The following is a 72,089-nucleotide window of genomic DNA, read 5'->3' on the forward strand; positions in this document are numbered from 1 at the left end:
CGATCATCATACTCACATTCATGTTACCCACAAGGAAATGCTTGACTGGGCTATTTTGGTCATGTTGCTCGGGCTTGTCTCTGCCGGATAGGGACTTGATCCAGCTCTCCTGCAGCTCTCTCCTCGCTCTCTCTCTCTCTGTATCTCTGTCTCTCTTTCTGTCCCTCTCTCTCTTTCTCTGTCCCTCTCACTATCTCTTCCCCCCCACTCTCTCTCTTGATTTCAAATCAAGCAACACATTACCTTATTATGATAAATCCAAGTAAGTATTGCAATAATAATGTTTTCATGTTTCACTACAGTATTATCATGCATGTGTTTTCTGTAATATGCAGGCCATGGATGTGGCTTATGTCTTAAACTCAATGACACTGCTCATGCAGCTCCTTTTGGGATACATAAAGTATTTTGAATTGACTTGAATCATTTGGATAGTACCTAGTTTTTTCAATCATAGATTTTTATTACATAGCCTACATGTATTCCATACAATATATGCCACAACACTGCGTCGACAAGGAGTGAGTGAGGCAATTACATGACATTGCACTGAGGTTATCTATAGCCTCTGAGGGGTAAAGGGTCATCTGCACAGGGTGCCAACTGTCTACTAATAGCTGGGCTAGGGCGAGAGGGCTGCATGCTGCCGCAGGACGCTGAGTAAATGTATTTGGGTTTAGTATTATGTCTGGTGAAGAGAGGTGGTAGGGTGAAGACAGGACTTGGGTTAAAAGGTTAAATCTGGAGTCAAATGTATAACCTGGGTGTTATCTGGCTGCCCTGTCAGCTGTCAATCAATCTTACATCATGCCATGACAGGAGGATTGACCTATAGATTTATATGAGTAAATGCGGAGTGGCTCAAGGGGAGAGATTAGAGATAGATAGTATCGAAATGTACAGTGTATCTCAATGAGAAATAGTCTCTACATGGTGTGATTCTATACTGCTGATGTCTCTTTTCCAACATCTCGAGAACTGAAAAAAAGGAGCTATCAGGTTCTGTTTTTGAATGGTGTCAGCAACCGTAGCATTTCACTGGATGTTTATTCAATGGCCAACATATAACCTGTTCAATTTAACAAGGGTTGGAAAGGCTGTGTGAGTACATCTGACATACTATAAAAACAACAGAGCAACATAAGAGGGGGAACTACACAACCACTAAATCAGGCGAAAGGGAACCCAAAGTCACTGTAATTTGGATGAGCGCTGGTTAACCGCGTTTCTGTTTAGCCTTAGGCATGGGAGCTGAGGTCATACGCAAGCAAGGCACAGCCTAGGCCACAGTATATGCTGGACTATAACTAAGGGAGGGATTCCTTGCTCACTTTTCTCTCTCTCTCTCTTTCGCTTATGCATACACACCCACACATGTGCACACACTCACTGGCGCACAAGCACTCACACATTCCTGATGATTTTTTCCCCCTCTAATAATGCCTCTTCCTGGTTCAGAGCTCTATATTCAACAGGGAGGTAGTCACCAGTCACCATCATTCTAGAGAGCGAGTGCCTCCAAGTGGTAGGATTTAAATATGCATAAGCACAGCCCTGCAGGTGCCCCAACACAACCTTGTGAAATGGCCCATAAAACTCCATAAAATATCTATAAAATATCCAGTGGGCATCACACTTTTGACACCACTGAAGGCTTCGAGGAAGATTTCGGTGTGACAAATCAGATGGCGGTCATCAAGTTCAGAAAATGGATTTAATGTCTAACTGGCACCTGATACAATTGCTAAGATGGCTAAGAAGCCAAATGGCTCAAAGGCCATCTTAGCAGCTGACTTATACAGTAATGATACAGCATCAAATCATTCAGTCGATCAATTTATTCAAATAATTGTTTGCTGCTTATTACAAAATATCTTATGTTTTCTGTGATTGTTTTTAGGTTGCAGAACGGTTTAACAGTGTTTTTAGCCTTCGATGGGGAGGGGAGAATGTGGTGTTTGTCTCTGGATAAGTAATTATGAAAAAGCATAATGTTGCCGTTTACATTTTTTGTCGAAGGATTTGACTTTTTCTTGATCTTCCCTCTGTTTTTGAACCACCCTCACCATGTTACTCCGGAGGAAAGTCGGGTGGCTTCCAGTGTCCAGAAGGAAGATGCAGAGGAACCCTTGACGTCCAGCCACTTCAACACAGACTGGGATCACTAGCTATGCCTCTCGTGGGCAATTTATTTGATATGGATGCTAAACTCCCTCACATTTATTGACACAAGGTAGAGATTTTTATTTGTTGCAAAAATAAGGTGTGCGATATACTGTGAACACAATGACTGGGTGAGAAAAGTGTTTTAGAAAGAAGCTATGAATTGATCTAGAAATCCAAACTGAATCCACCACATTTCAGTAAATAGCAGTTAGCCATGAAGGTGCTCTCTTTTTTGTATCATGCAGTAGATGGCTGAAATCCATGGAAACGTCTTCCATATCAGCTTTGACTCTGAGAAAAGGATGTGTGTGTCTGGCTTCAACACAGTGACAGAGGGGCTAGTGGGAGATGATTTTGAGGCAAGATCACCCAGCGCCATCCTCAGCAGGCCATACAGAACCAATGGAAAGTCTCTTTTCGTTACCGTAACTCTGATAGATCATCATCGGTCATCCAGTTTGAGCAAACCATTCCAACCAACAATCATGAACACCTGAGCCACTTTAAACTATGTACATACTTGTGTTCATTCATAATTGTGAAAGCATGATGAAAATGAACCTTTTCTCTTTGACCTTTCACCCAGGTAGCCTAGCGGTTAAGAGCGTTGGGCCAGTAACCAAAGGGTTCTGGTCCGAATCCCCAAGCTGACCAGGTGACAAGTCTGTCAATGTCCCCTTGAGCAAGGCACCTAAACCTAATTGCTCATGTAAGTCGATCTGGATAAGAGCGTCTGCTTAAATGTACATTTTCAATAGCATAGCTTTCTGTGGAAGAGGTGTTTTGTCCTCCCCACACTCCTGGGATTGGGAAAGAGTGTCACGCCCTGACCTTAGAGATCCCTTTTATTCTCTACTTGGTTAGGTCAGGGTGTGACTAGGGTGGGCAATCTATGTTTTCTATTCCTTTGTTGGCCAGGTATGGTTCCCAATCAGAGGCAGCTGTCTATTGTTGTCTCTGATTGGGGATCATACTTAGGCAGCCTTTTTCCCACCTTAGTTTGTGGGATCTTGTTTTTGTATAGTTGCTGTGTAGCCTGCAGAACTTTACGTTCGTTTTGTATTTTGTTGTTTTGTCGGTGTTCATTTTTAAATAAAAGTAAAATGTTCACCTGCCACGCTGCACCTTGGTCCAATCTTTACGACGAGCGTAACAAAGAGATCCTTGGAGGAGGCCATTTTGGAAGAGTGTAGGTTCATTCAAGAGGAGGAGAAGAGGTGAAGCTGTAGAGAGGTATGAAGGCATGGGCCAAAATCAAACTGGTTTGGGCCTGTACTCACAAAGTATCTCAGAGTCAGCTCTAGGACCAGGTCCATGTAATCGTATTCATTTTGATCTAAAGGCAAAACTGATCCTAGATCAGCCATCATACTCTCAGATGCTTTATGAATAAGTGATCAGGTCTCTAAGTTACTATTATTATGGGGGAAGGAACTACTGGCAAATACCGCAACTCTGTCTCCTTTTCAGGTGACCCTTTTTGAACCACAACTGTTTCTGAACAACGCTGTTGCCAATATCATCTATGCCATGGTGTTCAAACAGAGGTGAGGTTTAGATCAGTGGCAGTTCGTGCCGTTCAACATTAGGCAGGATGAGCATGGCCTTTATGAGCATGGCCTTAATTCTATTACAGTATATAGACGGGTTGTCTGACAACGTCGCAAAAATGATGCACGTGCGTCGATGTGGCCAGAAGCCATGCTTTGTTATGATTCTGAATGATCAGATAGCTAGCAACAATGACAAGCTGCCATGTGGGGAATCGGAAGGTGGTTCATTTCAGCAAGTTTTATCTTGTTCTTGATACCATGTCTTGTTTTGACTAATTTCATGTCAATGCTAATATGACAAACATCCGCTAGCTACCTAACCAACAACTGTAGCGATGTATTTGAGAGACAACAAGTGCTCGGTGTGCAAATGTATTTGTTTTCAATAAACACTTGGAGATTAAAAATAGTTTACATGTTGTCAACAATCTAAGCCAACCCTGTCTGTTTTGCCCCATAGTTGCGCAAGCGTTGGTTATATTGCTAAACAACCAACCCGTCTATTGGATGACTGTCAATCATATTCCATTTACCCAGTTCAATGTAACGTTGATAGGTTTAGGCTACTACATGATACTTGCATTTGCCCTATACCCATCATGAGGTTGCTATAACCTGGCCTACAAATGAAAGTTTATAATGTGGGTCACAGACCGAGAGACAAATTTGAGTAATCAAGGTGACAGACAGTGACACGTTCAATACCGCCTTGCACACTCTTGCCTGCATCTAGCTGATCTGGGGTATACTCAGTCCAAACAGTACTCATTAGTCCAAACGAGAGATTTTATTGGACTAATTCAAGTTTCAAGTTTTACAGTGAAATGCCTTTCTTGCAAGCTCTTTCCTAACAATGCAGTAATAATTATCAGTAGTAAAAGTATTATACTATAAAATAAAGTAAAGTAGAACAAAAACACATGAGAAATAGAAATAAGAAGAACACGAAAAAGTACGTAAGCTACAGTATATACAGGGTCAGTTCCAGGGTCAATACCATATTTACAATGTGCAGGGATACCGGAGTGTTAAGGGTAGATATGTATAGGGGTACGGTGACTACACACTGGGCACAGACGTTAATTCAACGTCTATTCCACATTGGTTCAATGTAATTTCATTGAAATGACATGGAAACAACGTTGATTCAACCAGTGTGTGCCCAGTGGGTAGGCATCAGGATACATATATGATAAACAGAGTAGCAGTATGATGATTGTATGTGAGTGTGTGTGTGTGCATGTGTGTAGTGTCAATATGAATGTGTGTGCGTGTTCTATGTATATGAGCAAATTAAGTGTGTATGTGTGTGTTGGAGCATCAGTGTGAGTGAGAGTCCTGTGAGCGTGCAAAAACGTAAATAAAAGAAAAGGGTCAGTGCAGATAGACCGTGTTGCCATTTTGTTAGCTATTTAGCAGTATTAAGGCTTGGGATAGAAGGAGGTTGTTGGTGTCAGACTTGTTGCTCCGGTACCGCTTGCCAACACGGAAGCAGAGAGGACAGTCTGTGGCTTGGGTGGCTGGAGTCTTTAAGAATTTTCCGAGCCTTCCTTTCACACCGCCTGAAATAGAGATCCTGGATGACAAGGAGCGAGACCCCAGGGAGCTTGGCCACAGGTAGGTCCCTCCCTATTTCATTCAGTTTGCTTTCATTCAGTATCGGCGTCTCTTCAACCTCAGGAGTCTGAAGAAATTTGGCTTGTCACCTAAAACCCTCACAAACTTTATCAGATGCACAGTTGAGAGCATCCTGTCGGGCTGTATCACCGCCTGGTACGGCAACTGCACCACCCTCAACCGCAAGGCTCTCCAGATGGTGCTGCGGTCTGCACAACACATCACCGGGGGCAAACTACCTGCCCTCCAGGACACCTACAGCCCCCGATTTCACAGGAAGGCCAAAAAGATCATCAAGGACAACAACCACCCGAGCCACTGCCTGTTCACCCCGCTACCATCCAGAAGATGAGGTCAGTACAGGTGCTTCAAAGCTGGGACCGAGAGACTGAAAAACATCTTCTATCTCAAGGCCATCAGACTGTTAAACAGCCATCACTAACACAGAGAGGCTGCTGCCTACATACAGACTCAAATCATTAGCCACTTTAATAAATGGATCACTAGTCACTTAAAAAAATGCCACTTTAATAATGTTTACATATCTTACATTACTCATCTCATATGTATATAGTGTATTTTATACCAACTATTGCATCTTGCCTATGCCGCTCGGCCACTGCTCATCCATATATTATATGTACATATTCTTATTCCATCCCTTTACGTGTGTGTATTATGTAGTTATTGTTAAATTGTAGATTACTTGTTAGATATTACTGCACTGTCGGAACTAGAAGCACAAGCATTTCGCTACACTCGCAATAACAGCTGTTAACCATGTGTATGCGACCAATAAAATGTGATTTGATTTGACCCCAGATCACCCGCACACACAGTTCACTTTCATAGCCAACACATACAGCATCATCACTTTGCTTGTTGCATAATTTCTTCCCGCATCTACGTGCTCTACTCCTCTCACCTTTTCCCTTTGCTTGTGGACTTCAGTGCACAACGCAACAGCTGTCTGTGACCAGGCGCAAAAACTTATCCAGGCCAAACCTTTATACCATAACCGCTAATCGCTACACAGCCTACACCGTTGTCCGAATATTAATGTTATAGCCAACAATCTAGAACTAACGAGTTAGTAAACCCGCAATCCAATCCATGTGTACAATCACGCAGTACAGTTTACCGCTAGCAGTTAGCACCGGGGGACCCCGGTGGCAATAAATTAATAAAACCAAAAGCTACTTTGACTTGGAAGAGTTGCAGTGTTGGATAGCCCTAGTCAGGTAGCTAACATAAATAGCATTCCTCTCTGTATCAGTCAGGTTGTTGAGTAGGCTAAATTAGCTGCGTTAGCTAAATAAGTGAAAAGTAAACTAAGAACAAAAAAATACAACAAAATATCTCTCACCTCTGCTGCTTCTCCTTTACTTGTTCAAAACTGTTCAACTATTGTATTTCTTTCTCTCTGCTTGAGTCAACTACTTACCACACTTTATGCACTGCAGTGCTAGCTAGCTGTAGCTAATGCTAATGTACTACACTATTAAAAAGGGTTCCAAAAGGGTTCTTTGGCTGTCCCCATCAGAGAACCCTTTTTGGTTCCAGGTAGAACTATTTTAGGTTCCATGTAGAACCCTCTGTAAAAAGGGTTCTACCTGCAACCAAAAATGATTGTTCAATGGGTTCTCCTATGGGGACAGCAGAAGAAACCTTTCAAGGTTCTAGATAGCACCTTTTTTCCCCCTAAGAGTGTATAGTCATTATCTGATCCTTTGATTGGATGGACAAGATGTTAGTTCATACTGCAAAAGCTTTGATAGGTTGGAGGACATCCTCCGGAAGCTGTCAAAATTACTGTGTAAGTCTATGGAAGGGGGTGAGAACCATAAGCCTCCTAGGTTTAGTACTGAAGTCAATGTACCCATAGGAGGATGAAAAATAGCTGTCCTTCATGGTGCTAACCTAGAGGGTGCTGTTGAGGCTACTGTAGACCTTCATCGCAAAACATTTTGTTTTAATCAGTTATTTGGTGACGAGTGAATATATTTAGTATAGTTTTATATAAAAAGGATAACTTCTTAAAAGTTTCACTATTTTCTTTTTTTATTAAATTCACTGAGTAGGATGGTCCTCCCCTTTAGCCTCTGAGGAGACTCCACTGGTCTGAATACAGCGACCCTCTTCTCCAAAGGATGCTCTTAACTTACTATGAACTATATGGGGATTTGCAAGAAAATTTCAATATACAATAAACACTTAAAGACATGTGTTTACTATTCACACAAATAACACAACAGCATTTTCTGTATTTAGTTGTTGTTATTTTCTGTTCCCAGCTCTATGACATGTTTCCCAGGCTGATGAAGTTTCTTCCAGGGCCACATTATATAACTGGATCATCAGGAACTATCAGGAGCGCTCTGGCTACTTAAGAGAGGAGACCGAGAAACACAGAGAGACCAAAGACCAATCTGAGCCAAGGGATTTGACCTGGAGGAATTCCAAAAAGTACACAATATTATTTTTTTATACCCCAATCAATTGAGTCTTCTCTCTTAATTTTCAGTATTTTTTAATAAAAGAATGTAGGATGTGTATATCACCTTTACCTATACTGTACATCCTCCATTCATTGGTAGTGTATGTTCCCCCAGGGCACAAGAGGAGCCTGCAGCTAGGTTCTAGGAGACTAACCTGGTCCTCTGTGTAATATTCACTCTCTTTCGCTTCAGTAATAGGTGACTACAAATCAAACCCCATTCCTGAATACTAGCTCTAAACCTGACTTTAGCAGTAAAATCAAGACTTTCAGTTTGATTGACACAAGTTATCCCCACGACTGTGTGGCCACATCATCATCAAGTCTGCTGAGGACACGACGGTGGTAGGCCTAATCACAGCCTACAGGGAGGTCAGTGACTTCAAGTTCCTCAGACTCCAAATCACTAAGGACTTAAAATGGTCCACACACACGAGCACAGTCGGGAAGAAGGCACAACAGCACCTCTTCCCCCTTAGGAGGTTGAAAAGCTTTGGAATGGGCCCTCAAATCCTCAAAAAGTTCTACAGCTGCACCATTGAGAGTATCTTGACTGGCTACATCACTGCTTGGTATGGCAACAGCACCGCCCTCGATCCCATGGCCCTGCAGATGGTGGTGCGGACAGTACATCACTGCGGATGAGATCCCTGCCATCTATATAAGATGGTGTGAAAGGAAGGCCCGGAAAATCTTTCAAGACTCCAGCCACCCAAGCCATAGACTGTTCTGTCTGCTTTCTCACGGCAAGCGGTAACAGCATGCAGCACCGGTCTGACACCAAAAGGTTCCTGAACAGCTTCTATCCCAATGCCATAAGATTGCTAAATAGCTAACAAAATGGCTACATTGGCTATCTGAGTTGACCCTTGTATTTTATTTATTCTCTATACACATTCACAGGTGTCTACACACTCACGCACACTGACACTCCAACACATGATGTCCGGGGGCGACCTAACCAGTGGAGCCATTACCACGAGCACGTCCTTTCCAATTAAGGTGCCGCCAACCTCCTGTGGTACTAACGACACATTTTTATTTGCAAGGACGTTTCCTTGGGACTATCACCCAACATCCTAATGTCTAGTATCATTAAAGTTCTGAGAACGTCCTCCAAAGATCCTGACATGGTTCTGACATGGTCCTCAGTAACGTCCTGGTAACTTACAGGGAACTAGACAAAGATGCCCTAGAGAACGTTCCCTTGGAACCATTTTTTAATAAAAAATGTTACCTTTATTTAACTAGGCAAGTCATGCGACGTCGCATTGACAATCATGAAACGTCCCCCTGTGGTCATTGAATGTGCTATGGATAACGTCCTATCAGAATGAAAAAGAAACCTATTCATAATGTTCCATAATGCGTGGCGCAGCGGTCTAAGGCACTGCATCTCAGTGCTAGGGGTATCACAACAGACCCTGGTTTGATTCCAGGCTGTATCACACCTGGCCGTGATTGGGAGTCCCATAGGGCGGCGCACAATTGTCCCAGCATCGTCCGGGTTAGGGTTTGGCCGGGATAGGCCGTCATTGTAAATAAGAATTTGTTCTTAACTGATTTGCAGAGTTAAATAAAAAAAATGATGGACATAAAAAAGACCTTATCCTAACATTATACCTCGACCAAACCTAGACGTGTACTGAACGTCCTTTTATGGTCCTGAGGTTAACTTCATGTTTTAATGTTCCTAGACTGGGATAACGTCTCACTGAAACCCTTGAAGGGACCTAATGGGAACGTCACTCAATGTCCTTAGGACATCCCCTGTTTGCAGGGAATTCAGTTGTAGACTGAACTCAAACATACCATAGAGAGGGAGGCGAAGCGAGAGCCATTTCTTTGCCCAAAATCTGTCCACAAGCAGATCATTAATTATTAAGTAGGTGAAGAGTTTTTGTATGGGGGGGCAATGAGAGACTGTCAAATTGAGTCATCTCACAGAAGTTTCTTAATGCTTAGGTTGTTATGATGGTACTGATATAAGCATGATATCCCGGCAACTTTGAGAAAAAACACTTTATATTGGAGTTGTCCACGTTGAAATTCAAGACGGTTATGCATATTCATGAGGTCGATGAATTTCAAATACTTTCGCCATTGAATTCAGGCGGTTGACAACATCACATATTTAACACCTCATCTTTATATCAGAGTTGTGCCTTTTGTTCTGCCCTCTCGTTGGCTAGAATTGTTCCACCTGGTAACTCGACCATCTTGTCAATACAATAGATCATCTTGACCATACCCTTCTGTGATGGTCATCAGGGTGGTGTTGGTTTGGATACATCAGGCAGTGTGGGCGGGGCTATGCACAAGGGTGGGGGTGGGGGGGGGGGGGGGTTGACATTGACATGAGTGTCTGGTTCCATCAGGCTCCTGTTGAATATTTTTGTGATCATTATAATTTGGCTAATCAGATGACTACAAGCTGTGTAGGCCATGTTGGCTCTGAACCTGGGCTGTTAAGGTGACTGTATTACTGCCACACAGGCGGTCATGAGTCATGACAGCAGTCTAATTCCACATGACCGTTTAGTCACGGTAACTAAGCTTCTCCAAGCGCTGATGCTGTTGATGGTCATTAGTAGCCTACAAACATTGCTAACTGCCTGGTACTCAACACTCTATTGTCCTAATCACTCTGGCATCAATGCAAATGTCATCGAAAATATATTCAAACACTTCGTGAGAGCCCATGAGGTTATGTTGCGCAAAGTTTTCTACAGGCTATGCAATAGAGTGAGAAAAAAAGGTTTTATGGCCTCTAATAAAAAGAGGAGGCTCCCATCAGCTTTCTATAGGCTAGGCCTACTATATTTTTTTCTCAACTTTCCTAATATTAAGCACATTGCTTTTCTTTACAACAAGAGTATAGCCTACCTGGCTGGCATGAAAAGGAACCACGGGAAAAGTGTCCCACAAAAAATCTTAATATTAAGCACATTAATCCGCTTTTCATCCGGTGTAGAGCCTAACTGGAATACATAGGCTGCGCTTGAGTTTCAAGTTTGGGGAAGATAATTTTCACCATAAAAATGCACTTTTATAATAATGCATTACATGCATAATCGCATTTGTGGTCACTTTTAGAAATGGTGTTTTCCCACTAATTGATTGCATTTTGAAACATTTGCACTTATAGCCTACTTCCGTGTATGCATTGTTGTGCTTATAATGTGAAGAAATAGCCTAATATTTTAAGCTAAACATTCTGATCTGTTGAATCAGCCTCATTGCTTTTAAACGTTTTTTTGATGCTAGAGATTGTATTCATTTTAATCTATCGCGTCCCACAACTGTCCCAGACTATGTTTGCAATATTTTTTCTTGCACAGAATAACAAGTTGACCAACAGAATAGGTCAACTTTTGTACAATGGGGGATAGTAGATTGACATAGACTAGTGTCTTTGCTGTTTGTTAGGCCTATTCATCTTGTTGGCTGACGTAAATGCTGACAGTTCTTCTAACATCTTCAATATGCACCTTGAAATTCAATAAGGACTTGCGCAGTTGCGTCCCTGATGTCTCTGTTTTCACTTGTAGCCTGTAAGAAGGACCTGAGATACCTGTGAGAAGGAATCGATCGCGTGACGGCCATTGGCTAATAAGAATTTAGATATCTGAGAGAGCCATGTGAGTGAGAGGGGCTTCGCATGCAGCCGGGAGAAGGGAATTATAATGAATATATTCAGCCCAAGGGCACAACGGCCCCTGGCCGTAAAAGGCATGGATTTCTTTTAGGGGGCATTACGGCCACGCAAAGGGAATGCTTTTGGGAAATTTGAGGCATGATCAAGTGCTTGTCAAATGAGAGACTTATAAAGTGTGTGCAGCCTGACCAAAAGACAAAGCAGACCTCATGCCTTCCATGCTACATTTTTCAACTCATCACTATTGTTTCGTCATGCAGCCTTAGAATGTTTTAAAAAATTCTAACATATAGCCCAACGTTTGTATCACAACTAATGTTGCATATATAACTCTAAATGAAGCACATAGGAGGAAGACCTGTTTCTTTGTTAATGCTCAACACAGAATAGCGGTGCACTCCCTCAGAATGTGTGCACTTCCTCATAATGTGTGCACTCCCTCAGAATGTGTGCACTCCCTCAGAATGTGTGCACTCCCTCAGAATGTGTGCACTCCCTCAGAATGTGTGCACTCCCTCAGAATGTGTGCGCTCCCTCAAATAATTTGGAGAAAACATCCTTTCTATTTTATTCAGCTATGTTCAATTGTATTCTTCATACTATATAAAATAATGCCACGGAATTCTAAGCAAATCTTGTCTGCTAAATTAACTAGTGTAGCCCGCAGCCAAATGGTATAGGCAGATCAAGCAGGGACTAACATAAGGACAACTCAGAGTATGCTATTCTGTTCTTCTGAAATAAACTACATTTTCTTCATTTAATTTTTCTTTAGACCGGTCTAAAATATATAATGGATTTATTGTGATGGTGTAGGCTATACAGTTGAAGTCGGAAGTTTACATACACCTTAGCCAAATACATTTAAACTCAGTTTTTTACAATTCCTGACATTTAATCCTAGTAAAAATGCCCTGTCTTAGGTCAGTTAGGAAAATCACTTTATTTTAAGAATGTGAAATGTCAGAAAAATAGTAGAGAGAATGATTTATTTCAGCTTTTATTTCATTTGTCACATTCCCAGTGGGTCAGAAGTTTACATACACTTAATTAGTATTTGGTAGCGTTGCCTTTAAGTTGTTTAACTTGGGTCAAACGTTTAGGGTAGCCATCCACAAGGTTCCCACAATAAGTTGGGGGAACTTTGGCCCATTCGTCCTGACAGAGCTAGTGGTACTGAGTCAGGTTTGTAGGCCTCCTTGCTCACACACACTTTTTCAGTTCTGCCGACAAATGTTCTATAGGATTGAGGTCAGGGCTTTGTGATGGACACTCCAATACTGTGACTTTGTTGTCCTTAAGCCATTTTGCCACAACTTTGGAAGTATGCTTGGGGTCATTGTCCATTTGGTAGACCCATTTGTGACCAAGCTTTAACTTCCTGACTGATGTCTTGAGATGTTGCTTCAATGTATCCACATAATTTTCCTACTTCATGATGCCATCTGTTTTGTGAATTGCACCAGTCCCTCCTGCAGCAAAGCACACCCACAACATGATGCTCCCACCCCCGTGCTTCACGGTTGGGATGGTGTTCTTCGGCTTGCAAGCCTCCCCCTTTTTCCTCCAAACATAACGATGGTCATTATGGCCAAACATTTCTATTTTTGTTTCATCAGACTAGCGGACATTTCTCCAAAAAGTACGATCTTTGTCCCCATGTGCAGTTGCAAACCGTAGTCTGGCTTTTTTATGGCGGCTTTGGAACAGTTGCTTCTTCCTTGCTGAGCGGCATTTCAGGTTATGTCGATATAGGACTCGTTTTACTGTGGATATAGATACTTTTGTACCTGTTTCCTCCAGCATCTTCACAAGGTCCTTTGCTGCTGTTCTGGGATTGATTTGCACTTTTCGCACCAAAGTACATTCATCTCTAGGAGACAGAACGCGTCTCCTTCCTGAGCGGCATGATGGCTGCGTGGTCCCATGGTGTTTATACTTGCATACTATTGTTTGTACAGATGAACGTGGTACCTTCAGGCATTTGGAAATTGCTCCCAAGGATGAAACAGTCTTGTGGCGGTCTACAATTTATTTTCTGAGGTCTTGGCCTATTTCTTTTGATTCTCCCATGATGTCAAGCAAAGAGGCACTGAGTTTGAAGGTAGGCCTTGAAATACATCCACAGGTACACCTCCAATTGACTCAAATGATGTCAATTAGCCTATCAGAAGCTTCTAAAGCTATGAGATAATTTTCTGGAATTTTCCAAGCTGTTTAAAGGCACAGTCAACTTAGTGTATGTAAACTTCTGACCCACTGGAATTATGATATAGTGAGTTGTAAGTGAAATAATCTGTCTGTAAACAATTGTTGGAAAAATTACTTGTGTCATGCACAAAGTAGATGTCCTAACTGACTTGCCAAAACTAAAGTTTGTTAACAAGAAATTTGTGGAGTGGTTGAAAAACTAAGTGTATGTAAACTTCCGACTTCAACTGTATATATTAAATGGATTTATCAGACTTTTTAAAATGCAGATTTTCCAAAGGTCTGCATCAGTGGCGAATAGGCTATGTGTGGAAGCCAGGAGATGCGAAATGTGTTTATGTGAATTGTATGGTAAATTCCCGTGAGAGAGTCAGTTATTTGCTTGACAATAACCAGCTGTCATGACCACCACATGTCATGACCACCACAGCCCTACTCTGAACATGACCTGTAGGGCATGTTGTCTCTGTCAGCCATGGTGGGCTGGTGCGTCCCCCTCACCATTCTGTCTATCTCCTGTGTAGGGCCTACACTGATGCTGTGGTCCACGAGGACAAGAGGATGGGAAATGTAGCTCCTCTGAGTCTACCACACATGTCCACCAGGGACACAGCGCTGAGAGGGTACTCCATTCCCAAGGTAGCTAAAAACAATTTTGTTTCCTCTCCTCTGTATTGGCTGATCAGAATTAATAGAAAACACAAGACAGCTTCAACCCTGAGAGCTTCCTGGAAGCTGATGTTCCCTTTTAGTTTTAGCATGAGGAGGCTTTCATTCCCTTTGCTGCAGGTACCTACTGTATACAGTAGGGTCTGGTTTTCCAGACATAAATTAAGCCTTTTTTCTGAACTAAAAACCGTGCTCAATAGAGTTTTTCTTTCTTCAGCGATATGTCCGACCACAAGGCGCTACAGAGGTTTTAGGTTTTATTTATTTGCACCAAAGAAAATAAGTGAAAAACACAAAACAGTACAGATAAAAAGAGGTATAAACAGTGTGCAGGTGAGGTTGGAAGGCCATAACGGCTTATATGAAAACCACACCATAAATATAAGTTAAAAAAGTTTGTTCGATCAGTTAAACAAAGCATATGAATTAAAATTGTACATGAAATACTCAGCATACAAGAAGTAGTGTGTATGGCCCAGTACATCACTGGGGCTGAGCTCTATGACATCCAGGACCTCTATACCAGGCGGTGTCAAAGGAAGGCCCTAAAAATGGTCATAGACTGTTTTCTCTGCTAGTCCATGGCAAGTGGTATCGATGCACCAGGTCCGGAACCAACAGGACCATGAACAACTTCTACCCCCAAGCCATAAGACTGCTAAGTTGTTAGTCCAGGTAGCTATTGGTTTAACTATCTGCAGTAATCTTTTTTGGACTAACTTTTTTGACTCATCACAGCTGCTGCTACTGTTTATTATCGATTTCCCTACCTATATCTACATATCAACCTCATTTATCTTGTACCCCATGCACATCGACTCGGTACTGGTATCCTGTGTATATAGCTAAGTTATTGTTACTCATTGTGTATTCCTTGTGTTATTATTTTTCTATTATTTCTCCTTTTTTCTCTCTGTATTGTTGGCAAGGACCTATAAGTAAGCATTTCACTGTTGGTCTACACCTATTGTTTATGAAGCATGGGGCAAATTCAATTTGATTTGACACACAAACACACACACGCAAGCTGGCTGTAAACTGATAGATTTGTGAAGAAGTGTTGTATTGCTTCTTTTTTCTGTTGCCGCTGTTTTTATTAGCCCTATTTAAAGGGGTTAGTCAGTGATACATGTTTAATATTACATAAAGATAACATGTCAAATGTGCCATGACCTCATTAGTTTTTTTCCCCTTCCGTCAGATAAAGGTAAAGGAACTTGATTCTTCTTACATCTCCTACTGTAGTTAAAAAAAAGCATTGGATTGGCGTAAACAATTTCCTTCCACAATATTTCTTGCACCAGTCTTGGTGCTTATCCTTTAAATCCAAGTCACATTTATTTATAATTTGAACCTAACCAAACCTATGTCCTGGCCATGGAGTTGTATGGAGTCCTCTAGTGGCCAAAGGCCTGTGTTAGCATGGGCAGCGCCGTTGAGAACTTTCACCATTTTGATTTAGTCACCTGGGCGGGACTTCCAACTTCATTGGCTGATCCCTCCCGATAATGACCCGGTTGGAGTCGTGACAGACGGGTCACGACTCCAAGGTACATTCTGCCCCTAACACTAAAACTGAAACAAAATAAAAAGTAGTAAATCAAATCTGAAAACGAACTGAAACTAAACTGAATTTCAAATAAACCAATATTGAATCACAAAACTATAATAACCTTGCTGGGGGCTAGAGAGCATGCAGAATAATTCTGGATGGGTTGTACAACAGCTACCGGAAAACCTTGAAACCTTTAGAATGTCCTTGGAGAGCAGACTGGAGCAGATCTTTTGCTAAGTCCCTGCAGAACTCCCAGTCTGGAAACTGGGACAGGAAACTCGCAACAGCCACACACTGAAGACTCACATGATACACATAGGCCGCTTTAAGAACTCTCTCATTCCATACTTCACTAAACTGATCAGTGCACACACCATATAGCCCAGGGTCCTTAGAATGCCTTCTAAGAACTCTAAAGATGTCTTTTCTAAAGCTGCCACCCAAACCTTGGTGTTGTAGTATTGTTGTTTTGTATTGCATATTTTAACATTGTATTATATTAAGTGTTTTGCTAGTTTAGGATTTTACTACTTGATAATTATATATAATTGATGTTGTAAATTGGTGTACAATTCAATCTATGACTGTGAGAAATCGATAAAGCCTACTACTCTTACTACTATTACTACTACTATTACTACTACTATTACTATTACTACTACAACTACTACTATTACTACTACAACTAATACTATTACTACTACAACTACTACTATTACTACTACTACTATTACTACTACTACTACTACTCCTACTACTACAACTAATACTATTACTACTACTCCTACTACTACTCCTACTACTATTACTACTCCTACTACTACTATCACTACTACTATTACTACTACTTCTACTACTACTCCTACTACTATTACTACTACTCTTACTACTATTACTATTACTACTACTCCTACTACTATTACTACTACTATTACTACTACTATTACTACTACTCCTACTACTACTCCTACTACTATTACTACTACTCCTACTACTATTACTACTACTATTACTACTACTATTACTACTACTATTACTACTACTCCTACTACTACTCCTACTACTATTACTACTACTCCTACTACTATTACTGCTACTATTACTACTACTCCTACTACTATTACTACTACTATCATTATGATGGTTATTTTTTGCGATAGCCTAAAGTTAAACTCTGACTGCATTCCCATTTTTCTTCTCAGGAACGATTTCTCATGACATACCCCACTTGGCCATTGAGCAGCGCTTAAACCACAGAGTTTCTAGACTGTACTCTTTGGTTTTAAAACTCTTCTTTATTAAATGCCCACACCAGTAGAAATGCAATTTTCAAGCTGAAAGACGACGGCCAGAGCTTACCCATGATGCTGCAAAACGATGTAAGTCAATAAGTCATCGTTTTAGTCAAAGTATGATATATTTGGGCTTGAAGTGACAAAACCGAACTTCCCGCTTCATGCAAATTTGTGCCAATGATGTGTTTTTTGCTATATTTCATTCCAGGGCTGGGTTTATTTGAAAGGGACCACCCACTAGCATGGCATTGTTTATTACTCAGAAACACCTGCAAAGTTTGCGAGTCGCGAAAAAGCTGAGCAATATAATAGATCATATTTGGCTACAGCAAAGAGGATGGATAAATGAAGATAGTTCACTCAGGCCGTTTACCATTGAAAAAAAATCTCATTTCAGTCTACTTTTTATATAACTAGGCAAGTCAGTTAAGAACAAATTCTTATTTACAATGATGGCCTACACCGGCCAAACCCCTACATTTTGTTGAGACATTTTTGTTGACTAAGTTATGTTCTGTCTTTTTAATTTTGTGCTTCGTATTTCATTTACAAACCAGTTCTTTAAATATGCAACAAGTGTTTTATTTAATTCTGTTGAGCCATTTTCTTTGGCAAAATTAAGTTCCAACTGTAATGTTGTGTTTGCTGCAATATAATAGAACTACCAGTAGTCCTAGGGCTACTCTCACTCAAACCATGAAAAGGAATAACAAATGGGCAACGTGCAAAACTTAATTGAATGCCACAATATAATAACCTGTTTGTATTTTCCCTATAAACAATGACTTGGCTTACTTTGATATTACCGTAATAAAGTTAAGAAACTTTGTGAAGGTTTGGTGTGGTATGGCTATTATTAGGCTTAGCTACTGCAGGCCTATGAAGGCAGTGCACACTAGCGACAGTTGAACTTGTGGTGAGGAAGAATGTTTTTGGCCTACCAGAGTTACTCCTTTAATCTAACAACATAATGCTTAAAAATTCGGATCGAAAATTCACGAATTAGCCTCCTTCTGTACATCAATATCTGTATCGCAGTAGTGGCCTATCTGACAACTACAAAGAGATGCATGTTGGTGTTGGGAACATGGCGCCAGCATATCTCTATCTTTCTCTCGCTCTCTCTAGGCAGTTTTGAAGGACACCTAACTGTGGATCATTTAGCTAATATCGCTCTGAACGTGTCTCTCGTATCCAAACCAGCAAGGGTCTGTTTGGGTCTGTTTCCCACAAGCCTTTTTGGAAAGGGTCTGACTATCCTCTGGTCCATTTGGAACGGGTCTCCGTTATAAGAATGATAATTTATGCATATCGGGTCGGGTGGGAAAGCCATGGATCCATTTCGGAAAAGGTCCAACTTTTTGAACCCGTGAAGACCTCTAGTGGAACCTAAAGGACAACTTCTGCTTTAGGACAGGAATTAAGTCGAAATAGGGGCGACATTGGCCTCTGGTGGGGGCCTTTAACTCTGTGTCTATCGCAGTCCAGTGGTCATCACTAGTTAACACAACCACAATGTCCGAAGGCCCATCTACTCAACCAATTAGATGAGGGAGAGTGATGAGTGTGATGCCGGTTTACTGTTTGTGGGAAACTACCAATCAGATGAGGGAGTGTATGCCGACCAGCTTGCAGGGGCAGATGGGACCCATGCATTTCTTTTATCTATTGATCCATCAATGATTTGGTTACTTATTAGATATAGTGAAACCAACTGTTATAAATGCAAAGTGTTAAATCTGATGTCTTATTCAAACTCCGCTTGTAAACTTGTCATGATTTTTGCCCATACTCATACACAAGTTGCTTTTATTTACATTGTGAAAATAGTCAATGTAACTAGTTAGCTAGAGTTGTGCTAGCTCGTAGCTTATTGACTTCATAAATCTTAGTAAAATAACCAGTGGTGTCTAGTGGAAGCCATATGCAACCCAAATCAACTTTATTACTCGTTATTTCAACTCACAAGATAGAATGAACATACACGTCAACCATCAAGAATTGAACCTCAGTGATTCTTGAGCTTGGTCGCTGCCATTGGAGGTGACACAACGTGAGCGCAACATGGTCAGTGAAGCAGCTTTCATTGATTTCAGAGGAAGTATTTATTCAATGGCTGATGGCAATGCCGGCCGCCCGATGGCTATAGCGTAGCAGGGCCGTTAGGTACTTCATTGTTCAGACCGAACAGCACCTCAGAGAAGTGCTCCGTCAGACAGAGGGGAAACTGGCCTCCAACTGCCTGGTGATGACACACACAAAGGGAGAGAAAGACGTAAACATACAAGGATCCCAAGGGTGAGCACTGACTGCGCTACAGACGGCTATATCGGTCCGCTAACACAGGAATAGTGAATTATAATGAGAATTTTTTTCATACTTGACATTGTATATATATTTTTTTCAGATTTTTCAGGGGGTGCTGCAGCACCCCTACTTCCTGTGGCTATGATGTACAGTACATATTCCGATGGAAATACAGACGCATTTACATTTGTTTATTTATTTGTCATTTTTATTTAACCTTTATTTGACTAGGCAAGTCAGTTAAGAACAAATTCTTATTTACAATGACGGCCTACCAAAAGGCAAAAGGCTTCCTGCGGGGGTTGGGATTAAAAATGAAAATATAGGACAAAACACACATCTCGACAAGAGACAACACAACACTACATAAAGAGAGACCTAAGACAAGAACATAGCATGGCAGCAACGCATGAAAACACAGCATGGTAGCAACACAACATGGCAGCAGCACAACATGGTAGCAGCGCAAAACATGGTACAAACATTATTGGGCACAGATAACAGCAAGAAGGTAGAGACAATGATACATCACGCGAAGCAGCCACAACTGTCAGTAAGAGTGTCCATGATTGAGTCTTTGAATGAAGAGATGGAGATAAAACGGTCCAGTTTGAGTGTTTTTTGCAGCTCGTTCCAATCACTAGCTGCAGCGAACTGAAAAGAGGAGTGACCAAGGGATTTGTGTGCTTTGGGGACCTTTAACAGAATGTGACTGTCAGAACGGGTGTTGTATGTGGAGGATGACAGCTACAGTAGGTTTTGTAACATTCTCATGCACATAGTGTGTAAAGTACTTACTTTCTGAGTCACTGAGCCACTTACTGAGGATGGTCTCGATCAATGTGAACACCTGCTGTAAGACCAACACCACCTGACAGAGCACAGACAAAGTCAACAAGATGACAGGAAGACAGAGTTGGGAGGAGACTCACAGGGTTGGGTCTGGCCTGGGCTGGGGTGGTGCTCTCTGACCCCTGGTCCTGCCTGCTGATGTCCAGTGTAGTGAACAGACTGGTCAGCATGCCCAGCATGTGGATGATACATAGCTTCGTAGTGGGGCTGGGCTACAGAAAGGGCAAAGGAGAGCTGTAGATAAGGACAAAATGAATATAGAGATACAGTGGGAGAAAAGGTTACAGTAAGAGTGGGTGGAAGGATAAAACAGGCAGGGAAGAGACACAGTATGCAACCTATTTGCATTGCATTTTACTGCACTGTAAGTCTGTGTCCAACACATATTTTATGTGGTTGTATGGAAAAAGGGCACTGTATGAGCACCATTTCCTTGTTCTTACCTCCTGATGTGCCAGTGTATCTAGTCTCTGGACGTGAGGGTTGATGAGGGAGGTCAGGCTGGTCAGGATCTCTTCTACTGGGAGGACAGAGAAGAGGAAGTGCAGGCCCCGCATCTGCACACACACATGGACACACAAATGGTCATGAATTCCATCCCTACACAGTAAATAAACAGTCAATCATCAGCAACAGTCTAACTTGATTATTTTCAAGACAAGGAATTTATACTGAGCTTGTGGATTTGTTTGACCAGTACGTCCTGTGCAGTGGCGAAATTCCCCCCAAAATTTTAGATGCATGCCAGCAAAGACACTACACAACACAACACTAAACAATACATTGATTGCACTATAATGGCGACAAGCAGTGCAAACAAACTGTTAGGGCCTACATAAAGCTGTCCCAACAGCAGAGCTTTCTTTCCAGCACAATGGAGTGAATCCTTACCACCACTACACCTGGCTATCAGCAGAGCCTTGTCTGGCAGCGAAACAGTTAATTCAGCCTCGTTTACTGCCTTTAAAAAAAATATAGCTGATATGGCTGACTTGCTTAAACAAATGTGGTTTCTACTGACAATTGAGATGTACAAACTATGGCATAAGGGAACGATGAGTGGATAAGAGGCATTCCGTAATTTCGATTAAGACATTCATGAGCGAGCTACAGTAATACGGATGTAGTCAATATAACTATGTGTTCAGCACTTTGAAATGTACAGCGACAGAATGCAGAACATGGATGCTCTTACAATATTTTCCCTGTAGACCAAGTCAGAATCGTAGGATAAATAAAGGGGGCATATAAGCAGACAATGAAATCACTTACAATATTAGATGATGACATTTCTCAAAAACAGGTTATAGGCAACATGTGCAGCACCACCGAGTCAGAACAGTAACGTTAGGTGAAATTAAGAGGTGAAAATAGACCAAATTATTAGGGTAAGGCACATGGGCTAGTAACAGTTTACAACACAACATTCACTTAGTATTACTTTCTTAGCTACAGTATACATATCTCCCTTGCATATTACATAATTTATGCAGCAGCATACAAGACATTTTTGGACTCACCTTGGCTTGTGATGTGCTCACTTAAACATGAAGTTGGTGTGGCGGTCCTTTGTGGGCAAATTTTGTCATCAAACTTTTTCATCAAAGCCTGGCATTCTATGGATTTATGGTGGGAACTTGGGGAAAAAAAACACACAGCCAGCCCGGCGGAGCAAAACTATGACGTGGGGGACCGGGAGCTGTTGGCTGTCATCAAGGCCTTGAAGGCATGGAGACATTGGCTTGAGGGGGTTAACACCCATTTCTCATCTGGACTGACCACCGCAATCTGGAGTACATCCGGGCAGCGAGGAGACTGAACCCTCGCCAGGCAAGGTGGGCCATGTTTTTCACCCGTTTTGTTTTCACCCTATCGTACAGACCAGGTTCCCAGAACGTTAAGGCAGACGCACTGTCCCAGCAGTATGACACAGAGGAGCGGCCCATGGATCCCACTCCCATGCTCTCCGCCTCTTGCTTGGTGGCGCCGGTAGTGTGGGACCTGGACGCGGACATTGAGCAGGCGTCACGTGCAGATCCCGCTCCCCCTCAGTGTCCAGCTGGGCGTCTGTACGTTCCGTCTGCTGTCCTCGACCGGCTGATCTACTGGGCGCACACGTCACCCTCCTCTGGTCAGACTGGGATCAGTCGGATGATGCGCTGTCTTAGTGGGAAGTACTGGTGGCCCACTTTAGCTAAGGACGTGAGGGTTTATGTTTCCTCCTGCTCGGTGTGCGCCTAGTGTAAGGCTCCTAAGCACCTGCCCAGAGGTAAGTTACAAACCTTACCCGTTCCACAACGGCCGTGGTCGCACCTGTCGATGGATTTTAAAACCGATCTTCCACCTTCACAGGGTAACACCACGATCCTGGTCGTTGTGGATCGTTTTTCTAAGTCCTGTCATCTCCTCCCTTTGCCCGGTCTCCCTACGTCCCTACAGACTGCGGAGGCCCTGTTTACTCACGTCTTCCAGCACTATGGGGTGCCTGAGCATATAGTGTCTGATCGGGGTCCCCAGTTCACGTCGAGGGTCTGGAAGGCGTTCATGGAATGTTTGGGGGTTTTGGTCAGCTCTACCTCAGGTTTTCACCCCGAGAGTAACGGCAGGTGGAGAGAGTTAACCAGGATGTGGGTAGGTTTCTGAGGTCTTATTGCCAGGACCGGCCGGGGGAGTGGGCAGCGTCCGTGCCCTGGGCAGAGATGGCCCAGAAATCGCTTCGCCACTCCTCCAATAACCTCTCTCGTTTCCAGTGTGTATTGGGGTATCAGCCGGTTCTGGCTCCTTGGCATCAGAGTCAGACCGAGGCTCCTGCGGTGGATGACTGGTTCCGCCACTCGGAGGAAACATGGGACGCCGCCCATGTCCATCTTCAGCACGCCGTTGAAACGGGAATCCACATGCATAAAGGTAATGATTAAACGTAACTATTAGTGATTATTAGTTTATGTAACATGTATAATGAATTAGAATGGTAAACTTTAGTGTGACTAAGGAGAGACCGAGAACCATTGAACTATGCATGACCCGACCTGGCTAGAACTCTGAGAAACCTACGATAGGACAGGGAGTCCTTTCAAGGTTCCTCTAATCTCGGGGGAATGGAACTGTCGGCTTGGTAGTGATAAACGGTGGATACAACTCACCTACTGTTCGTGTGTATGTATGTGCGTAGGATATCTACTGTTTGTGTGGAGGTATGTGCGTAAGTAGGGAGTGAATTATAAAATGGATGTCTTTGTATAATGGACTTCAGAAAGTTCTCGTGAATAAACTGTACGAACCTTTTGCATAAGCTGAGTCTTTGCCTAATTATTATTAAACCCAGGGTCTCACAAACCTCGGGGATTGGTCAAAGCTTATTGATTGTTAGTTATTATCATTGGGATTGAAAATTCTCGTGACAGCCGTGCTGCGCCAGAAAGTTGGCACAGACCGTCACTGCAGTGAGGCCCTGGTGTTCGCACTGGCGGGACCGGGTCTGGCTCGCGACCCGAAACCAGCCCCTCCGCGTCGTCCCCGAGGCCGGTGTCGGCGTGCAGCTGGAGTCGCGCGTCAAGGGGGGGTACTGTCACAACTTCTGCCGAAGTCGGTTCCTCTCCTTGTTCGGGCGGTGTTCGGCGGTCGACGTCACCGGTCTTCTAGCCATCGCCAATCCATTTTTCATGTTACATTTGTTTTGTCTTGTTTTCACACACATCTGGTTTCAATTCCCTAATTACATGTTGTATATTTTCCCTCTGTTTCCCCCATGTCCTTGTTGGGAATTGTTTATTTGTAAGTACTCATGCTATGTGTTACTGGTGCGCTACGGGATTTGTACCCATGTGTTTGTTGTTTTGTATGCTGTTAGTTTTATATATTAAACTGCTCCGGCTATTCACCAAGTTCTGCTCTCCTGCCACCAGTTACGCACCCCTTATAGTTCTATAGAAAGTATTTGACTCTGATGTGTGCCACAGAAAGTACTTGACTCTAGCTACAAAATTAAGGAAATTAGAAGGGGGGGAGGATTTCTGCAAGGCTATTTTCTTGCCTGCCAAAATCCCCCCCCCCCCCCCCCTTCTATTTTGGGACTGCAAGGCCTGGCACACTTCTGAATCATTTTGGTAGTTCATGTTGACCAGTAGTGTGTCCAACAGAAATTATTTGACTAGCCACAAAATTAAGGATATTAGAAGGGGGGGTTCGGCAAGGCAATTTTCTTGCCTGATGAACCCCCCCCCTTCTTATTACTTAATTTTGCAGCTAGAGTCAAATAATTTCTGTCAAATAACCCTGCACACACAAACTTGCACACACAGTAAAGTCACTATCACAATAAATTGATAATCACATTGTTGGGTGTGTCTGTCTGTTTCACCTTTGGTAGTCTGGTTGAGATATAATATCTGACAATATATATCTCCACGGCCATGTTGAAGAGCTCTGGGTTGGACAGAGCAGCGAAACAGTCCTTCAGCAACCCTCGCTCTACCCATGCAGGGGAACATCCAGTCCCACACAGCTGGACAGGCAGCACATGGCCCGCTCCTTCACCTGGCTGGGGGCCTCCTGCCTCTGGAGCAACTGGTGCAGCAAGGGACACACAGCTGTCCATTCCCCAGCCAGGGCCTCCCTCAGCTGGACACAACAGGCCTTTGGCAGCCGGCAGGAACTCCTCTGGCAGCACAGTAAGGAGCTCCAGCATGGCCAGGCAGTGGGCGTGGGTGTTCACTTCCTCTTCCGTCCCACCTCCTCCACCTACAACCCCAGCCCCACCCTGACCTTCTCTGGATGGAAGACCCTGACCATGTCAGCCACAGCCTTGGGCCAGGACTGAGGCATGGTGTTGAGGGCCAGGGAGGCCAGAGCCATACACAGCTTGGTCAGCACCATCTTGGACCCTGATGAAAAGTGTGAGATGTGGGTGTGGTGCTGGTCTGTGGGGAGGTCAGCCCAGTGGAGGGAGATCTTGCTGTTGAGGATCCTGGCACCAAAGAACTGGATTTCGGGAAGCTGTTTTGACAATGGTGTGATAATGAGAAGATCACAGGTTTATACAGGGTTATGAATGGGGTTATGGAGTGCAATACAAGCAGGAAAGGAATGATACTACACAACAGGTTGTGTAGAAAGTACAGGTGAGGTTGTAGGATGGTGCTGGAGCAGACCTTGTCTGGGCTGAGCAGAGGCCAGCAGAACTGCCAGGCCTGAGGGGAGATCTGGGCCTGAGTCAGCCACTTCTGGGCCAATGTCTTTATGCTCAATGTCTTGGTCATAGTACAGCTGGTGGAGGACCTAGGGAAGAGGGAAGAGGACATTTTCAATTCAAATTATTTAATTTTCAATAGGGATGGAAATGTAAAAATGACAATGCCACTGATAAAGAATGTAAGCAGGTGTAGCAGCCAATAATGCACACAGGATGGCCAACTGCATGAGTCTGAGTGTTGTTGCTGATGGCAACTAATCCCAAACACATGGTGGTGGTTATAATTAGCACAGTATGTTACATATTTAAGGGTTATTCCACCAAATGAGTACAATTCGACTTTGCCATTTTTCAATGATTTTTTTATCCAAAAAATTTGAATAATCTGAACAGACTAAGTAATGAAGGACATATTTAACTTCCAAGAAAACATATTTTCTCCGGCATCAAAGCCCTATTATTATCGACCAATTTTCTTCTTATATGGACACCATTTGTCTTCAACCCCATTATGGACACTATGTAAGTTGTCTGAATATGATTATAAATTATAGTTGTAATAAAATAAACATTTCCCATTTAATCATATGTCCTTCAAATGAATTAAAGAACTGCAAATATAAAATATATATCAAATCTCACACTTGCTATACTAAAGCCTGAAATGGATACTTTGTGTGTCAGTGGCCTTACACATTTTTTTGCAAAAGTATGGTTTCACTTCAGAATTTGAACTAAAATCTTTTTTCTCATGATTGCTCTAAACATTTCAGACAGCTCAACAAACATTAAATTCATATTTAATTTCCTTTCCAACATTTTAGCACAAAATTGGCATGTAACAGTTTTGAGACTAGGGTAACAGGGTTGAAGAGACAAATATGGCTTCCATATGAATTGGTTTTGTTTACTCTCAAATTCACTCCAAGATTTACTATAAACATTGTATTTCATAGATATAACTATGAAAATGAGGACAATAGATAACTATTTGAATTAAACTGAGTTTAACTAACCCAACTGCAGTAAAAAATGAAAACATAGCAGACAATAACATTGAATAGGTCATCAGAACAGGTCATCTTATTGCGCATTTTCACTGCAGGACCATGACGGGCCGTGAATATCACGCTTCCTATTTCATTTCCATTTGCCCACGGCCCGCTTGGTTCCAAATAATCATGCAGGCCATGGGCAAATGGAAATGAAATTCAGCCTCGTTTGATATCTGGTACTGACCTCGAACCAAGCAAGCCGGTGGGTGGGGTCACAAATGGCCGTACTCAATGATTGGTCTCACACAATGATGTCACAGTGTCGCGTATGTTGTTAATACTCATGCATGAGTCACTGACGCTATTTTTATAAGAGAAGGTAAATCTGACTACGAACGGTACAGCTACACTAACGGTAAACTCTGTGCTTTTGTGTGTGTGGACATGGAGACACTCAGGGGAACCATGGAGCATGTCTCACAGGTAGATAGATACTTTGGGTGTGTGGGTGCATGCCTCTTGCTTCATGCCGTTCATCCTGAAAGTCTGGCCCACACCCCTTTCAAGATCTTTACGTGGCGGGATGTCACGGACTGTGGGGGTGGAATGGTTTCAAGGACATCAATAAACAGGTACCAGTGAATGTCATCACGAGTAGGCCAGAAGAATCGTTTTGATCCAACGCGATCCATCCACTTTACATGGACATGCTTTTCATCTGTGTTCAGGATGATGCCTGGACATATAGTAGGTCTTCATTGTATCTCAGCATACACCATTTCCCAAGAACCCCTTTGACTTCCCACTGGATTTCCTTCACTGGCTGTATTTGTGGCCCAGCAGTCGGCACCTTGCTGAAACTGAAATGCTGTGTGTTGAATCACTTGCAGTCGAGTAGCTTCTGTGTTGAGCACATGCAGCTGACATCACGATACTGTATATCAGATGGAATACCCACATATATCAAGATTTCTATGGCAATTTACTTTAGACTGAGATGTGAAGATCTAAGCAGAAATGTTGATTAACAAGAATAGAATGCTCTCTCCAGTGACGTCACTCTAATAGGCTTATACACTGGACTACTGTACATATTCGTAACATGGACAACATTACAGTCAACATATGCATGTGGTTAGAAGAATGAAGTAAAAAATGTATAATTTCAAAAATTGGATAACTTGACAAACAAAGTGAGTTAACTCTGCAAATAGCACTGCTGGGTGATTTAAAAAGTAAAAGTCAATCGATAAACAATATAATAATAGTCAACAGCAAAAATGTTTATCTTTCATTTACGATATGTAGAATTTATGAGAATAGAAAGGTTCAGAAGTTTTTTGAAACATCACAGCACAGTGTAAAATATATAGCAAATAGAAATCAAAACTGGATGGTGTTCAGAGGTAGATGGGAAGGGTTGTGTGGAGATGAAGGATGGGACTAAAAACAAACATAAGATAATTATTGTAAAATATACTGTGTCCAAAAAATGTATATAGTATGTATAAGCTGGAAGTGTTGTTGTCCACTAGTTCACTCCAATTAGGGGAGAGATGGTAGGGTTAGGGGAAAATAATGAAGGAAAACTATTTGAATATACAGAGTATTCGGAAAGTATTCAGACCGTTTGACTTTTTACACATTTTGATACGTTACAGGCTTATTCTAAAATTGATTAAATATTTTTTTTTCCATCATCAATCTACACACAATAACCTATAATGAAAAAGCAAAAACTGTTTTTAGATATTTTTATAAATGTATTCAAAATAAAAAACTGATATCACATTTACATAAGCATTTCGCTACACTCGCAATAACATCTGCTAACCATGTGCATGTGACCAATAACATCTGATTTGATTTGTCTTCAAAGGTTTTTCTATCTTTATTTCATGTAACAGAGTTGAGTGGTTGAGCTTGACGACCCCAATCTAACAATAAAAATGAATGAAATACAGATATTAAAGAATGTGATAACGTACCTGTCTTTGCACCATGTTGTTCAGAAGAGTTGTATGATATCACTTCCAGTTGATCATGTCATATAAGGATAAGCTCACTATTTTGGTTGGTTGGCGTAACGGGGTTGAGGGTAGACTGAGGAATGCAACTAAATAGTGTGCTTTTAATCAACAATCATGAATTTATTTGGAAAAAATACATTCTCAGCAAAAGAGCACCACATATACAGTTGAAGTCGGAAGTTTACATACAGTTAGGTTGGAGTCATTAAAACTCGTTTTTCAACCATTCCACAAATTTCTTGTTAACAAACTATAGTTTTGGCAAATCGGTTAGGACATCTACTTTGTGCATGACACAAGTAATTTTTCCAACAGTTGTTTACAGACAGATTATTTCACTTATAATTCACTGTATCACAATTCCAGTGGGTCAGACGTTGACATACACTAAGTTGACTGTGCCTTTAAACAGCTTGGAAAATTCCAGAAAATGATGTCATGGCTTTAGAAGCTTCTGATAGGCTAATTGACATAATTTGTGTCAATTGGAGGTGTACCTGTGGATGTATTTCAAGGTCTACCATCAAACTCAGTGCCTCTTTGCTTGACATCATGGGAAAATCAAAAGAAATCAGCCAAGACCTCAGAAAAGAAATTGTATACCTCCACAAGTCTGGGTCATCCTTGGGAGCAATTTCCAAATGCCTGAAGGTACCACGTTCATCTGTACAAACAATAGTATGCAAGTATAAACACCATGGGACCACGTAGCCGTCATACCGTTCAGGAAGGAGACGCGTTCTGTCTCCTAGAGATGAACGTACTTTGGTGCGAAAAGTGCAAATCAATCCCAGAACAGCAGCAAAGGACCTTGTGAAGATGCTGGAGGAAACAGGTACAAAAGTATCTATATCCACAGTAAAACAAGTCCTATATCAACATAACTTGAAAGGCTGCTCACCAAGGAAGAAACCACTGCTCCAAAACCGCCATAAAAAAGCCAGTCTACGGTTTGCAACTGCACATGGGGACAAAGATCGTACTTTTGGGAGAAATGTCCTCTGGTCTGATGAAACAAAAATAGAACTGTTTGGCCATAATGACCATCGTTATGTTTGGAGGAAAAAGGGGTACGCTTGCAAACCGAAGAACACCATCCCAACCGTGAAGCACGGGGCTGGCAGCATCATGTTGTGGGGGTGCTTTGCTGCAGGAGAGACTGGTGCACTTCACAAAATAGATAGCATCATGAGGCAAGAAAATGATATGCATTTATTGAAGCAACATCTCAAGACATCAGTCAGGAAGTTAAAGCTTGGTCGGAAATGGGTCTTCCAAATGGACAATGACCCTAAGCATACTTCCAAAGTTGTGGCAAAATGGCTTAAGGACAACAAAGTCAAGGTATTGGAGTGGCCATCACAAAGCCCTGACCTCAATCCTAAAGAAAACTTGTGGGCAGAACTGAAAAGGCAGGTGCGAGCAAGGAGGCCTACAAACCTGACTCAGTTACACCAGCTCTGTCAGGAGGAATGGGCCAAAATTCACCCAACTTATTGTGGGAAGCTTGTGGAAGGCTACCCAAAACGTTTGACCCAAGTTAAACAATTTGAAGGCAATGTTATCAAATACTATTGAGTGTACGTAAACTTCTGACCCACTGGGAATGTGATGAAAGAAATAAAAGCTGAAATAAATAATTCTCTACTATTATTCTGACATTTCACATTCTTAAAATAAAGTGGTGATCCTAACTGACCTAAGACAGGGAATTTGTACTAGGATTAAATGCCAGGAACTGTATAAAACTGAGTTTAAATGTATTTGGCTAAGGTGTATGTAAACTTCCGACTTCAACTGTATGTTTACATCAACGGCAAAATGTATGGATTATTTGCACATTTTATTAGTCATATCCGAAGTACAAATTAAGTGAAGGCCATAGAGGACATGACAAAACGCTTGGTGTCAGTTGAAAACAAGATATTTTCTCATATTAGAAATGCAATGAATATAATTTTTCTTGCACTTCATTACATGGGACATTTCAATTTATGTAAAAAAAGCTTTTTAAATTAGATTTTGGTGACCCAATACTTAAAAGATACTTAAAAAGGTCAGAGGGACTCAATCGTACTAGTTTCATGGAATAACCCACAATATTACAACAACCTCCTTCCTTCTATACCCCATTGAACTAGTTTACTGCATACGACCTGCCCATTGCCTGTGAAAAATCTATTCAAACAGGCTATTCTGTATTTGTTAAAGGTCAAAATTCCATTGTAATTAGTCTGTGCATTTTCCTACTGTAAACCGATAGGCTTTCATTTGTGTAATTAGGCTATTTGGTAAATAATATCATTGTCACATAGCGTATAAACACAATGTTGCTGAGATACTTAGAAAGCCTGGGAGAGACACAAATATTTGTTCTGCAGCTGCACAGACTGAGATGAACAAGTTGCTTTCAGACTGAATGAGAGCTGTTGTCACGAATCCCACCGAAGGTGGCTCCCCTGCCTGCTCGGGTGGCGCTCGGCGGTCGTCGTCACCGGCCTACTAGCCGCCGCTGATCCCTTTTTCGTTTGGTATGTCTTATTGTTTGCACCTGTTCCTCATTTGGGTCTTTTGATTTTGGTTATTTAAGCCTGGTTAGCCCGCCCAGGTTTGTGCGGGATTATTTAGCGTCAGGTTGTGTTTTATATTTGGATGTGCTGGCGATCTACTACTGTTATATTTTATGCATGCTGTGCACCTGTTCTGGGCAGTTTGCATTTTTCCACGCCGGTTGTGTTGGCGTCGATCGTGTTGTGTTTTATTTAATAAACACAAAGTTCCTTACCTCTGCTCTCTGCGCCTGACTCCTACCACCACTCCTAGCAACTACTGACAGAATCCCGCACCAACTATGGAGTCAGCAGGAGCAGCCTCCCCTCCTCTCCCATCGATGGAGGAACGGGTCCTCCACCATACCACCATCCTCCACCGAATCGGCTCAGCGATGGACCAGATGATGGAGAGGATGGACCGATGGGAGAGGAGTGGCCTCCCTACCGCATCCCCAGCACCTATTCCCCCTCCACCATCTACCCCTCCACCGACGTCCGGACCCGGAGCCCTACGCCTGGCTCTCCCCAGGGAGTACGATGGAGCGGCGGCTGGGTGCCAGGGGTTCCTGCTACAGTTGGAGTTGTACCTGGCTACCGTTCGTCCGACTCCCTCGGGAGAGGAGAGCGTAAGCGTCCTCGTCTCCTGCTTAATGGGACGTGCCCTGGAGTGGGCCAACGCAGTGTGGTATGGCCCAGACTCGGCAAGGGATCACTACCCCGAGTTCACCTGCCGTTTCCGGGCCGTGTTCGACCACCCAGCAGAAGGCCGGGCGGCGGGTGAACGGCTGTTCCACCTGCGGCAGGAGACAAGGAGCGCACAGGACTTTGCTCTGGAGTTCCGGACCTTGGCTGCTGGAGCGGGGTGGAACGACAGGGCCCTGATGGACCACTATCGGTGTAGCCTCCGGGAGGACGTCCGCCGTGAGCTAGCCTGTCGGGACACTACCCTCTCACTAGATGAACTAATCGACATGTCCATTCGTCTCGACAACCTGCTGGCTGCGCGCGGGCGTCCAGACAGGGCCCTGTTGGTTCCACCTCCAGGTCCTCCAGCTCCCATCCCTATGGAGCTAGGGGGGGGCCGCGTCCAGGGGAACTGGAGGAGGAGGCTCCCCTTGTACCCAGTGTGGTCGGAGAGGACACACTACCGACCGGTGCTGGGGGAGCTCCTCTGGGAATCGGGATGGCAGGCGGAGCACTCCTCGTTCACCTCAGGTGAGTAAGCACCAACCTCACCCAGAGCTCCCTGTTGGTCATATGTTCGTTTTAGTAACTTTCCCCTTGTTTTCTCCCTCTTTCCAGCATAAGGCGCTAGTCGATTCAGGCGCAGCTGGAAACTTTATGGATCGTGGGCTCGCATTAAGGCTAGGGATTCCCCTGGTGTCGCTGGACCAACCTTTCCTCGTGCACTCCTTAGATAGCCGACCATTAGGGTCAGGACTGGTCAGGGAGGCCACGGTGCCACTGGACATGGTAACGCAGGGGGATCATGGGGAACGGATTAGTCTCTTCCTCATTGATTCTCCTGCATTTCCGGTGGTGCTGGGGATTCCCTGGCTGGCCAATCACAATCCCAATATTTCGTGGAGACAGGGGGCTCTCAGAGGGTGGTCAGAGGAGTGCTCAGGCAGGTGTAAGGGAGTTTCCATCGGTGCGACGACGGTGGAGAGTCCAGACCAGGTTTCCACTGTGCGCATTCCCTCAGAATATGCCGATTTGGCTATCGCCTTCTGTAAAAAGAGGGCGACCCGATTACCACCTCATCGACGAGGGGATTGCGTGATAAATCTCCAGGTAAACGCTGCACTTCCCAGGAGTCACGTGTACCCATTGTCACAGGAGGAAACGTTGGCTATGGAGACATATGTCACGGAATCTCTGAGACAGGGGTACATTCGGCCCTCCATGTCACCCATCTCCTCGAGTTTCTTTTTCGTGAAGAAAAAGGATGGAGGGTTGCGTCCGTGCATTGATTATCGAGGTCTAAATTCCATCACAGTAGGGTTCAGTTACCCACTACCTCTCATCGCTACGGCGGTGGAATCATTTCACGGCGCACGTTTTTTCACGAAACTGGACCTCAGGAGCGCTTACAATCTGGTATGTATCCGGGGAGGAGACGAGTGGAAAACCGCATTCAGTACCACATCGGGCCACTATGAGTACCTCGTCATGCCGTATGGGTTAAAGAATGCTCCAGCCGTCTTTCAATCCTTTGTTGACGAGATTCTCAGGGACCTGCACGGGCAGGGGGTGGTGGTGTATATTGACGACATCCTGATTTATTCCGCCACCCGCGCCGCGCATGTCTCCCTGGTGCGCAAGGTGCTTGGGCGACTGCTGGAGAATGACCTGTACGTCAAGGCTGAGAAATGTGAGTTTTTCAAACGAGCCGTTTCCTTCCTGGGGTATCGCATTTCCACCTCGGGGGTGGTGATGGAGGATGACCGCGTTAAAGCCGTGCGTAATTGGCCGACTCCGACCACGGTAAAGGAGGTGCAGCGGTTTTTAGGGTTTGCCAATTACTACCGGAGGTTTATCCGGGGCTTTGGTCAAGTTGCTGCTCCCATTACCTCACTGCTGAAGGGGGGTCCGGCGCGCTTGCGCTGGTCAGCAGAGGCGAACAGAGCGTTCAGTCGCCTGAAGGAGCTGTTTACCGTTGCTCCAGTGCTGGCTCATCCGGATCCCTCTTTGGCATTCATAGTGTAGGTGGACGCGTCCGAGACTGGGGTGGGGGCCGTGCTATCACAGCGCTCGGGCACGCCACCCAAACTCCGCCCGTGCGCTTTCTTTTCTAGGAAGCTCGGGCCGGCGGAGCAGAACTATGACGTGGGGGACAGGGAGTTGTTAGCTGTGGTCAAGGCTCTGAAGGTGTGGAGACATTGGCTTGAGGGGGCTAAGCACCCTTTCCTCATCTGGACTGACCACCGTAATCTCAAGTACATCCGGGCAGCTAGGAGACTGAATCCGCGTCAGGCCAGGTGGGCCATGTTCTTTACCCGTTTCCGGTTCACAATCTCTTATCGGCCAGGTTCACAGAACACGAAGGCCGACGCACTGTCCCGCCTATATGACACCGAGGAGAGGGCCATCGATCCGGCTCCCATTCTTCCAGCGTCGTACTTGGTAGCTCCGGTGGTATGGGAGTTGGATGCGGAGATCGAGCGGGCGTTACGGTCGGAACCTGCACCATCGCAGTGTCCGGCAGGTGTTCAGTACGTACCGCTTGGTCTCCATGATCGATTGATTCGATGGGCCCATAATCTCCCCTCCTCGGGTCACCCTGGGATCGAGAGGACAGTGCGGAACCTGAGGGGGAAGTACTGGTGGCCCACCTTGGGTAAGGACGTGCGGTTTTATTTTTCCTCCTGCTCGGTGTGCGCTCAGAGCAAGGCTCCTCGACACCTGCCTAGAGGGAAATTACACCCCCTCCCCGTTCCACAGCGGCCGTGGTCACACTTGTCAGTGGACTTCCTCACTGACCTTCCCGTATCTCAGGGGAACACCACTATCCTGGTCGTTGTGGATCGGTTCTCGAAGTCCTGTCGTCTCATCCCGTTGCCCGGTCTCCCTACGGCTCTGCAGACTGCGGAGGCCCTGTTTACCCATGTCTTCCGGCAGTACGGGGTGCCTGAGGACATCGTTTCTGATCGGGGTCCCCAGTTCACGTCCAGAGTTTGGAGGGCATTCATGGAACGTTTGGGGGTCTCGGTCAGCCTGACCTCGGGTTTCCACCCCGAGAGTAATGGGCAGGTGGAGAGGGTGAACCAAGAGGTGGGTAGGTTTCTAAGGACGTATTGCCAGGACCGGCCCAGGGAATGGGCGAGATACGTGCCATGGGCAGAAATAGCCCAAAATTCTCTACGTCACTCATCAACCAACATATCACCGTTCCAGTGCGTGTTGGGCTACCAGCCGGTCCTGGCTCCATGGCACCAAAGCCAGACCGAGGCTCCTGCGGTGGAGGATTGGGTGCAGCGCTCGAAGGACACTTGGAGAGCCGTCCAAGACGCACTCACAAAGGCGAGTGGACGGCAGAAGAAGAGCGCTGACCAGCACCGCAGTGAGACCCCTGTGTTTGCACCAGGGGATCGAGTCTGGCTCTCGGCTAGAAACCTGCCCCTCCGTTTGCCCTGCCGGAAGCTGGGCCCGCAGTGTGTAGGGCCGTTTAAAGTCCTGAGGAGGATAAACGAGGTGTGTTACCGGTTACAACTTCCATCTTACTACCGTATTAACCCCTCGTTTCATGTGTCTCTCCTCAGGCCGGTGGTGGCTGGTCCCATGCAGGAAGGTGAGGTGCCGGAGGTTCCTCCCCCCCCGCTGGACATTGGGGGGTCCCCGGCGTATAAGATACGTGCCATTCTGGACTCCAGACTTTGAGGGGGGGGGCCTACAGTACCTCGTCGACTGGGAGGGGTACGGCGCGGAGGAGAGGTGCTGGGTACCCAGGAAGGACATTTTGGACCCCCCACTACTGAGGGAGTTCCACCGCCTTCATGGGGATCGCCCTGCGCCTCGTCCTCCGGGTCGCCCTCGAGGTCGGTGGCGGCGCGCTGCGGGAGCTGCGCGTCAGGAGGGGGGTACTGTCACAAATCCCACCGAAGGTGGCTCCCCTGCCTGCTCGGGCGGTGCTCGGCGGTCGTCGTCACCGGCCTACTAGCCGCCGCTGATCCCTTTTTCGTTTGGTATGTCTTATTGTTTGCACCTGTTCCTCATTTGGGTCTTTTGATTTTGGTTATTTAAGCCTGGTTAGCCCACAGTCCGTGGGCTTTAAAAAGTCTCCCTCTATCAGTCAATGCTGTTGATGACACAGAGGTGGCCCCTGCCAATAGGCTAGCCTACTCCAGGTCAAGGTCAAAAGTGAGTTGTCTGGAAAGGTTTTCAGCATTCATTGTCCTGTTGTGATTGACACGTGCTGAGCATGGTACTGACCACAAACCAACAGGTCCAGCAGAGCATGACAGGATCATGTTGAAAAACAACCTCTGTTGGTAGATTAGGCGAATGTAAAATGTTTAAGAGGAAATGCTGGTCTATCCAACAGTCTATCACAGGAGGCTGCTGAGAGGAGGACGGCTCATAATAATAGCCGTAAAAGAGTAAATGGAATGGCATCAAACACCTGTTTGATGTGTTTGATACCATTCCATTAATTCCGCTCCAGGCATTACCACAAGCCCATCAACCCCAACTAAGGTGCCACCAATCTCCTGTGTCAGGTCTATATAATTTTCTTACAAGCATTTAAACATAGTGAATCTTTACAACAGATCTATAACTACCTGTGTAGGGCCTACAGTATTACTGATTAAGGAATGCCCAGAAATGAGTGTTTTACCCAGCGTGCACGGAGCAGAGGGCACGCGGTGCAGCAGTGACAGCTGAGGGGTGGCACGCCCCCTCAACGTGAAGGGGGGCCCCGGGCATGGCGGTGAGACGGTGACACATTCAGAACACACTGTGGGCTTTGAGTTCCATCGACAGACGTCGTCCTGACGGAGCCGGGCAAAACATTTGACACTTGACATTGCGCGACGCGCTTCACATATCAACCCCACCCCTTCTCTCCAAAGCCAGACCCCAGTATGTATTTTTAGCAGTGATGTTCACTGTCAACTAATCTAACGGAAAGAACAGAAAAGAACACGCTCCTGCAAAGAAGATAACTGGCGTTATTGCCGTTGAACGTTTAGTCATCCACGGAAAGCAGCAAGTGAAATGAATATTGAAAATAATCTACTGCTTTGTGCCTTGGTGATGTTTACCAGTTCATCGGAGACAAAGGGTAGGCCTAGGTGTCAACGGTGTGTGTGATGTGTTTAGAGTAGACAGCCCGCTGAGCAGAGCGATATTTTGTGCTCCACATTCAGTCTACCTTGTCATCGCAGTATGTTCTGATGACAGTAGGACAATCTGTATGATGTAGGTTACATTTAGATGTAGCCTAATGTTACATATTTTGTTTGGCAGTGTTTATTGATTGGTTATACACTAGGACTGCGTGTCAGTGCAGGTTATTATCAGTTTATTATAGTGAAGGAAGTTTCTATTGACATAATGGGCCAGTAGGAATACTCTTAGAATTCCTCAACATATAATCAAGCATTATGTATAGAACAATGTCTGACCAGAGGTCACTCATCCCAAATTGTGTTGTTCACATTAATTAGAGAACAATGTTCACTTCTGTTCATCGGCTACACGTGTCACACAGTTACCCTGGAAACACATGCTGTAGGCCTAATGACATTACTTTCCTACTTATTTCCCAGTCATATTTTCTAATGTCTATTAGCTACTTCATCTATTCACAACAAAATGAAACACCAGAACATTCTATTTCTACAGTGACATCATCATCCTTTTCTTGCAGGTCAGAGTATTTCTTTGCCCCCTGTTGTCACCCCAGGTGCCCTCCAGCATGAGGGCATGTCCATTGCATCACCAGTCCTCCCATTGGTCAATGAAGATGAGGAGGAGCCGCAGCCAGAGCCAAGTCCTGCCAAACAGACCTCTCCAGACCAAGCGAATGGAGCCCCAACCAAACCAGCTTTTATTGACGGCGACAGGCTGCTTCAATCAGAGTCTGTTACAGATGCTGGTGACTGGGATGACATGGCTGTGACCAATCAGATGACCACGTCTCTGCCTGCACCTGCACCTGCACACACAGTCAACACCGTTACCGCCACCCAAGACAACACCACTCTCACAGGTACAGTAACCCAAAGGATATTTGACTTATATCAGAGACATTAAGCCCGCCTATATTCCCCATGGTTACCCAGAGGTAGCTGGTACCAGTGGACTGTGTACAGTCTGAAAATAGAGACCCGCATTCTGCAAAAGCTGCTTGTTTGCAAACACAGAAGCTTGCCTCAGGCTCCAACCCACCGCCAGGCAGCATACCAGGGGTATAGAAAGTTTAGGGGTGTAGAGTGGGATGTGGCAACGTGATGTAGGAACTATCGTTTTACTGGACGGACAAATATAACTCTCTCTGTCGAGGCTGAGCGTGTCTTCTGTGTCTGTCTTCTGTGTCTGACACCTCTTCTGCCTGACACTGAAAAAACACACAATGTTACATAACAGCATCCAGATTTCAGTCTCGCTCTCTCCCACTCTCTCTCTCTTGCGCACATACTTGCTTTCTTTGTCTAATTGCTCTCCTTTTGATTTCAAATAATAAGTCGAGCCTCATTTAGGAGAATCAGGAATGATGGTACATGAAAAAAGGCTTGGCATTGCAGAACCTTTCTCTGTATCTTCCTTAGAGATGCTGTATGTGTACAGTATGTAATACAGTTTATATACATAGTGTACAAAACATTAAGAACAGCTTCCTAATATTGGGCTCCAACCCACCTGCTTTTGCCATCAAAACAGCCTCAATTCGTAGTGGCATGTACTCTACAAGATGTCGAAAGCGTTCCACAGGGATGCTGGCCCTTGTTGACTCCAATGCTTCACACAGTTTTGTCAAGTTGGCTGGATGTCCTTTTGGTGGTAGACCATTCTTGATACACACCGGAAACTGTTGAGCGTGAAAAACCCAGCAGCGTTGCAGTTCTTGACACAAACCGGTGCACCTGGCACCTACCACAATTTCCCGTTCAAAGTTACTTACATCTTTTGTCTTGCCCATTCAACCTCTGAATGGCACACATACACAATCCATATCACAATTGTCTCGAGGCTTAGAAATCCTCCTTGACCTGTCTCCTCCCCTTCATCTACACTGATTAACATGGATTTAACAAGTGTCATCAATAAGTGATCTTAGCTTTCACCTGTATTCACCTGGTCAGTCTATGTCATGCAAAGAGCAGGTGTTCTTCATGTTCAGTACACTCAATGTACAATAATGTTGTAATTCTATTTCTCTGGGACTTTCTCTCAGACAGCTCCTCCTCCTCGTCCCCTGTAAAAAGCACCTCCCCTGCAGGACTGCCCTCCACCCTAGGGGACACAACCTACCCTGTCCCTGCTGGAGGCCACCTCACCACCTCTACTCCTCCTGTTTTAGATACCACCCCACCTCCATCCCATGTTTTAACACCGATCCAGTCCTCTGTCCAACCCAGCACCCCAGCACTGACCCCTGCCCCAACCCAAACCCTCCCCACGGAAGACCCCAAGACCTCCGGCCCAGTCCATGTCCCTGCCAGCCCGCCTCACCAGGAGGTTCCATCAGAGCTCACCGTTGGAGATGAGGGTAAGGTGATAATTGACCAATTAACCGATCAACTAATTCACTGATTATCCAGATAGCAAATGACACAACAAATTAGCCAATGAATCAATGAAAGCATTTGACATTTTGTTTCAAAGGGCCACAGCTCCAATCTCCTCTGGACCCTTTGCTGGCTAGCCTGGTCTCTATCTTTATCATCACCACAGCCATAGTCTCTGTTGTCCTCTTCCTCAAATTCCGCCAACGGACCGGCCACCCTGACTTCCACCGGCTGCAGGATCTGCCCATGGTGAGCATGTGAGACATGTTAGATTCAGGTGTTCTATGGCATGTCATTTGATGTGGGATATATGATTTCCGTGAATTTGAAGTGATATAGTGTTTTTCAACATTAACTCGTCCTAGTCTTGTCTTCCTGTCCAGGATGACTTGATGGAAGGCACACCACTTTCCAGATACACTTACAGTTACTGATGACGGTAAACCTCTCATCATCAACAGTCAACTTTACTTCTAGCCCAGCTACACAGCAGATATCCAATCGGCCACCGTTTTGGATCCTGGCAAAGCCTTTGACTGGACTGGAGGCCCTCGGCCAGCGCCCATGTTGTCTCACTATGATTCCCCCTGCTGAGCAGTTTCCAATTTGATTATATTATATTAACAATTAGAAGGCATTCAATACCCAATCAGGGGTTGCAGTATTAGGACATCAGAGGTTCCGTTTCAACATTAGGCCAGCACCATCATTATTCCCTTTGAAGCTTTCAGACGTTTCATCTGCACAGAGTTCTGTTTTGTTCTTTGTAATGTACCCCCCCCTCCTCCTTATACAGGTCATACACAGCACAGACTGCACTTTATTGTGTTATAGAAACAGTCATAGTGCCCTCCAGGGGATATCAGTGGAAGTGGAGTCCCCAAATGAGTTGGTAATGTATGAAGAAAACACAATGCCACATTTGATGTTGTTGCCAAGGACCATGATAGAGGGGAAATAGACAGGGAGTGAAAGATGCTTACTGTAGAGGGACCTTAAGTGATTTAAATGTTCACCAGTCTCCATGTTATGGGACTATTCTAATCCATGAACTGGATTAGGCAAGTACGTTATCTAGGCAAGTCAGTTAAGAACAAATTCTTATTTAGAAGGACGGCCTAGGGTTAACTGCCTTGTTCAGGGGCAGAAGGACAGATTTGTACCTTGTCAGAAAAGGGATTAGCTCTAGCAACCTTTCAGGTTACTGGCCCAACGCTCTAACCACTAGGCTACCTGCCGCCCCATGAGTGAAGTATTCTTTCAAACCAGAATGCCCAGTGGGTTGTCTTAACAAGGGATTGAGTTTCTTGAAAAACACCCATCCTTGGATTTACTTGCATGGGAGCCGGTAAAGATTCTGTAATTGAAACCCTAAAACGGCAGGGTAGCCTAGTGGTTAGAGCGTTGGACTAGTAACAAGGAAGTTGCAAGATCAAATCCCCAAGCAAACAAGGTAAAAATCTGTCGTTCTACCCCTGAACAAGGCAGTTAACCCACTGTTCCTAGGCCATCATTGAAAATAAGAATTTGTTCTTAACTGACTTGCCTAGTAAAATAAAAAAAACATTTAACCAATGTACAGAGAGAAGTTCATTTTTTAGGGGGTAGTGACAGAAAGGGGGTCCCCTCCAATAAGGGTGACTCGATTAAAAACCATATCTAGGCCTCCTGAGTGGGGCAATGGTTTAATGCACTGCATCACAGTGCTAGAGGCATCACTACAGACCTGGGTTTGATCCCAGGCTGGATCACAACCAGCTGGAATCAGGAGTCCCATAGGGTGGTGCACAATTGGCCCAGCGTTGTCTGGGTTGGGGGAGGGTTTGGCCAGGGGGGGCTTTACTTGGCTCCTTGTAGCAGGCTGGTTGTCTGCCGGTAGACTTCGTCATCAGTTGAATGGTGTTTCCTCTGACACGTTGGTGTGGCTGGCTGGCTTTTGAGTTAAGCAGGCGGGTGTTAAGAAGCGCGGTTTGGCAGGTCATGTTTCGGAGGACGCATGACTTGACCTTCTCCCGAAATTGGGGTAAAAATATCTAAAAATAAAACATATCTACAAGGTTTGATCCAATTACAAGACTTTACTTTGAGGCGAAATGTTGGGTTCACCAACAGTGGTCACACAATGGTGCTTTCATGTGAAAGTGATCGGTTAAGGAACTTTGTGAAACACAAATTATGCAAAATGTACTTACATATTTATTAACTATTCTGTTGATAGTTATGTCTCACAAAATGATCCTTTAGATTTGTAAATTGGAAATACTAAAATGCAGAAACAGCAGTGTATGTCTAAGAACTATGAGGTTTTTAATTACATCTAGATTGAAAATGACATGTTTTGTCTTGCACTGCAACAAATCATATTTACAGTGTTTAAGTGTTTCACTTGTGATTTACCTATAAGTGCCTAAAGTGATATAGGATGATTTACAGTTGCAGAGTTAACTGTAAGAAATATGTTTTAAGGACTTGTTCCTGTGTTTGATAATAAAACTGAAACCCTTTCAGCTGTGTGCTTTTGACTCTTCAGCAGATGAGTGATTCACAAGTTCAGAGAGTTATTGTATTCTTACTTAGTACAGTCCCCAGCCTTAATCCAAACCTATTCAACAAATCAAGGACAGAAATAGCCTAATGGCTAAGGTAATAATAGTGTGTTCCTTGTGCCTGCATGTAGACTTAGAGGTGGTGTGTGAACTTTGGACAACTATGCAGCTCAGAACAATGAGGACAAACACATCCCTCACACACATTATTAACCTCTTGGCAACCTTTATCTAATACACCTACATCTCACACACGCCCATAGATACCAGCATTAAAACACACATTTCACACACGGCCATGGATACCAGCATTAAAGTCCACGACAGAACCAAATAAAAAGATTTAATATTTCCCATGGTCATTTTATACATTATTATTTCATTAAGAATACAGTTTTGGTAAATATATGTATTAAAACATCACGCTCACAAAGAATAGGTTAACCAACGTGGTGAAGCATGAGCCACCTCTGTCGTTCGTTGCAGAAGGTTCTCTCGGTCTGTCAGTGTTCAGTAGTGGGTCAGGGAGGAGAAGTTGTGGTGGTGTAGTTATGGAATGAGGCACAAACAGCAGTGGTTGTCTGTTTCCACGTTTACTGAACTCTGTCTTTCTACATATGCCATACACATGTATGGATGCCCACAAGGGACATTCTACTACTATTAGATTGGGGTTGGATGGGGTTGCAGTACCTCACTGGGGAATGGTAGCAGGAAGGGGAGCTGAGAACCTCATCCCCGGTCTCATCCCTGACCACACCCAGTCACCACAGCCCAACAGGGTTCTGCCAAAGTTGGCTACGATCAGCATCATGCCCAGCAGGGCAATGTTCCCGAATGCCCCTCGCATCCTTTTCTTAGGATCTGGAAGGATAACATAGAACAAAACCCTTGAGTAATGGCTGCCATATTGTTTTGTTTTCATCAACTATTGTATTATAAGCATATCTATCAGTTGTCTTACCTCCAGTGGAGTATCCGTATGCGTAGATCTCCCTGCTTATAACCCATGTCATTCCAAGACCACTGACTAGGCGCTGTAACACACAAGGCTCCCTGTTAGTATACTACAGAAGACTCTTAATGCCTTAACTTCACTAGGGTAGGGGGCAGCATTTGGAATTTTGGATAAAAAGTGTGCCCAGATTAAACTCCCTGCTACTCAGGCCCAGAAGCTAGGATATGCATATAATTGGTAGATTTGGATGAAAAACACTCAACAATTTCCAAAACTGTTAAAATAATGTGTGTGAGTTTAACAGAACTGATATGGCAGGCGAAAACCTGAGGACAATCCATCCAGGAAGTACTATTATTTTGAAAGGCTGTTTTTCCATTTAAAGCCTATCCACCATACAAAGACTTAGGACCCAGTTCACGGGCTCTATGGCTTCTTCTACATGTGGCCAGTCTTTATCCATTGTTTCAGGCTTTTACTCTGAAAAATGAGGGAGATACAGCACTTTCAACGAGTGGACAGTGGAAATTTCCAGACATGAGTCCAACGCGTGATCGAGAGCACGCCTTTCTTGTTTCTCCTTTTCTATTGAAGAAGCTTTTGTCCGGTTGAAATATTATTGATTATTTAAGACAAAAACAACATGAGGATTGATTTTAAACATCGTTTGACATGTTTCTACAAACTTTTATTGTACTTTTTTGACTTTTCGTTTGGGTGTTGAGAGCGAGCTTTGTGCCTTTGGATTACTGAATTAAACGCACCAACAAAACTGAGGTTTTTGGACATAAAGAGGGACATTATCGAACAAAACAAACATTTATTGTGTAACATAGAGTCCTGGGAGTACCACCAGATGAAGATCATCAAAGGTAACTGATTAATTGAATTGCTATTTCTGACTTTTGTGAGTCCTCTCCTTGGCTGTGAAATGTCTGTATGGTGTTTTGTGGCTAGGCGCTGTCCTAACATAATAGCAAGGTGTGGTTTCGCCGTAAAGCCTTTTTGAAATCGGACACTGTGGTTGGATTAACAAGAAGTTTATCTTTAGAATGGTGTATAATACTTGTATGTTTGAGGAATGTTAATTATGGGATTTCTGTTGTTTGAATTTGGCGCCCTGCAATTTCACTGGCTGTTGTCGAGGTGGGACGCTAGCGTCCCAATGATACCAGAGAGGTTTAAACCCCCTCAAGTCGATGTCCGCGCCCCCAAGGAAATCTAGTTAGTATCATAAAAAAATCTCCATCAAAATATGTCTGTTTAAGCATGGGCTGTATCTCAATCCACCGCATTCGCCAATGGCGGTCTTTCACATCTGTGGTGGAAGGTAGCCAAGCTACAGAGGTGTTTGTTAGTCAGACCATGAAACATCCCAAAAATCGGTCTTCTCACAAAAACGTCTGTAGCGCCCCGAGGTTTGGCCTACTGAGTAATATGAGACTCTCGTGAACACAATGGTGTTCTCCGTTTTGCTCTACGCCCTCCACAAGTGTCATGGGACTCATCATAGAACTCATCTTAAGTCGATACCGCCGAGTTTTGGCTATACACTAATGTTTTGCTCAAGGGCGCCCTGAAGGTAGCCCGGTATCAGTTAAAATAATTAATGGAAGTACACATGGAAGTAGTTTAGTGGCCCAAAAAAGTGTTAAATATAGGTGAAAACATTTTTACATCATTTTCTGATCTTTCTTATATCGCTCAGATATAGGACAGACACTTTAAAACAAACTTCCTTTTGATTCATTTTTTACCATTTGTTTTTACATGTATGAATCTGTATTCAATGTGTTTCTATGGGCTAATAGCAGTAAGGCCAAATTCAATGTTTCATCAAATAATCATATTTTATGTTTTATACCTAAAGGGGTCCTAAAATTCCAAATCAAATCGCTAAATGATCCTTGATATGACCATCGTAAAACCACACTTTATAGTCTTAAGGATAAATTAATGGGAATCAAATTTTGCAGAGACACAGATGAGTGTGCTTCTGAATATACTTTGACTAATGAGCTGTACAGTCTGGCATGCACGGTATGTGAATCTAACATAAAGTAAATTAATAAATGGAAGTCAAATTACAGGACTATGCAGGCCACCAATGGTGAGACAGAAGAGGAAGACAGGGTAGATCTCCAGGCTGTAAAGAAATAATAACTATTAGTGGACCTAATATCACAACAAGAAATGTTAACTTTGTCTGTGAAAACATCTCGGGTTCTCTCTGCTGACTATGTCAGCTACTTACTACATGTACATACTATAGTATTACTACATACGTGTTCTGATGGGCCCGCTGGATGCAATTGAAGATATTTCCGGTTTCTGGGTCATCGCTGTACATCTGAGGGTACTGTCCAACAGAGAAGAGAAGATTAGGTAAACCATCCAGAGAGGTTTTCTTAGCAAACACACAGTAGGCCTACTAGTGAGGTTAGGATAACTGGGTCCTTCTTTAAGGCTGTAACTTGAGCCCAAATTGTTTCCTGGTCAGAGGAAGTCACATGGTAAGCCGTATCCATTGAGCTGTCCCTGGCCACTCACTTTGATCATGTACTTCTTGCGGGCTTTGCCAACTTTCACGGCGAGGTGGCCGATCATGACTATACTGGCAACACCAGTGAGAACGACAAACCCATATTCTTTAGACAGCACAACCATCCTGGCACTGATCTGCAAGAGGAAAATACATAGCCTACTATAGGTGAGTTGGTCTATCCCACTTTCACTGTAGATAAGATACTGGTTGAAAGTTCAATCCAATCAGGTAACAGATTAGTTAGTAGGCCCTATGTTTTAAAGGACATTACATGAAAGCTATTCCACTGCCATGGAGCATAGGCTTCTATGCAAATATGAAATGTACTTATTCTGTCTATTTGTAGCCTAGTTTATGGCGTAACTAGGCTACTAAAAACCCTTTACCCTTACCAAAGTTTTACCACTTGATTCAACCTGGATGCAGGGGTAGACATAGTAAACATACATTCATAAAACAGATTAACCACCCAACTTTTTGCCTTAAGTAACTATACCAAACATAACATATACTATTTTGAGTGTCCCAGATTTACATTTACTATGTTACTTAGTATATGAGACCAGGCTGCTTGATTCAATGTATTTGTGGTACATAAAAGTTACCAGGGAAAACATAAAATGCGCATATCGACGCATTTTCAACCGGGTAAATGCAGTTAAACTTGGTGAGCTAAAATCTCCCAAAATAAGGTCAAGCCAATTGAGAACTAGGAGTGCAGCATTATATCCAGCAACAAGCAACAACACATCATTTTGAATACTACTTGTGAAATAAATTGTATGTACCTGTAAATGATGATCTGAATAATGTTCGCAAATTGTCTGTATTCTTCCTGTCAGTAATCCTGCCTCCTCTGCTCCTGCATAGATGAGTCACATATTAACACACAGGAGAGGCGTGGCGCTTTCACTTAGTGGGGTAGAGTTCATGGGCCATACCATAATAAAGGTGGGGGAGTGTGAAACTTCGTAATGAGTTTAAAACCTCTTGGGGCTAGGGGGCAGTATTTTCACGGCCAGATGAAAAACGTACCCAATTTGAACAGGTTACTACTCTGGCCCAGAAACTAGAATATGCATATTATTAGGGACACGGTCTGTGATTTATTTAGAATTCAAGGCACACTTAACCAGCATGGCTTCCACAGCATTCTGCAGTGATACGCCATCCCATCTGGTTTGCGCTTAATAGGACTATCATTTGTTTTTCAACAGGACAATGATCCAACACCTCCGGGCTGTGTAAGGGCTACCAAGAAAGAGTGATGGAGTGCTGCCTAAGACCTGGCCTCCACAATCACCTGACTTCAACCCAATTGAGATGGTTTGGGATGAGTTGGACCGCAGAGTGAATGAAAAGCAGCCAACAAGTTCTCAGTATATGTGGGAACTCATTCAAGACTGTTGGAAAAACATTCCTCTTGAAGCTGGTTGAGAAAATGCCAAGAGTGTGCAAAGATGTCATCAATTTGTTTAACACTTTTTTGGTTACTACATGATTCTATATGTGCTATTTTATTTTCTACAATGTTGAAAATAGTACAAATAAAGAAAACCCTTGAATGAGTAGCTGTGTCCAAACTTTTGACGGGTACTGATTGACTGCATTGTTTATATGGAATATTGGCAGTTAATTTGAAAAATTATTGGAATCTTTCCACTTAAACTGGCTACCTATCTAGCTAATCAACATAGCCTACTGTGCCGATCATCTTAAAATTCTTTGTTTTACACAATATCTCATCACACCACTGGGTGGCCATGGGTGACCAACTCTCTGACCAAAATGCTGACATGTTATACTGTGATAAGACCTTTCATGTCCATTTTAGTATTCTAATTCCTAAGTGTATGCTTAATTATACTCAATATAAAATGTAAGCAACTGAATGCATACATTCAATGTGCATTCTCTCTTGATCAAAGGTCCTATTTTACAAGAGGTAGTGACTTAACAATACTACCACACTAGATGGCACTATATTCTCAGTAAACAGCAGCCAAAGTACACTTTCTGAATGGCAGAAGCTTTGAGACTGGTCTCAAAGAAAGGATTGTGACTATCCCCTTATGAGAAGTGTGAATAAATGCACTAATATTTTTGATGCCTCTTTGTTCTTTTTGAAGCAGGGACATACACTACCGTTCAAAAGTTTGGGGTCACTTAGAAATGTCCTTGTTTTTGAAAGAAAAGCATTTTTTTTTTGTCCATTAAAATAACATCAACTTGATCAGAAATACAGTGTAGACATTGTTAATGTTGTAAATGACTATTGTAGCTGGAAACGGCTGAGTTTTAATGGAATATCTACAAAGGCGTACAGAGGCCCATTATCATCAACCATCACTCCTGTGTTCCAATGGCACATTGTGTTAGCTAATCCAAGTTGATCATTTTAAAAGGCTAATTGATCATTAGAGAACCCTTTTGCAATTATGTTAGCACAACTTTCAACAAAACGCTTTTGTGGTAAGTTGATGTATTTTTTAAAATATTTTTTGTTGTGTTTTTTTTGTTGTAGATATATTCCAATGAAGTAAGATCTCTATATATATTTTAAATATACAAGTAGGAAAGCCTTAAGAAAAACAATACACTTGTTTTGAGTAAAGTATTAATATGTTGCATGAGTGTTTTGTGGGAAACTCGCCCCCCCCTACTAGGCCCCTGGGGGCTAGTTACCCCTTTATAGTTATGAATGGGTTTCTATTTGTCATTTAGACAATGACTGGCACCGTTAGCGCTAGTTAATGCTTACTTGCTAGCTAGCATCTTCACTAGCAATAAATGCTAGCCAGCTAACTAGTTAGCATAAGCTGCTAGGAGGGCTAGCTAGCAACCTTATTACCAGATTGTCTGAGGTAAAATACATTCAAAAGATAACGTAACTTAATTGCAGTTGTAAATGTTTCCACTAGTGACTGATAGCTTTACAGTTAATGTTACTTTATAGCCTTTCAGCTATTTTACACAGCATTTTATGTCATATAGCTAGATAGCTAGCTACGTTTTTAAGAGAGCTTTTCAATTGGCTTCTCTCTGGTGGGGACTAGATTAGGTGTGAGCAGTGGAGGAGGTGGGCTCATGAGTTGTGCTCCAATTTGACTGGGGATGGTTTTATTTGTGACATATTTACAAATTAGAATCGTGCGATAGCAGAGCATAAGAGAGTTGCCACATCAATGTTACACTGAACTAATTAATTAAGTCATTGTTATTAAATGTTATAATCCATTGAATACTCTTTTTTTTCCTTTATTTAACTAGGCAAGTCAGTTAAGAACAAATTCTCATTTACAATGATGGCCTACACCAGCCAAACACGGATGACACTGGGCCAATTGTGCACCTCCCTATGGGACTCCCAATCACTGTTACACAGCCTGGATTTGAACCAGGGTGTCCGTAGTGATGCCTCTAGCACTGAGATGCAGTGCCTTAGGCCGCTGTGCCACTCAGGAGCAACTATTGAAAGCCTTTTGCTTCTGAATGTCATTTTAAAGACTGCTGGGATTTAAAATCTTGCATTATTCAAATAATATTTAGTGCAATTGTACATAATTGATTGTATAGAAAAGGAAAAACAAAGAAAATGAATGTGCAGGTGAGTTAAAAAGAGGGACTTTACATCAAATCTCCTCATAGTGCGGATATTAATGGTGACATGTGCAACACCATTTCCCCCCATATTTTATTTAAATAATTAAAACAAGACAAAGAGACTTAGCTTTTATGTATGACTTACTAAAGAATTTCTAAATAAAACAGATTAAATGGATATGAACCCTATGCCATAATCTTAAACCCTATGCCATTTACCCCATGGGGTGTTATAGTTACCCCAGTACCTAAAAAAAACGCCCCTTTTCTAAAAACAACATTTCATGAAATAACTAAAGTGTTAACTGTAGCCATTTATTTATTTATTCTTTATAGTTTAGTCACCTGAGAATGACCTTCATCCACATACCAATTTTTTTCCAAATGTTGCTTTTTTGTGTCAGATTAGACATTGCGCTTAGAAGGGCTAGTTACCCCCAGAACCCATTTTTTTTTGTTGCGCCTTGGGTTTGAGAAAAGCGCTTTACAAATGTATTGAATTATTATTAAACTGAGATAAATAGAGTATTATGTTGGGTCATTATAGTGTCACAATTGGCTACAACTTAGGCATTCTATTTCTAGAACGCTTTGGGTACATTGATAGAATTAGGTAACCTCTTCTAGTTTTTGTGACAACTTGACTCCAGTTGTTTATGCTTTCTTGAGCTCCTCTCTCTCCCTACACACTCAATGCAACGCGTGAGCAGTGAGCACACCACAAACCGCCCACCTTCTCATTCGTGGCTCAGTTTCAGAGAAGGCAGTCACTCCACCACGCTTGCAGGATACCAAAATACCATTATAACACTTGGCTACGACCAATGAACTCTCCTGCATAGTGAGTTCAAATGGCAGTTGTTACGCAACAATTATTGATACTGGAGGAAAAATGTTCTAATCTACCAAATCGAATACCAGAGAATTGAAACTGAGGGGAGACCTCGGGCGTCTTGAGTCCTGCATACCCACTATAATGAATACGCGCGAAAACCCAAACGTAAGGCGACTCTCGGAATGAACTACAATGACAACTTGCGAGGACAAGTGGCCAACAACAAACCTCAATATCAGGTAACAATAATTGGATCATTTTAAATAGGCCTGGTTAATAGCATTAACATTAACTGATAACTGTCAGAGGACATATGCTATCAATGAAGAATGCGACGGCTTGCCCACTGGGCAAAAACTGGTTGAATCGACGTTTTTTCCATGTCATTTCAACCATAAAATTATATGTGATGACTTTGAATCAACGTGGAAAACTGACTGGATTTGCCAAAAGTCATCAAACATAAGGGGATTTCGTAATCAAATGACATGGTGACTTTTTTGTGGATTTCACTTACCAACCAAATGTAAATCAAAACTAGACGTTGAACTGACGTCTGTCCCCAGTGGGTGGTTTGTACAAACGGAATTGATGAAGCCCTTGGCGGTGTCATGTGTCTTGCCCCGCAGCCCAGCGCGCAATCCTTGCGGCTCATCATTCTGCTGATCCTCGTCATGGGGGTGGCCCCGTCCCCGGCTCTGACGGCGGGATGTCCGGCCCGCTGTGTGTGCGATGACCAGCTGGTGGTCCAGTGCGCCGGGCAGCACCTCACCACCTTCCCCACCGAAATGCCGCTCTCCACGCGGCAGCTCATCATCTCCAACAACCGCATCATTGAGCTACCACCGCTTCAGCTCAACTACCTGTCGGACTTGGTGTATTTGGACTGTAGCAACAATTCACTGACGGAGATTTCGGAGTCCACTTTCGGGAACCTGCGGAAACTTGCTTACCTGGATTTGTCTTTCAACACCTTGACGCGGATAGAGGACAGGACGTTCGGGCCGCTGTCTAGCCTCGTGATGCTGAGGATGACGGACAACCCCGGCCTGTCGGACATTCACCCAGACGGTTTCGCGGAGAACTCGGCGCTGCAGGTGCTGGACGTGAGTAGAAACAACCTGACGGTGCTCAACATCAGCTCTCTCATCGGGCTGCCCACCCTGCGCTCTGTCGGCCTCAGTGGGAATCCCTGGAGCTGCGACTGCGACAATGAAGACCTCTGTCTTTGGATCCACATTGAGGGATTCAAGTTTCAAGGTAAAACTGTATACGCTTTCATAGAGAAATCCACATCCAGATAGAATATGGAACTATAACATTTTATCTATTCTTTGTGGTTACATATTTGACCAACATTGACATTGTGCATGTTCATTTATACAGTCATTTAAAAAAAACTTGTCCTTTCCTGGGATTTGAACTCACAACCTCTTAGTTCACAGCAAGCCAATCTTCCTGCTACACCACCATGTCTGTGTCAGTTATCAGTTAATCTGACTATTCTCTCATCATTGATTTGATTTACTTATTTACTTATTTTAGGGTGTTCACACTCCTGAAGTGCTCACTGAAAGCATTTCACTTTCACAACCACATGCTGTGTTTTAAGCTATGAGCTCAGTCCCTTTGATCGCCACTATCAGCCGTCTGGATCTCATCTGTTTCGAGAGGCACCATCTGTCGTTGTCTCAGCAGTTTAGAAATAAGCTGCTGATTTATGGGAAAATCTCAGGTTCTTCAGTGGGTTCTTCTTCAGGACTCTGAGCCTGATCTTCTTGTTTGGTGCACAAAGTGCAATTTGGATCTCCTCAATACGTGTTTCATTATGAATTCATGAATGAGGTCTACTACACCTCAACATTAAGACATTTAAGAGGGTTATAAAGTTTAGGGTCATGTATAAAAATGCCCAGTTGCACCTTATTTTGGCTACCATGGCTAGAAAAATAGATCTCAGTGAGTTTGAAAGAGGGGTCTCAAATTAGCATAGGGGGTTTTAAAGTGTGTGTGTGTCTCAGTCACCAGATCTCAACCCAATTTAACACTTATCTGAGATTCTGGAGCGGTGCCTGAGACAGCATTTTCCACCACCATCAACAAAACACCAAATGATGGAATTTCTCGGGGAAGAAAGGTGTCGCATCCCTCCGGTAGAGTTTGCAGACACTTGTAGAATCTATGCCAAGGCACATGGAAGCTGTTCTGGCTCGTGGTGGACCAACACCCTATTAAGACACTTTATGTTGGTGTTTCCTTTATTTTGGCAGTTACCTGTATTTCTTTACTGCATGCATTTCATGCGCAGTTGCCTGCATCACGGGGTCTAGGATAAGTTTTGAAACAGGTGACAGTGGAGGCTAAACCTAACAGCAATTGTAGACGATCAAATAACACACGACCGAAATGAGAGACGTACTGAGGAACCTTTCTCTTATTCCTTCATTCACGCATGCAATTAAGGCCTAATCCCAAAACCCACAGTGTCTAGACGTGAAATGAGTGTCCACCTGCACATGCCCCACCAACCGGAAACACTTCAATCAACAAACTACACTGAGTGTACAAAACATGAACACCTGCTCTTTCCATGACATCGACTGACCAGATGAATCCAGGAGAAAGCTACGATCCCTTATTGATATCACTTGTTCAATCCATTTCAATCAGTGTAGATGAAGGTTAAAGAAGGATTTTTAAGTCTTGAGACAATTGAGACATGGATTGTGTATGTGTGCCTTTCAGCGGGTGAATGGTTAAGCCAAAAAATGTAAGGGCCTTTGAACGGGTCATGGTAGTAGGTGCCAGGCGCACCGGTTTGTGTCAAGAACTGCAACGCTGCTGGGTTTTTCCACACTCAACAGTTTCCCGTGTGTATCAAGAATGGTCTACCACCCAAAGGACATCCAGCCAACTTGACACAACTGTGGAAAGCATTGGAGTCAACACGGGCCAGCATCCCTGTGGAACGCTTTTGACACCTTGTAGAGTCCATGCCCCGTCCAGTTGAGGCTGTTCTGAAGGCAAAAGGGGGGCGGGAGGTGCAACTCAATATTATGAAGTGTTCTTAATGTTTGGTAAACTCAGTGTATATGCCTATATGTAACGAACGTGCCTCACGGAACCACGCTCATGTGATCAGTAACCTTGCCTTAGACTTGAACACTTCAGTTAGTGCCTTAGGCCTTTAGCTCAATCGACTAACAGTCTTGTTGTGCGCAATAGACTTGGGTTCAAGTCCAGTCGGTTACACTATGCAACAACATTTGTTTTGAATAAGGCTTGATTCTTTTTCTGTTGTATTCTTGTATCTTGACAGATTAATGTACTGTACATCAGATTTTGGCTTTGTTCAGTTTGGAGTGGTCTTCCCTGCTTTTTTAGGATGTGTCAATACACAAAAGGGTAGCTACAGTTGAAGTCAGAAGTTCATATACACCTTAGCCAAATACATTTGAACTCAGTTTTTCACAATTGCTGACATTTAATCCCAGTAAAAATGCCCTGTCTTAGGTCAGTTAGGATCACCACTTTATTTTAAGAATGTGAAATGTCAGAATAATAGTAGAGAGAATTATTTATTCCAGCTTTTATTTATTTCATCACATTCCCAGTAGGTCAGAAGTTTACATACACTCAATAGTATTTGGTAGCATTGCCTTTAAATGGTTTAACTTGGGTCAAACGTTTGTGTGAATTTTGGCCCATTCCTCCTGACAGAGCTGGTGTAACTGAGTCAGATTTGTAGGCCTCCTTGCTCGCACATGCTTTTTCAGTTCTCCCCACAAATTGTCTATAGGATTGAGGTCAGGGCTTTGTGATGGCCGCTTCAATACCTAGACTTTGTTGTCCTTAAGCCATTTTGCCACAACTGGAAGTATGCTTGGGGTCATTGTCCATTTGGAAGACCCATTTGCGACCAAGCTTTAACTTCCTGACTGATGTCTTTAGATGTTGCTTCAATATATCCACATTATTTTCCTACCTCATGATGCCATCTATTTTGTGAAGTGCACCAGTCCCTCCTGCAGCAAAGCACCCCCACAACATGATGCTGCCACCCCCGTGCTTCACGGTTGGTATGGTGTTCTTCGGCTTGCAAGCCTCCCCCTTTTTCCTCCAAACTTAAAGATGGTCATTATGACCAAACAGTTCTATTTTTGTATCATCAGACCAGAGGAATATTGTTGGAAAAATTACTTTTGTCATGCACAAAGTAGATGTCCTAACCAACTTCCCAAAACTATAGTTTCTTAACAAGAAATTTGTGGAGTGGTTGAAAAACAAGTTTTAATGGCTCCAACCTAAGTGAACTTCCGACTTCAACTGTATTTATAGTGCATCTCGCTGAGCAAGAGCCTGTCACACCATGATACACTTACTAACAGGCATCCCCCATCAAACGCGCACACAGACCAGCTAATCATCCTCTCCTCTGCAGCTCAGGCAGAATCCTAAACTAGTCCTGTAAGAGCTCTTCTACTTCCTGCTGCTTATTGCCTTTGTCTGCTTTCATTTGGAGCGGAGTCCCTTCCAGTCACAGCTTCCAGAAAGGGAGAACACACACATGCACGCACACAGGGGACTCGATCCAGGGGGGGTACTGTATAAAGCAGATGGACAGAAGGTGTATAGAGATGCCGTGTTTTTGATCGTCACCATCAGCCGTCTGGATCTCACCTGTTCTGAGAGGCACCGCCTGTCGTTCTCTCAGCAGCTTAGAAATAGTGCATTGATAGAAGGAAGAAGGGAAGAAAAACTCACAGAAGGAACTAACAGATTCTCCACTGCTGTCTCGCCTCCTGAAGATTAGCATACTGCCTGTAGTTAGTAGTTATATACGGAGAGACGCTAGGAATAGCGTGGTGTGCGGACGGGACGGGGAGAGGAAGCCTCTCCTTTGATGTCGGCCACAAAGGGGGGTGAGAGGGTGGCCCGGGGGCTTCCATGCCTTGGGGAGAGAATGAACTCTAGCTAAGTAGAGGAAGTGGAAGGAGTACTTCATGTTCACTGGGAAGAGGAGGGTAGCGTGTTGTATTATTGAAAGCAGTGCTACTGTAGTGGTGTCAGAAGGTCTGAGGCTAGCTAGATCAGAGGACAGTTCCAAGTGTCGTGCTGTGTGTGTCACGCATCTGTGCTGCTAAAATCTGTTTCTAAACTCTCAGGGCATCTGAAGGCAAAATGGAATGTGTTTGGAGGCAACAGGAAATCTAAGCCTGTCTCTGTTGTTTATCCCTTATCCCGAACTCCATTAGTAGTTATGTACCCCCTTATTTAAATAATCAAAGAAGGAGAGCAAAGGGTCAGTTGTGATGTAGGCTAAGACAAATCATGAATATATGGTGTGGATTTCTACAATGGAACACTAAGTAGTCATTTGATGTAAATCGGATATATTATGGCCTTTCCCTTGTGCTATTCTGTTTCAGTACATATCATTGTCTGTAGCTCCATTCAGATTTCTACTTGAGGATTTGAAATGTCTCTAAAGTGAAACTAGCACAACATACTGTGTGTCTCCATTTCCTCACGTCCATACATGCACAATGTATGGACAAAGCCTGCCTGCACAGGTTCTGTTGGGCAAAATAAGTCAGAGCAAAGTCTGCTGGCATGAAATACAGGACAGAGCAGAGCCAGCCAGTCAGCCAGGCAGCCAGGCAGAAAAAGCTAAAGTTGTTTGATCTCATCCCGAGAGAGATCCCCCCCCAACACAAAAAGCTGCGAAAACAAAAGCAAATTAAAGCGTGTCCTTTGAAATTCTCTAACGCTATGGGTATTGCAAGCACATTCCAGGCATTTTTCTTCTGAAATATTACCCCTAACAAACGGGGACTTTTAGAGGATACCCAGGCAGCCATACACACAGTATTAGCATCATTAGATCGATAGCATCTGTTATTCGACCAACGTACTAAATCAAACTATTTGCATCCCAAAACACATTTCCTCTTCCCCCGCACGATATGTGTCACCTGTCAGTCAGGTGTTTGAAGCTACAGAACAGCAGTTCCCTGTTCTGCCATTCAAAACAAACATCCCCTTTTCTATTGAGATTCATGAATTCTGAGTGAGTGAGGGACTTAGTCATGATCCAACTAGGAGCCTGCTGGAGCCAGGCAGCTTAGAAAAGGAAAAGCCATGCTAACTGTACCGTACGAGTCAGACACAAAAGAGAATTACCCAGTGAAATCCAGAGGGGCTGAAATGTGCTTGAATTATTCAAAAGCCTTGGAGTTGGTGTAATGTAATATCAACGTAACAACACGCCAATAGCAGGCTGTCACTCCTATTCGGTTATTTTCTGATAAGGGAAACAAATCAACGTTTATTGGTCGCATACGCAGTTTTGCAGATCTATCGCAGGGGCAGCAGCTTGCTTATGTTTCTATGTCCAACAGTGGAGCAATATCTAGCAATAAAAAATGATTTAGCAGGTACTGTTTTCTTACATGGCAGTTTTTATTATAGCTGCAAATGGGAAGATATTTCAGTAGGGAGTGCGTGTGTGTGTGTTATCCATCTCTCATGAAGGTTATGTAAAACTATATAATGTAATGTGTTTGAATTATTCAACAGGCCAGAGATCTCTATTTGATGAAATATAATATTGATATCCCCTTCCCTGGGTGGGTAACCTACGCGCTCCCCAACACTGGCAACACTTCAAAGAACATTTCCATCATTATTATGTGTACGCAGAGTGCTGACTAATGCATCGGACTTAGAATATTTCCCACGTCAGCTTTTATAGAGAAAAACAAACTACTACTGTTGTCTTAACCTTAGCAGGCCTAGTCCTAAGAGTAATGCTCAAGTTAGGGTTAGGGAATTGATTATAATAATGGTGTCAGTTAGTCGTTCTTGTTTTGGTAATACTGTATTTGCTCAGTACTAATTGCAACGACTACTAGGGCCTGGAAAAACAGTCTGCACTTGTGTAGCCTATAACTAGGACCTAGAGTTTTTACTGGTCAGGTGACATGCTAAAGAAAACCTCTAATCATTACAGCTAGTGATTGGCTTTTACTGCTGTGCCACCAATGCAAGTTCTAGTATGATTTACGTAAGTAATGTCATTAACCCCCACCTGTGCTGTGTTCTCTCTTCCAGACGAGGGCCAGACGGTGTGCGGTGGTCCTCCTGACCTGCGGGGGCAGCGTCTGGGTGAGCTGGGGCTGCAGCTGCGGTCGCGGTGCCACCAGGGCCTGGGATCTTGGGACTACCTGTTCTTCGTCGCCATCGGCTTCATCATCTTCGCGGCGGGCACGGTGTCGGCGTGGGCCATCGGGGTGGTCATGGTGCTGTACGAACGCTACGTCAAGAAGAAGAGCGAGCAGATGGACCCCGAGGACGAGGTGGAGCAGGGCGCAGGACCTGGCACGGGGAGCGGGGGTCGTCACGATGCAAATCCACATGGCAATGGAGGTTTGAAAAACACTGGTCACATGGTGGTTTGACTCCCCCCTGTAGCCCCCCCCCCCCCCCCTTCCGGCTGTGCCTCGGAACCCACAGAATTACAAAACCTGTGATGTCATAGGATGGCAGAGATTAAGAAGAAACTTCAAAGTAGAGCACACTGGGATTTCTATTGACTCCCTTGTAAAAGACAAACGAGAGACAACACAGAGATGTGCCTGACTGTCATTGAGATTGAGAGTTGAATGGTCATAGTCATATACACTGAATGTACAAAACATTAGGAACACCTTCCTGATATTGAGTTGCACCCCCTTTGGCCCTCAGAACAGCCTCAGTTCGTCGGGACATGGACTCTACAAGGTGTCGAAAGCGTTCCATAGGGATGCTGGCCCGTGTTGACTCCAATGCTTTCCACAGTTGTGTCAAGTTGGCTGGATGTCCTTTGGGTGGTAGACCATTATTGATACACACGGGAAACTGTTGAGCGTGAAAAACCCAGCAGCGTTGCAGTTCTTGACACAAACCGCTGCGCCTGGCACCTGCTACCATGCCCCGTTCAAAGGCACTTAATGTGTATGTGTGCCATGTCTATGTGTGCCATTCAAGTTCTGAATGGCACACGTACACAATCCGTCTCAATGGTTCAAGTCTTAAAAATCCTTCTTTAACCTGTCTCCTCCCCTTCATCTACACTGATCGAAGTGGATTTAACAAGTGACATCAATAAGGGATCATAGCTTTCACCTGGATTCACCTGGTCAGTCTGTGTCATGGAAAGAGCAGGTGTTCCTAATGGTTTTATTATATAGGCCTAATCATAATCATATTGCAGGACATCTCTCCTTTTCTGACATGACTGGTTTATGTCATGACTGGTTTATGTCATGACTGGTTTATGACCGCTACACAACAAATACCATTTATCAGGAGTGCGACATCACAGCCTATTTAATCTCAGAGCCTTTGCCAAGGCAGGAGAATCCTGTATTGATGAACAAAATATTGAACAACAATTCGTCTTTTGCATAAAAGTGTGGGCTGTAGCATTTACTTTTAAATTGTCCGAATAGACATTCAATCTTACAGAATGCGCGGCCAGTGTTTGGCACTCGCTATAGGCGCATGCAATTTTAGTTTGAAAAAGTCACTGCAAAAGATTAATACATTCTGCCCACACCTCTACAGAAATGTGATTAAATTTGCCATTGCACTTTCTTTAAGAAACTATCATGGCCCAGTTCCAACATCTCCAAATCATACAGCAAAGGCATTTTTTGTTATCATAAAAGGTGAATGGAGGGCGTTTTCCAGGCAGGGTTTGTAACGCTCGTTCACGAGAATACAAATATACAGTGTTGTATGCCTTTGATTTATTTAGGGAGACATTAACTCACGATTGATACATGAGGCCCCTGTTCCTCTCTGGTTCTGTGTGAGTGTGTGTGTGTTGCGAGTTTGACCCTTTACTATTACCCAAATAGAGCCCTGTCTGATGATGGACTTGGCTTTAACCCAGCATGCTCTTGGAGCTTTTCTGGCTGGCCTCTCAGTGGGGCCAGGTAAACACAGAATGTGATAATTGATTCCCAGTGTTCCTGCTGTCCCTGGTTAGTACAATGCACAGAGTCCCATCCACCTTAGCTGTCTCCACATGCGCTGACTGCACCAAAAGCCTTATTGAAGTACGGAACTATATCTACAGCAACAGCACAAAACACTACTGTGAATCAGAATGATTATTATGAAGCACAGTACTAGGCCTACTTTGGCACAGTTGCTTTCATCTAATCCAAACCCCTCAGAATAATACTGACCATCTATCATTCACTGGCTTATTTTTAAAGCTAAATTCAGATCACATGGATCAACACTCACTGCACTCCCTATCTGTCCTGTCGGTCTTCCGGCTGCACTCTGACGGGGATCCTGACTCTTGACTGTTATAAACGTAGGTGAGTCTCCCCATTCACCCCAACAACAACAGCTGCCCCAAGGAAAGGCTGCGGCGGGATTACACTGGCTCTGAGGGGCTGTCAGAGGACATATCCATTACACAAAGGATTGATCAGCTGGAGTGGTGGTGTGAGAGGGAATAAAGTTATATGACTGACAGAGAAGCCAACATGAGACATACTTGGTGCACCCAAGTCAGTTTGTCACCCCTACCACACACACAAACACACACACACACACACACACACACACACACACACACACACACACACACACACTAGGAGGTGATGCACATGGTTGTTACAGAGATAGACGGGTCCAAGGTGCCCCCAAGGTTAATGCACTACATTAATGTACAGCCAGTGTTAATGTCATAACTTCTGTTCTGATGTATCTAACCAACTGGAAGCATGTTCTCTAGGAATAGGAGAGGTAGAGTTGAGTGTTGGGCTGGTGTCCTGATCAAAGCAGAGATGTTATTACAGTTAAATGACTTTTATAGTGACAATGTCGATGACACTCTGTTTCTAGTCAGCACCAGGCAAGTTTGAACCAGGAGATACACTGGCCAAAAGTATGTGGACACCCCTTCAAATTAGTGGATTCGGCTAGATCAGCCACACCCATTGCTGACAGGTGTATACAACCGAGCACACAGCCATGCAATCTCCATAGACAAGCATTGGCAGTAGAATGTCCCATACTGAAGAGCTCAGTGACTTTCAACGTGGCACCGTCATAGGATGCCACCTTTCCAACAAGTCAGTTTGTCAAATTTCTGCCCTGCTCGAGCTGCCCTGGTCAACTGTAAGTGCTGTTATTGTGAAGTGGAAACGTCTAGGAGCAACAACGGCTCAGCTTGAAGTGGCACGCCAGCTTACAGAACGGGACCGCCAAGTGCTGAAATGCGTAGCACGTAAAAATCGTCTGTCCTCAGTTGCAACACTCACTACCGAGTCCCAAACTGCCTCTGGAAGCAATGTCAGCACAAGAATTGTTCATTGGGAGCTTCATGAAATTGGTTTCCATGGCCGAAAAGCCGCAAACAAGCCTAAGGTCACCATGCGCAGTGCCAAGCGTTGTGCATGGTGACCTTAGTGTTGTGAACCTTGCCACCATTGGACTCTGGAGCAGTGGAAACGCCTTCTCTGGAGTGATGAATCACGCTTCACCATCTGGCAGTCTGATGGACAAATCTGGGTTTGGTGGATGCCAGGGAAACGCTATCTGCCCGAATGCCTAGTGCCAACTGTAAAGTTTGGTGGAGGAGAAATAATGGTCTGGGGCTGTTTTTCATGGTTCGGGCTAGGCCCCTTAGTTCCAGTGAAGGGGAATGTTAACACAACACCATACAATGACATTCTGGACGATTCTGTGCTTCCAACTTTGTGGCAACAGTTTGGGGAAGGCCCTTTCCTGTTTCAGCATGACAATGCCCCCATGCACAAATCGAGGTCCATACAGAAATGGTTTCTTGAGATCGGTGTGGAAGAACTTGATTGGCTTGCACACAGCCCTGACCTCAACCCCATCAAACACCTTTGGGATGAATTTGAATGCCGACTGCGAGCCAGGCCTAATCGCCCAACATCAGTGCCCGACCCCACTAATGCTCTTGTGGCTGAATGGAAGCAAGTCTCCGCTGCAATGTTCCAACATCTAGTGGAAAGCCTTCCCAGCAAAGGGGGGACCAACTCCATATTAGTGCCCATGATTTTGGAATGAGATGTTGGACACATACTTTTGGCCGTGTAGTGTATGTTGGCGGAATGAACATAGTACTGCTGTACCCCTCAAATAGAATACTCATTAATGTATGTGCAAGCGTGCTTGTTTGTTTGTTTGCGTATGTGTGTATGTGTGTGTGTGTGTGTTTGCGTGTTTCTTTTGAGGGGGGTGACACACTCTTTGTCTGCCTAGTCTTATGCATCTAAGGCCAGGCACCACATATCACAATCAACTTTTACCAGTTGAATGTGGACACAATTTGAATACCTTTATTTATATATATATATATATATATATATATATATATATATATATATATATATATATATATATATATATATATATATATATATATATATATATATAAAAATCGGACATAATTCGTTATTTACCATTATTTTCTCTTGGGCACAAAATGATCTGAAACAAACCAAAACAAACAGCAGATACATCCAACAAGTTTGTAGAGTCACATGCTTGACGTAATCATTGCGTGCTAGGAAAATGTGACCAAATACTACACTTTTGACAACTTTAATACACATATAAGTGGACTCGTCCCAATACTTTTGGTCCCCTCAAATTGGGGGACTATATACAAAAAAGGCTGTAATTTCAAAACAGTACACCTGATATGGATTTTTTTACCTTTATTTAACTAGACAAGTCAGTTAAGAACAAATTCTTACTTTCAATAACAGCCTAGGAACAGTGGGTTAACTGCCTTGTTCAGGGGTAGAACGACAGATTTTTACCTTGTTTGCTCGGGGATTCGATCTAGCAACCTTCTCGATTACAAGTCCAACTCTCTAACCACTAGGCTACCTGCCATGAGTGAATGAAAATACCTGCCTTGAGGGTATGAAAATATCCTCAAATTAAAGCTGACAGTCTGCACGTTAACCTCATATTCATTGTATCATTTCAAATCCAAAGTGCTGGAGTACAGATCCAAAACAACACAAAATGTGTCAATGTCCCAATATAGTCCAGTTTGTAACATTCTCTATAAAATGGGCATTTCAATTATGTGTGATTCAATGTGGTGAGCTTTGAAATTATGGATGTATGTCCATTTAAAGCGGTTACAATTCGTGACATTTTGATGACGGTAATATATGATATGATACTTTTTGAAAATATTAAATGGACCAATACCACAAAAATGACATTTTAGCCTGTGGCACCTGGCCTTCATTTAATAATCTGTGTGCCAACAAACTAAAGAATACTGTCAGTCTGTCTAGGTTGGAGGTTGCTCATGTACATACAATACATACTCTACCCTGCTATGCTTGGATGTCTCAATGCACATTTTCAACCACAGGTTGCTGGTTGCTATTATACTTGCATGTCATACAACAGCCATAGTATGTGGCTACAGTACCTATCTGCATGGTCCCTACAGTACAGTGTATATGATATACAGTCACTATGCATGTTCAGTCTAAGGTCTGTGTATGAACTTTAAACCACATACCAGTCAGTATATGCCAGATGCTCACCACAGTATGAGTACATCACATTCTGGTAAGGTATCTGGTTAGGCAATAGGGCGCGCAGGCACGAGGTGCTCTGGAGAGGGGAAGGGTAGGGCGGGGTGCTGCAACAGGATACCTTTCTCTAACCCTCACTCATGTCTCCACGGCGACCCAGCAGGAATGTCAAGGAAAGACCACATGTCTGTCCCTGTCTTAACGAACCACGGAACGACCCCGCTCCCTTTTTAACTACTTTCCCTCCAACACGCACGCAAACACCCACACACACTCTCCGACTCCAATCCAGCTACATTACTATCTTTACTATTCATTGGACAGGGTATTTGTGACTCTTCCAAGATAGCTTCGAGGTAAGTTTATGTTGGATCTGAATATTGCTCTCGCATAAAACATGGGTCCTGTTTGTGGCTTCATTGATTGGGTGGGTGAGAAGTTGGGCAGCATGTGATCCAGGAAGGAGCAGGCTGACCTGGGTTAGTTAGACACAGTCACAGCTGTCTCTCTGAACTAGCTAGTCACATGGGCTGTGACGGTATGACAGGCGGTATGACACAAACCCACGTGTTTGTGTTCTTATATGGGGCCAGCAAGGTCCAAGAGTCACCTTTACACTGCCTTACCCCCCACCCACCCAACACACACACACAGACACCCCTACAGACTACCCAACTAAGTATTGGGTACTTACTATACAATCATTTCGTCTTACCAAGTCCTTGGATAGAATTAAGTCACACTTTACTATAGATTTACTGTAAACTGGGTCGAGACATAAGAAAACTACTGTAGCTTATATTAAGTGAACATCTCTAGTGCTTACAATTGTAAACATATACGACGGTATATTCGGAGTGTTCTGTACCTGTTTTGTACCTTTCTGAAGTTGTTTTTGTCGTTGCTAACTAACCTATTTATTCTGACAGCACAAAACAATGGTAATCTGAGAAGCACAGGTTGATGAATCAAATGAATGACTGATGTACAGTATGACTGATTGATTGATTGGTGTAGTAGGGTGGACCATCAGCCCCTGCCTGTACTTGGCTGGGCAGCGGTTGGCTCCTCTGTGTGGTTTAACTGCACAACAGCCTGAGAGGGCTTGCCAACTCTGTACCCTTCCAAAGCAATAAAAGGTCATTGGATCCGAGAGGAGTTGTGGTGTCCTTTTGTGCAACACAGAACAGCCTGGAGAGGCGTCCTGCTTTGTCTTGTGTGTCCTCTGTCTTCTTTGTGTAACTCCCACTGTATCTGTCTCTCTGACTGTCCTCTGTAGAGGGACACTGGCAGCTTCATTAACACATAAATAACTTACACACATCTTTGACCCAGGGTATACACATACGCATGCACACAAACACACATATACACATTCTCTATCCCTCTCTGTCAGTGTATTATGGAATATTGGATAGAGTATTCTGGGTGTCCAGACTGATCCACAATTATGTTAATCCAATAGTGTTGTCTGGGAGTGTGAGATAACGAGATGCTAAGCTCCCACAGAGGAGCGAGCAGCACAGTGATATTTCAGACACGAACAGACAGGCAATCTGCAAATTGCTCCGTGGTATTTCTGTGTGCCATGGTTGGTCGAGGGCCTGAAACATATTTGTGTAGTCTTTCAATTCTTTTCCCGCACTTTGTCTGTTCTGTCTGTCCCAGTTTATCTCCAATCTGTCCCTCTCCTTTATCGTTCTCACTCTCTTTATTCCTTTCTCTTTTTGTGATTTTTATGGCTCGGGGCCACCGACACCGCTTTTTCACCTGTCACTTTCCCTCCCTTCCGTTTATGTCTCTCTCTCTTGCTCTCTCACCATATGTCCTTGTGTATCCTGCTCCCACATCTATCAGTAAGTTCCCTCACTTACTGTCCTCTTTACCGCCCTTCTGTTTTTCTCTCTCCCTCCCTGGGAATGTGACCTTTGACCCCATAAGACTGTCACACCAGGGTCCTGATGACCTCTTTGCACGTTAACTCTATACTACACTACTCCAGGTCACATTTCAAGGTACTGTATATTCCAATCCTTTTTTTCCACTAAGCGGCATCAAGGGAATTTAAACTTTTAGTTCTGAACCCAGCGAGACTTTTCCAATATTAATGTGATCTATTTTAATCTACTTCTTACTCAAGGAATTATTAATAGACCATCTTGGAATAAACGGTAGTCTCTCTTGCAGGTTGGGTTATGTAAAGCCGGAATACATTTACAATGTAGATTAGATGCCTTTCCTAATTGAAGGAAGAGTGTGTGTGTGGTACAGTACATTAGTATATTCAAGGTAAGGATTTTGTGGCTTAATGAGGTAAGAAAGTAATTTAGCTTATATATAATGCAAGTATGAACTGGGATATAAAAAATTACCTGCTTAGCTTGTCAAAGTTCCACAAATTTAAAGTAAGGCTCCTGAGTGGCGCAGTGGTCTAAGGCACTGCATCTCAGTGCTAGATGTGTTACTACAGACCCTGGTTCAATTCAAGGCTGTATCACAACCTGCTGTGATTGGGAGTCCCATAGGGGGGTGCACAATTGGCCCAGTGTTGTCTGGGTTTGGCTGGGGTAGGCCATCATTGTAAGTAAGAATTTGTTCTTAACTGACTTGCCTACTTAAATAAATACAATTCTGAGTGGAGACTGGTATAGATGCAGCCCCTCTGGTGACAGTGTTTGGATTTAATCCCCAAACACATAGTAGAATGTTTGTTGTTGCATTCCTTTTGAATTAGGAATGCTCATTATCCTAGTCTCTTTGAAAATTGTTTTCATTGCCTCAGCTAAAACTATATCTGCTTTTCTTTTTTAACAGCAGCAACTATGCAGTTATCTAGGTCACTTATTTCTGGAATCCCACTGGGCACACACTGGTTGAATCAATGTTGTTTCCATGTCATTTCAATGAAATTACGTTGAACCAACGTGGAATAGACATTGAATTGACGTCTGTGCCCTGTGTGATTTCTACAGCTAGGTATTGATGAGTCTGATGTAAAAAAAAAAAAATATTTCTGTGCAATAATGAAATATATTTTGAAACGTGTATTTATTTATTAACCTAAGTCCCACCAACGAAACTAATATAATTGAAAATCCTCTTTATATTTAAACACACTGTTTCCTAATACAACATTTATGTAATTTTTTGTATAATCCTCCTCCCACCTGTGACTAAGGGGTCAACGGTCACAGATCCATCATGACCTCCCATGATGCCCCTGTTCTGGGTGTGTTTTTATGGGTCGCTTGTGGTCTGTTGGCGCTCCAACATACCCAGGATGCTCTCTGCCATCCCTCTGACGTCGCTGTGGGTGTCAAGGTCAGAGGTCAAGGTCTTCAGGAGGTCCACTGTCCCCTCCTCCTGGAGTATACGGCAGTACTGCACACGTGAGATTAACTAGAATCACCCTTGGTTTACAAAACATAAAACACCTCAATAATATACACACAATTAACTTGTAAGAGAACGCCTCCTCAGACCACAGAACACCATGCATCATCAATCGATAAATGTTTCCAGTTTTCAGAATAAGACGTGTGCGGGCTGTGGTTGTGGTTGTGTACACATGTTCAATTGAATATTGCCCAGGTTTATATTTACTGGCTCAATCAAAGCACACACTCACATCTACAACATGTTGAAACAGAAAGACCCAGCAGAAGACTTGGAAGTTTCTGCTGTATAGAAGATTCATTGAATGGTTCAACTACATTGAACAAAAATATAAATTCAACATGTAAAAGTGTTTGTCCCATGTTTCATGAGCTGAAATAAAAACATTTGTTTTACATCCCTGTTAGTGAGCATTTCTCCTTTGCCAAGATAATCCATCTACCTGATAGGTGTGGCATATCAAGAAGCTGATTAAACAGCATGACCATTACACAGGTGTACCTTGTGCTGGGGGCAATAAAAGGTCACTCTAAAATGTGCAGTTTTGTAACACAATACAATGCCACAGATGTCTCAAATTTTGAGGGAGCATGGAATTGGTATGCTGACTGCAGGAATGTCCACCAGAGCTCATGCCAGAGATTTTAATGCTAATTTCTCTACCATAAGCCGCTTCCAACGTCATTTCAGAGAATTTAGCAGTACGTCCAACTGGCCTCACAACCGCATACCCATGTGTATGGCGTCGTGCGGGCGAGTGGATTGCTGATGTCAACATTGTAAAGAGAGTGCCCCATGATGGCGGTGGGGTTATGGTATGGACAGGCATAAACTATAAGTGTGTGTGTGTGTGTTTCTTCTCCTACCTCCAGCACTTCCTCGTACAGGTGCAGGCCCTGACACTGGAGGAAGTTTCGCAGGGCAGTGAGTGTCTCATGAGTCATGTTCCACAGAGCACTCAGGGCAAACTTCAGAGTGAAGTCCACTACTCCTGCCATTGCCTTTGCTGCATTATACCCAGCAGCTTTTGTTAGTGGGGAGAGAGGTGAGGTGAGGTGAGGTGAGGAGAGGAGAGGAGAGGGAGGAGAGTGAGGTGAAGGGGGAGAGAGGAATAGAGAGATGAGGTGGGGGGGTGAAGAGGGAGATATGAGGTGAGGGGAGAGCGAGAGAGAGAGGAGGAGATAGAAGAGAGGTGAGAGGGAGACGAGGGTGAGAGGGAGAGATGAGGAGAGATAGAGGTGAGGTTAGGGATGGAGTGATAGAGAGGGACAGAAGAATAGAGTGTAGAGTGTAAGGAGGAATGAAGAGAGAGAGAGTGCTAAGAAAATGGAGGGATATGGATATCCTACCTTCATAATAATAATAATAAAGATATCAGCCCCCAGCTGTGTGGTGTGCTCTGTGGACAGCTGCAGAGAGACAAGTTGTTTCAACAAATGGAGTGGCTGCGAATCAGACTTTTCTGGACCCTCTTTCTGATAGCTAAAGGTCCTGAAGCTTCTGCACTTGTGCGGGATTCTCAACGTTACTCACAGTCTCTGTTCTACTCGTAGAGAACAGATTTTCAAACAGAAATCTAATTTTATTGATCGCATACACATATTTAGCAGATGTTAATGCTGGTGTTGCGAAATGCTTGTGTTCCTAGCTCCATCAGTGCAGTAATATCTAACAATTCACAACAGTACACACAGATCTAAAATAAAATGATGGAATTAAGAAATCTATAAATATTAGGACGAGAAATGTCGAAGTCCGGAGTATAAATATATAAATATATATATATATATATATATATATATATACTATATATATATGTGATGGGATGTATAGACATTATACAGAGTAAGTGGATATAATATAAAGTTTATCTGTAGAATTCGTAGGATAAAATAGTATATACTGTATACAGCAATAGCTGAATAGGATGGCATTGACTATTCGGCCCCACATTACAGCCATATTCTAAAATGGATTAAAAAACAACATTTTCTTCATTAATATATATACATATACATATATACAAACAATACCCAATAATAACAAAGCGAAAATAGTTTTTTTGAATTTTCTACACATTAATTAAATAGAAAAACGGAAATAACACATTTACATAAGTATTCAGACCGTTTACTCAGTACTTTGTTGAAGCACCTTTGGCATTGATTACAGCCTTGAGTCTTCTTGGGTATGATGCTACAAGCTTGGCACACCTGTATTTGGAGAGTATCTTACATTCTTCTCTGCAGATCCTCTTAAGCTCTGTCAGGTTGGATGGTGAGTGTCGCTGCACAGCTTTTTTCAGGTCTCTCCAGGGATGTTCGATCGGGTTTAAGTCCGGGCTCTGGCTGGGCCACTCAAGGACATTCAGAGACTTGTCCCGAAGCCACTCCTGTATTGTCTTGGCTGTGTGCTTTGGGTAGTTGTCCTGTTGGAAGGTGAACCTTTGCCCCAGTCTGAGGTCCTGAGCACTCTGGAGCAGGTTTTCATCAAGGATCCCTCTGTACTTTGCTCTGTTTATCTTTCCCTCGATCCTGACTAGTCTCCCAGTCCCTGCCTCTGAAAAAAAATCCCCACAGCATGATGCTGCCACCACCATGCTTCACCGTAGGGATGGTGCAAGGTTTCCTCCAGACGTGACGATTGGCATTCAGGCCAAAGAATTCAACCTTGGTTTCATCAGACCAGAGAATCTTGTTTCTCATGGTGTGAGAGTTCTTTAGGTGCCCTTTGGCAAACTCAAAGCTGGCTGTCATGTGTCTATTTGTATTTGTGTATTTATTACGGATCCCCATCAGATGCTGCCAATGCAGCAGTTACTCTGCCTGGGGTCCAGCAAAATTAAGTTAGTTATATAATTTTAAAAACATTACAATACATTCAAAACAAATTTCACATTACATTAACTGAGGAGTGCCTTCTGTCCGGCCACTCTACCATAAAGGCCTGATTGGTGGAGTGCTGCAGAGACGGTTGTCCTTCTGGAAGGTTCTCCCATCTCCACAGAGGAACTTCGGAGCTCTATCAGAGTGACCATCGGGTTCTTGGTCACCTCCCTGACCAATGCCCTTCTCCCCCGATTGCTCAGTTTGGCCGGGCGGCCAGCTCTAGGAAGAGTCTTGGTGGTTCCAAACTTCTTCCGTTTAAGAATGATGAAGGTCACTGTGTTCTTGGGGAACTTCAATGCTGCAGAAATGTGTTGGTTTAGAATGTTTTAATTGTATCTGTCCCTTAACAAATAAATTCTAGATATATTAATTATTTCAATAGATTTTCTTTAGATCAAATATTGTCCATAATGTTATTTTCTATAATGTTATCAAGTGAATTAAAAAGGAACGTGAACAACTTGTTGTGTCATAAAAGCAGAGGGTAGGGCTTTGGTGGTCACAAAACTTCGTCAGCCGGTTGATTGTCAAGCAAATAGTTGTTGGTCTCACGGTAATTGACTGTTAATTAACATAAACACATTTAGCATCTCCTAACTTCCACACATAGCCTACAAGCCACTGATGCAGACCTACATTTTAAAAAGTCTAATAAATCCATGTAATATACCCTACAGGTCTTTAGACAGGTCTAAAGAAACATGATATGAAGAAAATGTTGTCTGTTTCAGAAGAACAGAAGAGCATACTCTGAGTTGTCCTTATGTTAGGCCCTGATCTGGCTATGCCAAATGGCTGTGGGCTACACTAGTTCATTTAGCAGACAAGATTTGCTTAGAATTCCGTGGCATTATTTTATAGTATGAAGAATACAGTTGAAAAAAGCTGAATAAAATAGGATATTTTCTCCAAACAATTTGAGGGAGTGCGCACATACGGCTATTCTGTGTTGAGCGGTTAACAAAGAAATAGGTACTCCTAAACGCTTAATTTAGAGTTATCAATGTAACTTTAGTTGTTCTACAAATGTTGGACTATATGTTTAGATTTTTAATACATTGTAAGGCTGCATGATGCGACTAATGATGATTTCAGAAAAAGTTGCTTGAAAGGCATGAGCTCTGCTTTGTTTTTTTGCGCAGGCTGTACACACTACATCAGTCTCTTGTTCACAATTGGACAAGCACTTGATAATGCCTAGAATTTCACTGCGGCATCCCCTTTGTGTGACTGTAATGCAAGCTAAAAAATCCATGCCTTTTGCGGCTAGTGGTCGTTGTGCCGTTCTTCCTGAGTGCTGAGTGCTCAGAATCAGCTCTCACTCACATGGCTCTCCATCATGTGATCGGGTCTTTCTCACAGGCTACAAGTGAAGATAGACACATCGGGGACGCAACTATGCGCGTCCTTTTCCAATTCCGAGGTGCATATTGAAGATATTGGAAGTACTGTCCACATTTACTTTTCATCTACTAAATAATATATGTGTGAAATTTGTTTTGATTTAGAATGGACCATTTTCATGCACCTGTATCAAAAAAGGGGCAGCGGGAAAAAATACATGTAATCTATGCACTTAAATAGTGAATGGAGGACACTTTTTGCGTGGTTCATTTTCATGCCAGCCAGGTAGGCTGTACTCCTGTTGTAAATATAAGCAATGTGCTTAATATTAGGAAAGTTGAGAAATTAATATAGTAGGCCTAGCCTTTAGAAAGCTGATGTGTACCTCCTCTTTTTAGTAGAGGCCATCACTCTGTTTCTTCGCGCAATTGCATAGCCTATAGAAATGTTGCGCAACATGAGCTCATGGGCTTTCATGAAGTGTTTGATTAGATTTTCGATTACATTTGCATTGATGTCAGAGTGATTAGAGGGACAGTAGAGTACCAGGCAGTTAGCAAGTTTGGTGGGCTACTAGTGACAACATCATCATAGCTTCATCATAGCCTTCCCTGTGGCTCAGTTGGTAGAGCATGGTGTTTGCAACGCCAGCATGGTGTGTGCAATGCCAGGGTAGTGGGTTTGATTCCCATGGGGGGCCAGTACAATAAAAAAAAAAAAAATGTGTGAAATGAAATGTATGCATTCACTACTGTAAGTCGCTCTGGATAAGAGCATCTGCTAAATGACTAAAATGTAAATGTAAATAGCTTGGAAAAGCCTAATTACTGTGACTAAAAGGTCACGTGGAATTTGACTGCCTTCATGACTCGTGTCCGCCGGTGTGGCGGTAATAAGCTCACCGCAACAGACCTAGCAGAGGGTTAACCCAAAAGAGTTAACGTTATTGTACTGGAGAAACGACACCCCTGGAGAGATGACCCCAGGAATTGGGGACCATCACCACCCAGTTGGTTTCTGACTGAGCTTTCTAGTCTGAGTACCAACGTGCATGGAATAATATTTCAGTTATAAAGATACAGTGCCTTCAGAAAGTATTCACACCCTTTGACTTTTTACATATTTTGTTGTGTTACAGCCTGCATTTAAAATGGATTAAATTGAGATTTTGTGTCACTGGCCTATACACAATACCCATAATGTCAAAGTGGAATTATGTTTTTAAATCATTTTTATTATAAAAAATGGCAAGCCTAAATAAGTTCAGGAGTACAAATGTGCTTAACAAGTCACATAATAAGTTGCATGGATTTACTATGTCTGCAATAATAGTGTTTAACATGAATTTTTTATTTTAGTACCCCACACATACATGTATCTGTAAGGTCCCTCAGTCGAGCAGTGAATTTGAAAAACAGATTCAACCACAAAGACCAGGGAGGTCGCAAAGAAGGGCATCTATTGGTAGATGGGTAAAAAAAAAGCAGACATTGAATATCCCTTTGAGCATGGTGAAGTTATTAATTACACTTTGGATGGTGTATCAATACACCCAGTCACTACAACGATACAGGCGTCCTTCCTAACTCAGTTGCCGGAGAGGTAGGAAACCGTTCAGGGATTTCAAGGACAAGGGAGTTTTTTGGGGGGATAAAAATAAATGGAATAAAGCTTATCAAAGGCAAAATCCTAAAGGAAAACCTAGTTCAGTCTTCTATCCAACAGACACTGGGAGATAAATTCACCTTTCAGCAGGACAGTAACCTAAAACACAAGGCCAAAGATACACTGGAGTTGCTTACCAAGATGACATTGAATGTTCCTTAGTGGCCTAGTTACAGTTTTGACTTAAATTGAAAATGGCTGTCGAGCAATGATCAACCAACTTGACAGAGCTTGAAGAATTTTGTGCAAAGCTCTTAAAGACTTACCCAGAAAGACTTACAGCTGTAATAGCTGTGAGTCTTTCTGGGTAAGTCTTTAAGAGCTTTTC

General features: G+C 43.3%; 3 protein-coding genes across 7 annotated transcripts; 2 read left to right on the plus strand and 1 right to left on the minus strand.

The window, feature by feature from the left end:
- Positions 1–36,511: 36,511 nt before the first annotated feature.
- On the plus strand, positions 36,512–40,824 carry LOC115169528 (flocculation protein FLO11). 4 transcript variants are annotated; one of them, XM_029725232.1, is made up of 5 exons: positions 36,512–36,933; positions 37,558–37,863; positions 39,049–39,363; positions 39,480–39,631; positions 39,748–40,824. In XM_029725232.1, exons 1-5 carry the CDS (start codon positions 36,867–36,869, stop codon positions 39,814–39,816), a joined length of 909 nt encoding a protein of 302 aa, XP_029581092.1. In that variant the 5' UTR covers positions 36,512–36,866; the 3' UTR covers positions 39,817–40,824. The 4 variants fall into 4 exon arrangements, with proteins under 4 accessions (XP_029581092.1, XP_029581093.1, XP_029581089.1 ...); XM_029725233.1 differs by having other exon boundaries at positions 36,513–36,933; positions 37,522–37,863; positions 39,175–39,363; XM_029725229.1 differs by having other exon boundaries at positions 36,515–36,933; positions 37,522–37,863.
- Positions 40,825–42,134: 1,310 nt separating this feature from the next.
- On the minus strand, positions 42,135–46,326 carry LOC115169530 (microsomal glutathione S-transferase 3). 2 transcript variants are annotated; one of them, XM_029725235.1, is made up of 6 exons: positions 46,220–46,326; positions 45,437–45,565; positions 45,172–45,245; positions 44,975–45,032; positions 42,893–42,965; positions 42,135–42,792 (listed from the first exon to the last, which is right to left on the minus strand). In XM_029725235.1, exons 2-6 carry the CDS (start codon positions 45,551–45,553, stop codon positions 42,623–42,625), a joined length of 492 nt encoding a protein of 163 aa, XP_029581095.1. In that variant the 5' UTR covers positions 45,554–45,565; positions 46,220–46,326; the 3' UTR covers positions 42,135–42,622. The 2 variants fall into 2 exon arrangements, with proteins under 2 accessions (XP_029581095.1, XP_029581096.1); XM_029725236.1 differs by having other exon boundaries at positions 45,437–45,587; positions 46,220–46,315.
- A 3,445-nt stretch (positions 46,327–49,771) lies between these two features.
- Positions 49,772–57,610, plus strand: LOC115169529 (leucine-rich repeat-containing protein 52). Its single transcript, XM_029725234.1, has 3 exons — positions 49,772–50,108; positions 50,499–51,129; positions 56,983–57,610. The coding sequence occupies exons 1-3, from the start codon at positions 50,052–50,054 to the stop codon at positions 57,327–57,329; spliced, it is 1,035 nt and encodes a 344-aa protein (XP_029581094.1). The 5' UTR covers positions 49,772–50,051; the 3' UTR covers positions 57,330–57,610.
- The last annotated feature ends 14,479 nt before the right edge of the window (positions 57,611–72,089 follow it).

Source organism: Salmo trutta, chromosome 31 (genome assembly GCF_901001165.1).
Source record: "Salmo trutta chromosome 31, fSalTru1.1, whole genome shotgun sequence".
Taxonomy (NCBI): Eukaryota; Metazoa; Chordata; class Actinopteri; order Salmoniformes; family Salmonidae; genus Salmo; species Salmo trutta.

Excerpts from the sequence above, each read along its gene's own strand:
- LOC115169530 (XM_029725235.1), bottom strand. The coding sequence starts at position 45,553 with ATGGTTGTGCTGTCTAAAGAATATGGGTTTGTCGTTCTCACTGGTGTT. Across the intron at positions 45,246-45,436 it reads GCAAGAAGTACATGATCAAA|TACCCTCAGATGTACAGCGA; the intron begins GTGAGTGGCCAG and ends TCTGTTGGACAG. Across the intron at positions 42,793-42,892 it reads ATACGGATACTCCACTGGAG|ATCCTAAGAAAAGGATGCGA; the intron begins GTAAGACAACTG and ends TTATCCTTCCAG.
- LOC115169529 (XM_029725234.1), top strand. The coding sequence starts at position 50,052 with ATGAACTACAATGACAACTTGCGAGGACAAGTGGCCAACAACAAACCT. Across the intron at positions 50,109-50,498 it reads ACAACAAACCTCAATATCAG|CCCAGCGCGCAATCCTTGCG; the intron begins GTAACAATAATT and ends CTTGCCCCGCAG. Across the intron at positions 51,130-56,982 it reads TGAGGGATTCAAGTTTCAAG|ACGAGGGCCAGACGGTGTGC; the intron begins GTAAAACTGTAT and ends TCTCTCTTCCAG.
- LOC115169528 (XM_029725229.1), top strand. The coding sequence starts at position 36,867 with ATGAATATTGAAAATAATCTACTGCTTTGTGCCTTGGTGATGTTTACC. Across the intron at positions 36,934-37,521 it reads CAGTTCATCGGAGACAAAGG|GTCAGAGTATTTCTTTGCCC; the intron begins GTAGGCCTAGGT and ends CTTTTCTTGCAG. Across the intron at positions 39,364-39,479 it reads GCTCACCGTTGGAGATGAGG|GGCCACAGCTCCAATCTCCT; the intron begins GTAAGGTGATAA and ends TTTGTTTCAAAG.